At 48.4% G+C, this 60,948-nt stretch overlaps 1 protein-coding gene and 1 long non-coding RNA gene across 3 annotated transcripts; both read left to right on the forward strand.

Annotated features, from left to right (window-relative positions):
* Positions 1-14,091: 14,091 nt before the first annotated feature.
* On the forward strand, positions 14,092-51,159 carry TSKU (tsukushi, small leucine rich proteoglycan). Of its 2 annotated transcripts, none has more exons than XM_079974026.1 (2): positions 14,092-14,493; positions 49,970-51,159. In XM_079974026.1, the coding sequence occupies exon 2, from the start codon at positions 49,979-49,981 to the stop codon at positions 51,038-51,040; it is 1,062 nt and encodes a 353-aa protein (XP_079830152.1). In that variant the 5' UTR covers positions 14,092-14,493; positions 49,970-49,978; the 3' UTR covers positions 51,041-51,159. The 2 variants fall into 2 exon arrangements, with proteins under 2 accessions (XP_079830152.1, XP_079830153.1); XM_079974027.1 differs by lacking the exon at positions 14,092-14,493 and adding an exon at positions 14,599-14,723.
* Positions 51,160-57,511: 6,352 nt separating this feature from the next.
* Positions 57,512-60,709, forward strand: LOC307215167. The gene is made up of 2 exons (XR_013838340.1): positions 57,512-57,561; positions 57,819-60,709. It is a non-coding gene; the product is annotated as an uncharacterized lncRNA (long non-coding RNA).
* The last annotated feature ends 239 nt before the right edge of the window (positions 60,710-60,948 follow it).

The raw sequence follows: 60,948 nt of genomic DNA on the forward strand, positions 1-60,948 counted from the left end.
AAAAAACAACGATGGAAGTATTGCAACAGCAAACGGGTATTGAAATTGCCAAAAAGGTGAAATATTTGGGAATATGGTTAACTCCAAAAAATATCGATCTGTTCCAAAATAACTACGTCCCGGTGTGGAATGGAATTAAGAAGGACCTGGAAGTATGGAGAAGACTAAAACTATCCCTTTGGGGTAGAATCTCAATGATTAAGATGTTAGTGCTACCAAAGATGTTATTTTTATTTCAGATGATACCAATACTAAAAGGAGCGGCGATCTTTAAAGATTGGCAAAGGATGATTTCAAGATATGTCTGGCAGTGCAAAAAGCCGAGAATCAAATATAAATTATTAACAGATGCAAAAGAAAGAGGAGGCTTTGCCCTGCCAGATTTGAAGTTATATTATGAAGCATCATGTCTTTGCTGGTTAAAAGAATGGATTAAACTTAAAAATACAAAGCTCCTGGATTTGGAAGGATTCGACAACAGATTTGGATGGCACGCGCACCTTTGGAAAGAAAAGAAAAAGGGTTATAAATCATTTGAAAATCATATCTTCCGGAGATCGTTATGGGAAGTTTGGGACAGATACAAAAATATACTAGAAATGGGGGTCCCACATTGGTTATCCCCATTAGAGGTTATAGGTGTCAAAAAAATTAATATGAGAAGTGACTGGATCACCTATGGAGACTTGGTGGTGAAGGAAGGGGGGAAGTGGAGATTAAAACCATACGAACAAGTAAAAGAACATGTCTATGATTGGTTGCACTACTATCAAATAAGTGAAATGTTTAAAAAGGATGTGAAAGAAAAAGGGTACAAAGAAAAGGATTCAAAATTTCAAACAGAAATTGTTAATAATGATTGTAAGATAATTTCCAAAATGTATAAAATTCTGTTGGAATGGCATACAATGGATGAGGAAGTAAAAGTGGTTATGATTCAATGGGCCAAAGATTTAGGATATAACATAGAAATAGATGATTGGCAAAGAATATGGAATGAAAACCTGAAGTTTACAGCATGTATCACATTGAAAGAAAATGTTATGAAGATGGTATACAGGTGGTATATGACACCAGTAAAATTAGCAAAAATGTACAAAACTTGTAACAAATGTTGGAGATGCAAGGAGAAAGAAGGTACATTCATGCATATGTGGTGGGATTGTAAGAAAGTAAGGGGGTTCTGGGAGATGATACATAATGAATTAAAGAAAATGCTAAAATATAGCTTTGTTAAGAAACCAGAAACCTTTTTGCTGGGAATAACAAGAATGGACATAAATAGGAGAGACAGTAAACTTTTTCAGTATGCAATCACCGCAGCAAGAATACTGTTGGCCCAAAAATGGAAACAAGAAGAAGTACCGACTTTGGAAGAATGGAGGACAAAATTAACAGACTATGCAGAACTGGATAAATTAACTGGGAAAATCAGATTCCAAAAGGATCACAGGTTCTTTGAGGACTGGGGGAAATTTACGGAGTATTTGAAAACTGTTTGTGAGGACTGTACAACGCTAGTGTGCTTTAAAGAAGCTTTGTGAAAATACAAGGAATATTGTTAGTAAGCAAATAAGGTCAGAAATATAGTGTTTAATGGCAATATTAAAATTAAGGAATGTGAAGATAGGATTCGAATTACGAATGATTGTCAGAGAAGTTGAGGGAGGTCCAATAAGCTAAAATATGTGATGTGTAATTTGATATGACTGGAGTTTTTCATGAAAAATTTTATAATAAAAAATTTAAAATCATAAAGCTTTCCTGAACAGGGCTGCCTTCAGGTGTCTTTTAAGAATCATATAGCTGTTTATCTGTTTGATGGGAGGGCAGTCCACAGGGTGGGTGCCACCACTGAGAAGGCCCTCTGCCTAGTTCCCTGTAACCTCACTTCTTGCAGTGTGGGAACTGCCAGAAGACCCTCAGAGCTGGACCTCAGTGTCCGGGCAGAACGATGGGGGTGGAGACACTCCTTCAATCTACAGCACATGAGCTTCCCTCCTCCCAGCCCGCCCTCCTTCCTGTTTGCTATTCCTGCCAATCACTGAGAAGATCTTTGTCTGGATGAGTGGCAATGATCCCCCAGTCTCATTCCTCCTCCAAGCTCACCAGAGGGCTTGAAGGAGGACCAAGCGAGAGAATTTTGCAGATTTCCTTGCAGAGGTGGCTGAGCTCAGGGACACAGAAACTGCACAGTGGATCTTGACACGCCTTGCAATGAGGCTGCGCTACCCCAGCCGACAGAGCTAGGGACTTGGCGCACAAGTCTCCTTACTTCCGACAGCTGTGCTTTTCTTCCAGAGATGTTTTGATATGCTAATCAGTCCCTGTCATATCTCATAAAGGCGTTTTGCAGATGGAGATGGCCCTTTGCTTGAATGTAATCTGTCTGAGCGCCGCTCCTTTTTTTTGCCAAATCGTTTTTATCAATTTTCCAAATTTTACCAAATCAGCCACAATTTAAGACAAATCTAATACAATTTTCCCCCAAACCAGTTTCCTGCAATCCGTTCTTGATGCGTCCAAAATTTCCTCTTGTTGCTGCTTTATTTTCCTAATTGTTCGCATTCCGTTCGTTACAGTTAACCTTATAGTACAATGGTTCTTTGTTGTTTTTATTTATCCTTAGCCATCAGCAATCCACTTGCCAATTCTGGCACGTACAATATTTTAACATTTGCGGCATCTGCAAGTGAGTTACTCTGCAAATTATCAATCCACAATAAACCAGTACTTATCATTTCTAAAATAAATTCCTTCCCTTCCTTCTGCATGCATAAAAGCCCATTCGTTCACTTTTACTAGATGTTTCCCCTTCTTATCCGTGCAGTCCACTCTATCCAAGATCCTGTCCAGACCTTTTGCTTGGATGTAATCTAAGCGGCACTTTTCCCCCCTCTCTTGAAGGTGAAAGGATTTGGCGGTCGGTAGTCGCAACTGTGAAATGGCTGGCATGTGTCATGGGCTGGCTGGACGCAGAGGAAAGGTGGGAGGAAGCAGCTGGGGAACACCTAAGGGAAACCCCAGAGGAGGAAGGCTCAGAGTTGGGGGATTAGTGGTGGGACACTGAGGAGAGATCAGAGGGAGAAGATTGGAAGGAGGGCCTGGATGCAGCAGGGGAAACAGGGTTTAGTGAGCAGGAAGAGCCTGTGATAGGGAGCAGTTCAGACTCTGGCACTGAAGCAGAGGGGCGTCAAGGGACTTCTGAAGAATCCAGGGAGTCTCCCTCTCCTGCTGTGACAATCTCCCCTCTGCCCCGATCTCCAAGAACTCACAGAGTAATGAGAAGAGCAGAACAGAGGTCAGAGGTGTGCAGGCACCGTTTGAGACTGCTTGGGAAACATCCAGGAGAGGAGGAGCCTTAGAAAGAGTGGAAGGCAGGGACCTTCTACAAGTTTTTTATTACTATTATTCATTTTCACTTTTAACATTTATCATCAGGCACAAATCTTAATCATTTTACAAGTAGGATTCTCGGAATCCCTGCACTTCCCTCCAGCCCTCCCTGGTTTCCCCAAATATTATTTCCAAACTTCATATTTTCTTAAATCTCAATTTTTATCATAATTCTCGCTTCATTGCAAGTGTTTTTAAAATGCTGCCCATGTTTCCAGTTGTTTACAATGTTCTTTCAAGTAACTTATTGTCAGGGAACTGACATCAGAGCGAGAGGAGGAGGCAAGGCTCCAAAGCGATGCAGGAGAGGGGACCAGCAGGGGGGAAGGAATTCAGCGTAACACCGGTAGTGAAGGGAGGGAGATGGAGGATTCGGAGAGAGGTCTCCAAGACCCTTCACCCGAGACCAGTGGGGAGAGCGCGGACACGCCTCTGCCCTCCCCTTACTTGCGCAGACGAGTCCTGCGCAGGGGAAGTAGGAGGAGAGTTGGTGCCAAACAGCTCTTATGCTGGAAGAGGTTCAAGAAATGCCCACTGACGGATTCTGCAAGTGACTGACTGGCCACGGAGTGTGGGCTGTCAGCCAAGGCACGGTTGTCCAGGCAACCTAACCAAAACTGAAGGCAACTTACGCACAAGTAACCCCTTACAACCATTACACTTATAAAATTTCCCCGTTCTTTATTAAATTTATTGTCCTCCTGATCTCTGATTTTCCCGGTAATTTTCAACAGTTCGGAGTAGTCCATCATCTTTATCAGCCGTTCTTATAGGTAAATTGTCCTCCTTCCATCTCTGGGCAAGTAGCATCCGCACAGCTGTAGTGTAGACTGCCTCCTTCTGTGATGTATGTATAATGCTTTTGAGGGTGGACTTCTTGAGCTACAGGGTGGGCAATTTCAAAAGTCTATATAAGGGCTTGCAGTTGCACACCATTGTTCTGGGTTCCTCCTCCCTCCTGTTTAAGCACCCTGTTGCAACAGCAGTAATAAAGATCAGGTTTAATAGCCGCTTTGCTACGACTTGACAGTGGTTGATCTCTGTTTCCTTCTTCCGGCTGATAGGTAACCTTTTAGGTTCTTATATGGGTTTCCCAGCAAGCCTCCTACAGGCAGGGAAACGGGTTTGCTGAATTCCATTTTCAGAAGGGACCTCAAGGGACATCTAGTCCAACCCCCTGAAATGCAGAAGACACAGCTGAAGCATTCATGACAGATGGCCATCCATCATCTGCATGAAAATCTCCAACAATGGAGAGCCCACCATCTCTTGTGCCACTCTGTTCCACTGTCGTACAGCTCTTGCCGTCAGAAAGTTCTTCCTGATGTTGAGTCAGAATCTCCATTCTTGTAACTTGAAGCCATTGCTTCGGGTCCTAGCCTCTGAGCCAAGAGAAAACAAGCTTGCTCCATCTTCCATGTGGCAGCCCTTGAGATATTTGAAGATGGCTATCTCCTCTCAGTCTCCTCTTTTCCAGGCTAAACATACCCAGCTCCTTCAACCATTCCTCAAAAGGCTTCGTTTCCAGACCCTTGATTATCTTGGTCACGCTGCTCTGCACACGTTCCAGCTTGTCAACATCCTTCTTAAATTGTGCTACCCAGAACTGGACACAGGACTCTAGGTGTGTTCTGACCAAGGCTGAATAGAGTTGTACAATTATGTACAGTGGTACCTCGGGATACATACACTTCAGGTTACAGACTCCGCTAACCCAGAAATAGTGCTTCAGGTTAAGAACTTTGCTTCAGGATGAGAACAGAAATCATGCTTTGGCTGCGCGGTGGCAGCAGGAGGCCCCATTAGCTAAAGTAGTGCTTCAGGTTAAGAACAGTTTCAGGTTAAGAACGGACCTCCAGAACGAATTAAGTACTTAACCTGAGGTACCACTGTACATCTAAGATGTCTTGCCAACAAAGATCCGTATAGTTGAAGCTATGGTTTTCCCAGTAGTGATGTATGGAAGTGAGAGCTGGACCATAAAGAAGGCTGATTGCCAAAGAATGGATGCTTTTGAATTCTGGTGCTGGAGGAGACTCTTGAGAGTCCCATGGACTCCCAAGAAGATCAAACCGATGTATTCTTAAGGAAATCAGCCCTGAGTGCTCACTGGAAGGACAGATCCTGAAGCTGAGGCTCCAAGACTTTGGCTACCTCATGAGAAGAGAAGACTCCCTGAAAAAGACCCTGATGTTGGGAAAGATGGAGGGCACAAGGAGAAGGGGACGACAGAGGACGAGATGGTTGGATGGTGTTCTCGAAGCTACGAACATGAGTTTGACCAAGCTGCGGGAGGCAATGGAAGGCAGGAGTGCCTGGTGTGCTCTGGTCCATGAAGAGTCGGATACGACTAAACGGCTTAACAACAAAAAGAAGATGTCTTCTGTCAGGAGTGCATGCAGGAGCCAGGCCCTGTGACTAGTAGGGCTTCGCAGGACTGGAACCTTCCTAAGTTTGTTCTGAAGAGCCAAGGTGCGGCTGCACAGGTGAGCCCGCTTGGTAACTCACAGCACCTGGTGGCAAGAGCAGGGAAGGGATATAAGGTCAGCATTTCCCTTCGGCTCTTTGCCACAGCAACACGTTTCCTGCCTTGCTGCATTTCGCTTCTTGCTTCCTGATCCTCGGACCCTTGACTTTGTGACTTCCTGTTTCTTGACCCTCGGACCCCTGGCTCCTGGACACTTGTTCCTGCTCCCACCCCGCCATCTTCCCCCTGGTCCCGATGTCCTCAGCCAGGACTTTGATCACCTGTAGACCGGACCGTGACATCTTCCTTTAAAAAAAAAAATGAAACAAAACTGGTTTATAGGTTAATAAATAGTGCCACCATTTCCTTTCTTCTTCAGTCTTTGAAACTGAAATTGCTATTTACACTAATGAAGGTCTGCAAGGATTGAACAACCTTTTCTCCATCTCCCAAGTGCTTGCCTGCATTTCCCTTCATTTAATTAGAGTTTACTCTTTCAGTGGAAAACCCAGTAAAACAACTTGTCACCAACGGGGCATGGAAGAGATTTAAGAGCCTCGGACGTAGGACTACTAGGTTGATTGACTAAATGGAATGGACAGTAAGGACTGGCATAACCCAAGACCAGGAAAAAGGGACGTTGGATGAAAATTGGAAAGTCTATAAAGAAATTTTTTTGATTTGGGGAATTAGTGTAAAATTAATGAACATTAGGGAAAATGTTGGAATGAAACTGCCTGGCTTTAGTAGAAATGATATAAGGAGTTATGTATAAATAAGTTTCAAGGTGTTTTATGGCAAGATAAGGTTAAACAAAGTAACGCAAATTTTTAGCAGTAATGTTATAGAATAAGGTAAAATTGGATTGTGAATAGGTGAGAATGTAAAGTTACAATATATTAAGATAAATTATTAAGATAAAAACAAAAATGGAAAGGATTTGCTGAAATTGTTAATTGAATTAGAATACAAAAAAGGGAGGTGTGAGGAGGTCAAGGAAACAAGTAAATGAAAGACAAGACAAGACACTGAAAGACTGAAATGTTTTTAATTGTTTTTATTTTTCTGTATTTTTAATTGTTTTATTTTTTTTATTTTGCATTTTTGTAATATTTTCAAAACTTTAATAATTATTATTTTTTTAAAAAACAACAACTTGTCACCAACATACTGTTTAGGATATCGAACAGCATTTTAGCAGCCCCCACCTGGAAACATCCCATTTGTCTTGAATAAAGCAACAAGATTCACATGGTTACACCTAATACAGAAGAAGCCTCTTGCCACCCTACTCATTTTGCCCTGGAGACACGACAAACAGCTTGACAGTCCATAATAATCCAGGCTGAAAGATGCCAACCTTCTATCAGATGTTTAAACGGCATCCTGGGAACAGGGCCTTCTCAGTAGTGGTGCCCACCCTGTGGAACGCCCTCCCTTCAGATGTGAAGGAAATAAGCAGCTATCTTATCTTTAAAAGACATCTGAAGGCAGCCCTGTTTAGGGAAGTTTTTAATATTTAATGCTGTATTGTTTTTAACACTCGATTGGGACCCGCCCAGAGTGGCTGGGGAAACTCAGTCAGATGGGCGGGGTATAATAATAATAATAAATAATAAATATTATTATTAATAATAATAATAATAATAATATTACAGAGCTACAGTTCCTAGTGCCCTTAATAAACTACAGATCCCAAGATTCTTTGGGGGAAGCACTGTGTTTAAACGGATAATGTGATGGTGAACACAGACTCTGGATTGTCAGCAGTTCAGCTGAAAATGAAACCAAACCCAATGTCCCATATCTAAAGTTTTTGTGTTTTTGTTTTTACCAGAAACTCCAATTGTTGATGGTGAGCTTCCTATGAACCTCGGGGAAATCTCAGAAGTTGTTCCTTGTTTTTTGAGATACCAAAAAGCAGCTAGCCCTCATGAGGAACCAGGATGCAAATGCCTTCAGGCTTCACCATTCAGGTCAATTTTGCCATGGCTGAATGTGTTTTGTTGTTATAAGTCCAACGCAGCAAGGAGGAGGAATGTAAGCTTACATCGTCGGGTGTGCCTCAGATTACAAAATGTCTCAGTGAAGTCACCAGGGTGGGTTCATCTGCGATAGTCTGGGCTGACTAATGTAATTTTCTGTAATGACCTTTCTTGAGGCATCAGCTAACCCGCACCAGCTTAAGCAAGGGTGCAGAGCAGATGTGTTTGTAACAATGGCAACAGCAGTGTTAATATTTGCTGCTGCAAACTTTATTACAGGGATGCCCGGGGAGACTGAAACAAACAAACTTTAGTAAATCTGGTGCAACTGTTAGTACGACTCCAGATGGCTGCTGCCTGAGGCTTCGATACTCTTGCTGGTGTGCCCCTTAAAGGTAAAGGTAAAGGTAAAGGTACCCCTGCCCGTACGGGCCAGTCTTGACAGACTCTGGGGTTGTGCGCCCATCTCACTTAAGAGGCCAGGGGCCAGCGCTGTCCGGAGACACTTCCGGGTCACGTGGCCAGCGTGACATCGCTGCTCTGGCGAGCCAGAGCCGCACACGGAAACGCCGTTTACCTTCCCGCTGGTAAGCGGTCCCTATTTATCTACTTGCACCCGGAGGTGCTTTCAAACTGCTAGGTTGGCAGGCGCTGGGACCGAGCAGCGGGAGCGCACCCCGCCGCAGGGATTCAAACTGCCGACCTTTCGATCGGCAAGCCCTAGGCGCTGAGGCTTTAACCCACAGCGCCGGTGTGCCCCTTTGGTCCCTGCCAAAATTACAAACACATTGACAATAGGATATGGAAGGTGTGCAGAGGAGGGTGACCAAGATGATCAAAGGTCTGGAAACCAAGCCGGATGAGGAACGGTTGAAGGAGCTGGGTATGTTTAAGCTGGAAGAATAGGAGATAGCCATCTTCAAATATCTCAAGGGCAGTCTCATGGAGGATGGCGCAAGCTTGTTTTCTCCTGCTCTGGATGGTAGAACTCGAACCCAAGGTCATGTTTCTGTTGGGAATTCAGGCACGTTGGAGACTGCTTATTTTACACATGGGTCTCGGTGGAGGAAGAGAGTTTGCAGCATTACACCTTGACCCCCACAGCACTGGAGTCCAAGACATCCTGCACACCATTTCTATGTCTCTGTCCCAGCCTGGCAAGATGGTTCTGCCCCCAAAAAGCCTATGCCAACTGTTCTGGCCCTGTCACAGTCCGGTCTACAGGAGATCGAATTCCCGGCTGAGGACGTCGGGACCGGGGGCAAGATGGCTGGGTGGGAGCAGGAACGAGAGTCCAGAAGTCAGGGGTCCGAGGGTCAAGAAGCAGGGAGACAAAGTCAAGGGTCCAAGGGTCGAGAAGCAAGGAGTCACGAAGTCAGGGGTCCAAGGGTCGAGAAGCAAGGAGTCATGAAGTCAGGGGTTCGAGGATAAAGAAGCAAGGAGTCACAAAGTCAAGGGTCCGAGGGTCGAGAAGCAAGGAGTCATGAAGTCAAGGGTCCGAGGGTCGAGAAGCAAGGAGTCAAGGTCCGAGGATCAGGAAGCAAGAAGCCAAAGGCAGGAAGCATGTTGCTGTGGCAAAGAGCAGAAGGGAAATGCTGACCTTATATCCCTTCCTGGCTCTTGCCACCAGGTGCTGTGAGTTACCAAGCAGCCTCACCTGTGCGGCCGCACCTTGCCTCTCCAGAACAAACTTAGGAAGGCCCCAGTCCTGCGAAGCCCTACTGGTCACAGGGCCTGGCTCCTGCATGCACTCCTGACAGCCCCCTCCTTTCTCCTTCCCAAGAACTTTGGCTAAATGTCCCCTCTCCTTCTCCAAACCTTAAAAGGGACACATCTTTCCTGTGTGATGTCTCCTCCACTCTTTGCTGCAGGGAAAGATAGCTTTTGGCATGGCCTGTTGGCCTTAATGGCCAATACCTAGCTCCCTATTGCTTTTCAGTGGCTCGGCACTTATCTCACCTGGCTGTGCTGGTCTGCATGAACTAACCCAGGAAATTATTTCCCGGCACCCGTTCTGCAGCCCCTAACCCCAGCTGTTACTGGGCACGAACAGGATGCACTTTGCACATGGTCAGAGTCTAATCGACCCACATCCATGTAGTGGAAGCCTGATCTTTTGCTACCCTGTACAGTGGTACCTCGGGCTAAATACTAAATTCGTGCTGGAGGTCCATTCTTAACCTGAAACTGTTCTTAACCTGAAGTACCACTTTAGCTAATGGGACCTCCTGCTGCTACTGAACGATTTCTGTTCTCATCCTGAAGCAAAGTTCTTAACCTGAGGTAATATTTCTGGGTTAGCGGAGTCTGTAACCTGAAGCGTCTGTAACCTGAAGTGTCTGTAACCCCAGGTACCACTGTACCAGTGGCGTAGCGTGGGTTGTCAGCACCCGGGGCAAGGCAATAATAATAATAATAATAATAATAATAATAATAATAATAATAATTTATTATTTATACCCCGCCCATCTGGCTGAGTTTCCCCAGCCACTCTGGGCGGCTCCCAATCAGTGTTAAAAACAGTACAGGTAATTTGCGCCCCCTAACCCATGGATTTTAGCACTCGAGTGCGAGTGCGCCCCCCCCCCGATGTTGCGCCCGGTGCCACCGGCCCCCCTGCACCCCCCCACGCTACGCCACTGCACTGTACAGATCTAGGCTGAAAACTCCATTGAATTAGTTATGCTCGGGCGGAGGTTAGCCGGTTTAGGAATATTTAGTATAAATCCACCACTTCCGGGATAAAAAGAAAAGGTAAAGGACCCCTGGACAGCCACAATGGGTGGATTCAAACTACCAACCTTCTGATCAGCAAGCCCAGTGGTTTACACCACAGTACCACCTACTTTGTGGCTGACTCAACCTAGGTCCTTAGCAAGCAGCACCAAATTTATCACCAAAATGAAAGAAAGCTGGAATAATTGTTCCGCCTCATCCCAACCCATCTCCCAGGACCTCTCTCTGCCCTCCACCAAGCTGTTACTCGGGGGGGGGGGGCTGGAAAAGAGCCCAAAACCTCCCCTCCCCCTCCCACAGATGTTCCCTTCTCTGCATCCATCTGCTGAAACTTTCTACCTCCCCCCCACCAACCGGTCGCTACCTCCTCCTCATGTCCCTAACATACAAACCCACCCCCTCCGGAGATGGGTGGGTGGAAAAGGAGTGGGAGCGAGCGTGATCCAGCCACCCCCTGTACAGCGGTACCTCGGGTTACATACGCTTCAGGTTACAGACTCCGCTAACCCAGAAATAGTACCTCACGTTAAGAACTTTGCTTCAGGATGAGAACAGAAATCGCACAGCGGCAGCAGGAGGCCCCATTAGCTAAAGTGGTGCTTCAGGTTAAGAACAGTTTCAGGTTAAGAACGGACCTCAGGAATGAATTAAGTTCTTAACCCGAGGTACCACTGTACCTCTGCTTTTGAAAGACTACACCTACCCCTTATCCTTGCCTGCAGTACACACACACACACACTTATCTCTCCTTGCAAAGTTGCACCCTCATTTCACTGGCATAGCCAGGATTTTTTTTAGGAGGGGGCCCAACAGGTTGATGAGCTGTTTTGGGGAAGTCTCCCCAAAAGCTTTTTTGGGGGGGAGAGATGGGGGACATGCTTCTGCTGGGGGGGGGCAGAACATCCGTTAATTAATTTTTAATGCTCTCCAATACTTTTTGAGGAATATTAGTGCTTTTTTTCCTGGGGGTACGCATTTTCCAAAACATTTCGTGAATCTAAGTTTGGCCCCATTGAGGGGCAGTATTTCAATATGAGTAGGAAAATGAGAGCACCCCCTAAAGATTTTTTTAGGATTCTACATATTCAACCATTTTTGTCTGCCACTCCACTAATGCTGGTATTTCCTGTGTTTTCCATTTTTGGGCTACTTATATGTAGAATTAGCAAAATTATGAATATGTAGAATTAGCAAAATTAAAACATAGGATCCTGAACCAAGAAGAAACAAAGTTCAAAAAGGAATGGAGTAAATTTGTTGAATATACAAGCAGCAACTGTAGAAGTTTAAAGACTGTAAAGGTAAAGGTAAAGGTACCCCTGCCCGTACGGGCCAGTCTTGACAGACTCTGGGGTTGTGCGCCCATCTCACTTAAGAGGCCAGGGGCCAGCGCTGTCCGGAGACACTTCCGGGTCACGTGGCCAGCATGACATCGCTGCTCTGGCGAGCCAGAGCCGCACACGGAAACGCCGTTTACCTTCCCGCTGGTAAGCGGTCCCTATTTATCTACTTGCACCCGGAGGTGCTTTCGAACTGCTAGGTTGGCAGGCGCTGGGACCAAGCAGCGGGAGCGCACCCCGCCGCAGGGATTCCAACCGCCGACCTTTCGATCGGCAAGCCCTAGGCGCTGAGGCTTTAACCCACAGCGCCACCTGCGTCCCCCTTTAAAGACTGTAGTAGGACTAAAATAAATTTTGTGACGTGGATAGAATGTAATTAAGAATCTGCGGGAAAAGAGAATAATACGGAAACCTGTTGAAGGGAGGGAGGGAGGGAAGTCCGCGCGCGATAGAGCGTTTAGTAAATAAGTAGACATTGGATTGTGGAATATTTAAGTCTTTATTCTGTTTGTCTGCATTTTTTGATAACTTAATAAAAAGCATTTTTTTAAAAAAAAAACATTTTTTAAGGAAAAAAACCCACTGAGGATAATGGGGGACAGCTGCCCCCTTACACACACCCCTTGACTACACCCATTCTTCCCCCCCACCCCACCCAGAGAGAAGCAACTGCCGCCTGCAAAGTTGTGCATAGCCACCTTCCCATTGCCTTTCTCCATGGAGTTTTCTTGGCAGGGATACTGGAGTGGCTTGCCGGTTCCTGCTCCAGGTGGATCACGTTTGGTCAAAACTCTCCACTATGACCTGTCCATCTTGGGTGGCCCTGCACAGCATAGCTCATAGCTTCTCTGAGTTATTCAAGCCCCTTCGCCACGGCAAGGCAGTGATCCATGGAAGTGAGAGCTGGACCATAAAGAAGGCTGATCGCTGAAGAATGGATGCTTTTGAATTATGGTGCTGGAAGAGACTCTTGAGAGTCCCATGGACTGCAAGAAGATCAAACCTATCCATTCTGAAGGAAATCAGCCATGAGTGCTCACTGGAAGGACAGATCCTGAAGCTGAGGCTCCAAGACTTTGGCCACCTCATGAGAAGAGAAGACTCCCTGGAAAAGACCCTGATGTTGGGAAAGATGGAGGGCACAAGGAGAAGGGGAGGACAGAGGACGAGATGGTTGGACAGTGTTCTGGAAGCTACCAGCATGAGTTTGACCAAGCTGCGGGAGGCAGTGGAAGACACAGTGGTGTTGAGTGGGGGGTGCAGGGGGGCCGGCCGCACCGGGCGCAACATGGGGGGGGGGTCACGCACTCGCAGCTCTCTGCCCCTACTAAAATCCACGGGTTAAAGGTAAAGGTAAAGGTACCCCTGCCCGTACGGGCCAGTCTTGACAGACTCTGGGGTTGTGCGCCCATCTCACTTAAGAGGCCAGGGGCCAGCGCTGTCCGGAGACACTTCCGGGTCACGTGGCCAGCGTGACATCGCTGCTCTGGCGAGCCAGAGCCGCACACGGAAACGCCGTTTACCTTCCCGCTGGTAAGCGGTCCCTATTTATCTACTTTCACCCGGAGGTGCTTTCGAACTGCTAGGTTGGCAGGCGCTGGGACCAAGCAGCGGGAGCGCACCCCGCCGCAGGGATTCCAACCGCCGACCTTTCGATCGGCAAGCCCTAGGCGCTGAGGCTTTAACCCACGGGTTTAAATCCACGGGTTAGGGGGCGCAAATTACTTGCCTTGCCCCGGGTGCTGACAACCCACGCTACGCCACTGGGAAGACAGGAGTGCCTGGCGTGCTCTGGTTCATGGGGTAACAAAGAGTCGGACACGACTAAACAACAACAGCAGCAGCCACCCGCCCGACTCAGAGAGACGATCCCTGCGCGCCTCTCTCCGCGCGCGCAGCAACCTCTCCAAACCAGCCCCCCGGGCAGCTGGCGGCCGCCTTGGTTGGGCGCGCGGGGCGGAGCTGTGCACTTTGGAGACGCTCCCCGCCCGGGGAAGGCAGGGAAAGAGGAGTTGCAGCCGCCGCCGCCGCCGCCGTTCAGCTGGTGCCTTTGGAGAGGCAGCCGGCACATGCTAGCACAGAGCGCGCGCCCGGCCGCTGGAGAGGAGATGATGCGGGGAAAGAAGGAGGGATTAGTGCATTGAAGGGGGAAGAAGGAGGGGTTGCATCGAGCAGAGGTGAAAGGCTGATCCCAGAGGGGTGTGTTTTGTGTGTGTGTGCGCGGAGAAAAGAGATCCACTTCGCCTGCTGGGGACTTCCACAAAAAAGAGACAAGCCGAGCAGCCGCGATTTTGCAAAGCGCTGGCCGGGGAGGTGGCAGCTGCTTCGGCTACTTCGGAAAGCTGTTTTCCCTGTGGATTCCATTGCAAGCCTCGCTTTTTTCCCTCCCTCCCTTCTTGCTCCATTGCCAGTTTGGTTGTATTTCTCTTTTGGAAATTGCGTCTTGCCAGCCCGGGTCTGCTCCGCTTGGCGAGGAGCTTGGCTGCTGAGGAGGAGGAGGAGGAGACGGAAGCAGAGAAACCTCTCCTCCATTTCAAGTCTCCGAAGCCAAAAATTATAAAACAGGAAGGTGAGCGGCCGTCTGTGCTCTTCTTGCAAAACTTTCTGATTTTGGCAACGCTCCTTTGGAAGTCTTTTTGGCGAGGGAAGGGGTGGGGGTCGGCGCTGGCTTGCTCTGCCGGCGACCCGAACTTGGGAAAGGGCGGGCGCGAATGCGAATTGGATTCGCATCGTTTGCGGAGAGCAGGCGCGGGGAGGGACTCCTTCCAGGTTGCAAGAGCTGGAGCCAGGCAGACAAAGGTGAGCTTTATGAAAGTTGCGCCGCGTTTTCCCCGGAGCTCGTCTCCCCTGACGGGAAAGCAGGCTCGCCACATCTCCTCCATCATGGGCGCATTCAGACGTGCTGATGTCCTGCATCTTTCCCCCATTCATTTTTTATTTTTTTTATTTTACTCGATGCTAAACTACCATGTTGGATACCTGGTCTGTTTTCTATCCATCCATCCGTTGGAGAGAGAGGTTTCTTACTTGGGGTGGGTTTTTAAAGCACCCATTTCTGTCCCTGGGGGTGGAACAAGCGTACACACACACACACGTACACGTGCTTTGAAACTTAAAGGGTCGGTTTCCAGAGAAACTGCGATGGAGTGAGCTGATCAAAACCGAGGGATGCCCTTGAAGCCGGTCTGTTCAAGAGAGGTGTGTGTGTTTGTTTGTTTGTGTGTTTTCCCTTCCTGAAATCAAAGGCATTCATTATTTTCCAGGACTTTTGCAAAGTTCTGGCTTAAGAAAGGATGCTTTCAAATGGAACTGCTTTCTTGCCCGCTGTGTGAGGGGCTTAAAGCATTTCATTGCGAAGAAGCTATTATTATTATTATTATTATTAAATTGCCTTGCCGATGTGTTTATTAGCCTTGGATGCAGCTAACACGTGTTAGTGTGTGGAATGAATTCACTGGATTCCTTAGGGCTGATTCCTTAGGTGTTTGGGCAGTTACATTCTTAAGACATTTAAAGTGTACAAGTCAAACATTGTAAGGTGGAGAACGGGTCATTAAAACAAAGGGGCAAATGCGTGTTTGCATGGACACACACTGGCCTGTTGGTCTACTCTACACGCACCCAGCGATGGCTTGCACATGTGAACGGACCAGGAACAAAACTTCTAAACGCACTTGCTTGTCAGCAGGGTCACTTCAGTCATGTAGCTGCCAGGAATCGAGACAGGGATGGTAGAATAAGGTGGTACAGTTCTGAAATGGGGAATGGACTGTACCGCTGGAGGTCGGATTTCATTTTTGGACGCTCCCCGCTTGCAAGTTTCTGCGCAAGGTACAGGCTCATCTGGAACATTAACCCCCACGTGTATCTGTTTCCTTTTCACAAATAAGTGGGATGGTGGGGGAATAATGATTTGAGCAAGCATTTGAAATTGGAACCTCCGTATTCCAGTTGTACAATCCGCTCTGCCAGAATTGAGTTTCATGTTTCATGTTGTCCATCTTTTACTAGCCTGGTTCCCTTCAGATGTTTTGGACTAACAGCCTGGAGAGCTCATTTGTGAGAGCGTGGTGCTGACAATGGCAACCTTGCAGGTTTGATTCCCGTACTGGACAACTGCATATCATTCTACCTGGACACTGAGGTCCAGCACCAAGGGCCTTCTGCAAGAAGCCAAGTTACAGGGAACCAGGCAGAGGGCCTTCTCGGTAGTGGCACCCACCCTGTAGAACGCCCTCCCACCAGATGTCAAAGAGAACAACTACCAGACTTTTAGAAGACATCTGAAGGCAGCCCTGTTTAGGGAAGCTTTTAATGTTGGATGTATTAAAAGGTAAAGGTAAAGGTACCCCTGCCCGTACGGGCCAGTCTTGACAGACTCTGGGGTTGTGCGCCCATCTCACTTAAGAGGCCAGGGGCCAGCGCTGTCCGGACACACTTCCGGGTTACGTGGCCAGCGTGACATCGCTGCTCTGGCCAGAGCCAGAGCCGCACACGGAAACGCCGTTTACCTTCCCGCTGGTAAGCGGTCCCTATTTATCTACTTGCACCCGGAGGTGCTTTCGAACTGCTAGGTTGCAGGCGCTGGGACCGAGCAGCGGGAGCGCACCCCGCCGCAGGGATTCGAACCGCCGACCTTTCGATCGGCAAGCCCTAGGCGCTGAGGCTTTAACCCACAGCGCCACCTGCGTCCCACGTTGGATGTATTACAGTATTCTAATATTTTTTTGGAAGCCGCCCAGAGTGGTTGGGGAAACCCAGCCAGATGGGCGGGGTATAAATAATAAATTATTATTATTATTATTATTATTATTATTATTATTATTATTCCTGCATTGCAAGGGGTTGGGCTGGATAACCCTCGAGATCCCTTCCGACTCTAGGATTCTTTCATTCTGCAAACCATCTGGAAGTGGGCCTACATTGACTGGAAGGAGCTCCCTTCAGTGTTTTAGACGGGGCAATTCCCATCCCTACCTGGTAGTGGGACGCAGGTGGCGCTGTGGGTTAAAGCCTCAGCGCCTAGGGCTTGCCGATCGAAAGGTCGGCGGTTCGAATCCCCGCGGCGGGGTGCGCTCCCGCTGCTCGGTCCCAGCGCCTGCCAACCTAGCAGTTCGAAAGCACCTCCAGGTGCAAGTAGATAAATAGGGACCGCTTACCAGCGGGAAGGTAAACGGTGTTTCCGTGTGCGGCTCTGGCTCTGGCCAGAGCAGCGATGTCACGCTGGCCACGTGACCCAGAAGTGTCTCCGGACAGCACTGGCCCCTGGCCTCTTAAGTGAGATGGGCGCACAACCCCAGAGTCTGTCAAGACTGGCCCGTACGGACAGGGGTACCTTTACCTTTCCCTTTTACCTGGTAGTGCCAGCAATTGAACCAGGTGGCTTCTGCATGCTAAGCAGGTACTCCAGAACTATAAGCTCATAAGAACCCGCCTTCGACTGAGTCAGACATAAGTGGGTCTCCTGAGCTTCAGAAAGCTGCCCTTCCCAGCCCTACCTTAAGACGCTGGGTTTCGAAAATGGGACTTTCAGCACTCCAAACAGGTGCACTGCCTCTGAGTTGCTGGGACCCTTCTGTTGCCTCACTGAGCTGCACGTGTGGAGAAGTCCAGTGACACCAATGTGAATCAATTTCTTTCTTCTCTGACGCCCTCGTAGCTGAGTAAGATCGTCTCCCATAACAGGGTTTTAGCAGTGAGTCCGTAAGTGACTGTGGAGGCCAGTTCTGGATCCACACATCCTTCCACAGTGGGGACATTGGTTTCCAGGCGGGAGTTGATCACGGTGAGGGTTTGCCAAGCGTGCCTTCCTCTTAGCGCGTTTCTCCCTTGCGTCCTGAGTTCGAGTGTCTTCAAAGCCCATGGCACTTTTGGTTTATAAAGGCTGTTCTCCATTAGGGAGGAGGTTTCGCCTCCTGTCAAGGCTGAAAGGGAATTCAGCTGGATGAGGAAACCTCCCTTCCCACGGCAAATGAAATTGGCTATACCTTGGTTCTCAAACGCCTTGGTACTCAAGCAACTTGGAACCCAAACACTGCAAACCCGGAAGTAAGTGTCCCGGTTTGCGAACTTTTTTCGGAATCCGAACTTGCTCCATTTTTAGTATTAACGCTTCTGATTTGAGTGCCACACTTCTGATTTGAGTGTTACGCTGAGATCTGTCTGTTTTTGCTATTTATTTTGTGTTTTTGTTTTTGCGGCTCTTTTTGTTTTCTTTTTGTGACTCTGTGGAACCCAGTCCAGCTACTGATTGATTGTGTGTGTGACTGCAGTACAGTGGTACCTCGGGTTGCATACGCTTCAAGTTACATACGCTTCAAGTTACATACGCTTCAGGTTACATACGCTTCAGGTTACAAACTCCGCTAACCCAGAAATAATACCTCGGGTTAAGAACTTTGCTTCAGGATGAGAACAGAAATCGCGCGGCGGCAGCAGGAGGCCCCATTAGCTAAAGTGGTGCTTCAGGTTAAGAATAGCTTCAGGTTAAGAACGGACCTCCGGAACGAATTAAGTACGTAACCAGAGGTACCACTGTACATTGTTTGTTGCTTTCATTTTACGGATCAATGGTCTCGTTAGATACTAAGATTCATGTCAAATTGCTGTTGTAGGGGTTGTTTTTTTTTAGGGACGCAGGTGGCGCTGTGGGTTAAAGCCTCAGCGCCTAGGGCTTGCCGATCGAAAGGTCGGCGGTTCGAATCCCTGCGGCGGGGTGCGCTCCCGTTGCTCGGTCCCAGCCCCTGCCAACCTAGCAGTTCGAAAGCACCTCCAGGTGCAAGTAGATAAATAGGGACCGCTTACTGGCGGGAAGGTAAACGGCGTTTTCGTGTGCGGCTCTGGCTTGCCAGATGCAGCTTTGTCACGCTGGCCATGTGACCTGGAAGTGTCTCCGGACAGCGCTGGCCCCCGGCCTCTTGAGTGAGATGGGCGCACAACCCCAGAGTCTGTCAAGACTGGCCCGTACGGGCAGGGGTACCTTTACCTTTACCTTTAGGGGTTGTTTTTAAAAGTCTGGAACGGATCAATCGGTTTGGCATTGCTTTCTATGGGAAAGCGCGCCTTGGTTTTGGAACGCTTTTGGTTTTGGAACGGATTAAGTCTGAGAATCAAGGTACCGCTGTATTTCTAGAATCTTGAACTGCTCCTTTCCTTTTGCTCTCTCTCTCCACTTTCTGATCTGGGTTTCTCCTCTTCCTGGAAGTGGGCTAGCAATTGCCACGGTGGCTGCAGGTAATATGATCGGCGGCTGGCGTTCTGGTGCCTGCTTCCAGTGCCCGGTCTTTGCTTTCAAACATTACCCCCTTCTCTGTTTTCATGACCACCCACCCAAAGCAATCCTCCATCTTGAAGTTCACCCTCCTCTCTCTCCCTTCTCCTTCCTCCCCCACCCCATCCCCCAAACAGGCTAAATTATCGGGAAAAGAGTTGTGTAAGTGAGTAGGAGCCTGTTTCTGGGACCTTTGCTGTAAAAACTTCCCTAGTAAGTTATGACAGGATTAAAGGGATTCCTGAATTGAGGGAGAGGGAACCCCCTTCTCTGAACACAAAGCTTGAGAGAGGTTAAAAAGTTTGCTCTTGGGAGATAAGCCCAGACATGTCAATTGCCCTGTCTGGTTTGAAATTCCAGGACGTAAAAATATAGAGATCTTGGCTGGGTTTGGGTGCAATGCTTAAGTGTCTGCGCCAAAGAAGAAAGCAGGAATCGCTCGGAGTTTTAGAATATCCTGTCTTTGATGTAAGAAGAGATCATTGTTTTGGGTTTTTTACATGGCACATTCCTTGGAGGTTTCTAAGCAGAGGCTGGATGGATGCTTCAGCTGAGATTCCTGCAGTGCAGAGGTTTGGACTAGATGATCCCTGACGGTCCCTTCCAACTCTATGATTCTCTGATTCACTGCCTGTGGTGCCTTGCTGTATTGTGCCCAGACTAGGAGAGGTGGGTCCCTGCTCGCTAGGAATCTACAATCTGAAATTGTCATTGGGGAATGAGGAATAATAATAAATAATCATAATACAGTGGTACTTCTGGATGCGAACGGGATCCGTTCCGGAGCCCTGTTCACATCCTGAAGCGAACACACCCCGCATCCGTGTGTCTGCACATGCGCAGGTCGCAATTCACCGCTTCCGCACATGCGCGTGACTTCATTTTGACCGTCTGAGCATGCGCGAGCGGCAAAACCCAGAAGTAACGCATTCCGTTACTTCTGGTTCGCCGCAGCGCACAACCTGAAAATACTCAGCCTGAAGCTACTTCAACCTGTGGTAAGACTGTACAGTCATACCTCATGTTACGTCCGCTTCATGTTACGTTTTTTCAGGTTACGTTCCCGCGGTGACCCAGAAGTACCGGAAAGGGTTACTTCTGGGTTTCGCCGCATGTGTAGAAGTGCAAAATGACGTCATGCGCATGCGCAGAAGTGGCGAATTGCAACCCACGCGTTTGCAGATGCGCCGCTGCGGGTTGCACTCTTTTCATGTTGCAAACGGACCTCCAGAACAGATCCCATTCGCAACCAGAGGTACCACTGTAATAATAATAATATTTTATTTGTACCCCACCCTCCCCAGCCGGAGCCAGGCTCACGGCGGCTAACATAATAAAACTAACACAGTATACAAAGAACATAAGAACATAAAAACAGGCAAAGGAAGATGAACAGGCGTGGGTGTCAAGTGAGAAATAGCATGGCATGTCCTTCAAGGTGGTTGGCTCTGCTAGGTTGGACCAGCTGGGCCTTCTCAGTGGTGGCTCCCTTTTTGTGAAATATCCTTCCCAAGGAGGCCCACTTGGCAGAGTCATTGCCTATGTTCAGGCACCAGGCAAAGCCGTTTTTATTTACCCAGGACTTTTTGCCCTCAACTTGGAGGGTTATTGGATAAGTGTATGGCCTCTCATGTGTGGGACGTGGGTGGCGCTGTGGGTTAAACCACAGAGCCTAGGACTTGCCAATCAGAAGGTTGGCAGTTCGAATCCCCGTGACGGGGTGAGCTCCTGTTGCTCGGTCCCTGCTCCTGCCAACATAGTAGTTTGAAAGCACGTCAAAGTGCAAGTAGATAAATAGGTACTGCTCTGGCGGGAAGGTAAACGGCATTTCCATGCGCTGTTCTGGTTCGCCAGAAGCAGCATAGTCATGCTGGCCACATGACCCGGAAGCTGTCTGCGGACAAATGCCGGCTCCCTCTGCCCATAGAGCGAGATGAGCGCCGCAACCCCAGAGTCGGTCACAACTGGACCTAATGGTCAGGGGTCCCTTTACCTTTTTTATGGCCTCTCATGCTTTCGGTGGCGTGAGTTGGATATGTTTTTTTGTGACTATTTACGCTTGCACTTTTTAGGTTCTGGTTTTATCCTTGTTCCTGAGCACGGTGATATTTTTTGCTAGTTCTTGTTTTGCATTGCAAGTCGCTTCGAGACACTTTGAGGTAGCAGATGATGGGAGCTGGTCAAGTGTCTGGCTGGGCAACTAGCAGCAAGGGACGTGGGACGCCGCTCCGGTTTCTGCGGCGGTAGACAGGGGAAGAAGCCGAGCTGAAAAAGTTGTGCCCACGGGTACTAATATGGGTGCCCCCTGCGATCCTATTACAAGGAGTTGCACTAGATCTGCCCCTCAGTGGTAGCCAGCAACTCCACAGTTCTGTGATCCTATGCATGTAGGCGAGTCAAGGCCTAGATTTCCAGCATGGAGAGAATTCATGTCTCTGCAAGAAAAATAATAATAATCGTCATATTTAAAGAAAACCTCCGGTGAACTTTGCAACCAGGCAAGAAAATGAGGGAAGGTTTATTAGTCATGCCTTAGTCAAAAGGAAGTCTGAGACAGATGAATCGACTCTGAACCATTGTGCGTTTGGGTTTTTTTTTTGGGGGGGGGTATTTAAAAAAAATAAACAGATGGAAGCCTTATTTTGCTGATTCAGAAACCGAAAACAGGCTGTGCATACCTTTAATGCACATTCTTTCCCTCAAAGAGTTCTGGGCAATGTCAATTACTCCTCTCAGGGTTAAGAGGTCCCAGCAGCTCTTAAAGAATTCTTTGAGGGGAAAACATATGGTTTAAAGATATATAAAGGTGTACACAGCTTTGGTCTGTGTTAGCCTTAATAGAAGCGGCAAGACAAATTCTGCACAGAGGTGCAAAACCACCACACATTTAGGGCTCCTTTCCATCCAATCTATGCATCGCTTCTGCATGGTCTGAAGGAGTCCAGGAAAGACTAACAGGAACAAGAACAGGCAGAATAAAATATATAAATAAAAAATGCATTAAAGCAATTATACTGAAACAGCAACGGGGGCAGGTTCGTGTTACTATTAGCATGTAAAGCCCTCCCGCTAAAAGCATTTTTGCTTAAGACAAGCCTACCCAGATATTTAGAAAGTTGGTGTGAGTTTTAATCTGTTTGTTTTTTATTCTTGTTTTAACTTTCCTAAAGTCTTACTGACGATTTTATTGTTTGGTGTTTATTCCTGCAAACCGCTTCGAGGTTTCTTTACAATCAAGCGGTGTATGAAATTGATGAAATGAATGAAAACAAACAAACAGCAGCCTAAAATAACCCCCGCACCCATCCAAACAATAAAAAAGGTAAAGGGACCCCTGACCATTGGGTCCAGTTGTTACCGACTCTGGGGTTGCAACGCTCATCTCGTACAGCTTCCAGGTCATGTGGCCAGCATGACTAAGCCTCTTCTGGCAAACCAGAGCAGAGCACGGAAACGCCGTTTACCTTCCCGCCAGAGCAGTACCTATTTATCTGCTCGCACTTTGACGTAGAATCATAGAATCATAGAGTTGGAAGAGACCACAAGGGCCATTGAGTCCAACCCCCTGCCAAGCAGGAAACACCATCAGAGCACTTCTGACATATGGTTGTCAAGCCTCTGCTTAAAGACCTCCAAAGAAGGAGACTCCACCACACTCCTTGGCAGCAAATTCCACTGTCAAACAGCTCTTACTGTCAGGAAGTTCTTCCTAATGTTTAGGTGGAATCTTCTTTCTTGTAGTGCTTTCGAACTGCTAGGTTGGCAGGAGCAAAGACCGAGCAAAGGGAGCTCACCCCATCACGAGGATTCGAACCGCCAACCTTCTGATCAGCAAGTCCTAGGCTCTGTGGTTTAACCCACAGTGCCACCCGTGTCCCTTATCCAAACAATAAACCACCCCAAAACGGACTGTTATTTATTTTCCCAGGCATTTGGAGAGAAGCATGTATTTGTCTGTCATCCCTGAGGCTGTAATGTTTGCCAGGGAGGCTTTCCTGGGAAGAACATCCCACATTGGGGCCACCCCGGAAGAGACCTCTCATCTCACTACCCTCTGAGCATCTCTTGGGAGGCAGTGCCCTTGGTGAATGTCCCTCTTCCCCGTTCTCCTTGTGGCAACTGAGGATACATGTTAGACAAAGTTAGAGTCTGTCACCCTTGCTCTAGTAGAGCTCTGTTGACCCTTCTCCTTCCAGACTTGGGGAGAGGCAGGTTCCCCATTCATGAATGTTGTCTTCTTTGGTGATCCCTCGTAGCCGAGTAAGATTGTCTTCCATGAACACGAACTTAACAGTGAGTCCCTAAGTGACTGTGGAGGCCAATTCTGGATTCACACGTCCTTCCACAGTGGGGACATAGGTTTCCAGTGAGGAGTTGATCACGATGAGGGTTTGCCAAATCTGCCTTCCTCTTTCTCTCTTTCGTCCTGAATTCGAGTGGCTTCAAAGCACATGACACCTTTGGTAAAGGCTGTTCTCCAACTGGAGCGCTCGCAGACCAGTGTTTCCCGGTTGTCGGTGTTTATACTACATTTTTAAAGATTTACCTGGAGAGAGTCTTTGAACCTCTTTTGTTGACCACCAGCATTACGCTTTCCATTTTGGAATAGAGTACAGTGGTACAGTGGCACTCTACGTGGGGCTACCTTTGAAGGTGACTCGGAAACTACAACTAATCCAGAATGCGGCAGCTAGACTGGTGACTGGGAGCGGCCGCCGAGACCATATAACACCGGTCTTGAAAGACCTACATTGGCTCCCAGTATGTTTCCGAGCACAATTCAAAGTGACCTTTAAAGCCCTAAACGGCCTCGGTCCAGTATACCTGAAGGAGCGTCTCCACCCCCATTGTTCAGCCCGAACACTGAGGTCCAGCTCCTAGGGCCTTCTGGCGGTTCCCTCATTGTGAGAAGGGAGATTACAGGGAACCACGCAGAGGGCCTTCTCGGTAGTGGCGCCCGCCCTGTGGAACGCCCTTCCAGCAGGTGTCAAAGCGATAAACAACTACCTGACATTCAGAAGACATCTTAAGGCAGCCCTGTTCAGGGAAGTTTTTAACGTGTGATATTTTACTGTATTTTTGGTTTTTATGGAAGCCGCCCAGAGTGGCTGGGGAGGCCCAGCCAGATGGGCGGGGTATAAATAATAAATTATTATTATTATTATTATTATTATTATTATTATTATTATTACCTTGGGTTACATACGCTTCGGGACGCAGGTGGCGCTGTGGGTTAAAGCCTCAGCGCCTAGGACTTGCCGATCGAATGGTCGGCGGTTCGAATCCCTGCGGAGGGGTGCGCTCCTGCTGCTCGGTCCCAGCGCCTGCCAACCCAGCAGTTCGAAAGCACCTGCGGGTGCAAGTAGATAAATAGGGACCGCTTACCAGCGGGAAGGTAAACGGCGTTTCCGTGTGCGGCTCTGGCTCGCCAGATGCAGCTTTGTCACGCTGGCCACGTGACCCGGAAGTGTCTCCGGACAGCGCTGGCCCCTGGCCTCTTGAGTGAGATGGGCGCACAACCCCAGAGTCTGTCAAGACTGGCCCGTACGGGCAGGGGTACCTTTACCTTTTACATACGCTTCAGGTTACAGACTCCGCTAACCCAGAAATAGTACCTCGGGTTAAGAACTTTGCTTCAGGATGAGAACAGAAATCGTGCGGCGGCAGCAGTGGGAGGCCCCATTAGCTAAAGTGGTGCTTCAGGATAAGCACAGTTTCAGGTTAAGAACGGACCTCCGGAACGAATTAAGTACGTAACCAGAGGTACCACTGTAGTTGCTTTGGAAGCCGATAATCAGGCATCCGCACAACATTGAACTGAACAAAATTGATGTCGAAAAATCATTGCTTCGACATGGGTGATCTTTGCTTCTTCCAACACACTGGCATTAGTGAGCCTGTGAATGTCGTAGTGTTGGCTCACTGTGGGATTGTTAATAGCAGAGGATTCCAAGCCATGTTCCTTGGAAAATTCTCTGGGGGGCAGTGAGATGATCAACGATGATGGATGGGCGTCCTTGAAAGACCAGCTGCCCCACCCTGCTGAACTTCCTTTGCAAATGCGCAGCTACAGAGGAAGGGTGGATGTGTCCTAAGATGCACTTTTGGTCAAAAGAGGGTGATGTCCTGCAAGCCTGGCTGGTAATTATTTCAAGTGGGACTTGCAACAAAATTTCGCAGTGCATCCTTTCCTCCTAACAGGAGTGCTCATCTTTGAGGTACCAGCCAGCTGTGCTCTTCTCCATCAGATCATCCTCCAGTCTTCTGTTTTTAGGAGAGCTTGCTGGATCAGGCCAGTGGCCCACCCAGTCCAGCATCCTGTTCTTGCAGTGACCACCCAGATGCCAGTGAAAAACCAGCAAGCAGGTCCTGAATACAAGAACAACTCTGCACTCTGCCGTTTCCATCAACTGAAGTATTGCTTTAGCTGTGGAGGCAGAATGTAGCTGTGCTGGTCCAGGGGGGGAGGTTACCGTGGGGCGAGGTCCAGGACCTGAGTTGAGGGTTGGCAGACAGTCCTCCTCGGGTGAAGCAGGGTCCGCAGTGGGAAGCCGGGCAAGGACAGGAACTCTGGGGGAAACAGGACTGGCCGAAACAGCCCATCAACGACGTTGCTCCCGCAACCTGGGACCGGGCTGACTGGCCTTTATCTTCTCTGAGGCCAGGGGCGGTCCCGGCCCTCAGGAGACCCGCCTCTCCTGGCCTTAAGGAGAGCACTCCTCCTGGGAGAAACCAGTTCCCTTCGCCTCTCTGCCCTGAGCCTCTGCAGTTCAGGAGAGGCTGAAGGGTTACTGGGCCCAGGGGGAGACTCACCTGTAGGCACTGAGTCCTCAACCACCTCTGGAGCCAGAGTGGATTCACCTGGTGCCTGTTCCTGGGGATCCAGCACAGGTGCAGGCGCTTCAGAATCAAGGCCCTGCCCCAGTTCAGCCGGCCCTGGAGGCGGGGACTCCTGTGCAGGCTGGGATTCCTCCGGTTCAGCCTCTGAATCGGATTCCCAGGCCATCACAGTAGCCACCATAAATGGTCTACAGTGTTCATCAGCTCGAGGCTCCGTACAAGCTGCAGCCCATGCTCTTGGCTGCTGTGTTACACCATCTCTTTGCAGGGTGGGGACACAACTAATATTTACATGCAGTCGAGGTCACTGTGGCTTCCAGCAACTGCTATTCTGAAGCAAAAGGTAAAGGGACGCGGGTGGCGCTGTGGTCTAAACCACTGAACCTCTTGGGCTTGCTGATCAGAAGGTCGGCGGTTCGAATCCCCGTGACAGAGTGAGCTCCCGTTGCTTGGTCCCTGGTCCTGCCAACCTACCAGTTCAAAAGCACGCCAGCGCAAGTAGATAAATAGGTACTGCTGCAGCGGGAAGGTAAACAGCGTTTCCGTGCGCTCTGGCTTCCGTCACGGCGTCCCGTTGTGACAGAAGCGGTTTAGTCCTGCTGGCCACCTGACCTGGAAAGCTGTCTGCGGACAAACGCCGGCTCCCTCGGCCTGAAAGCAAGATGAGTGCCACAACCCCATAGTTGCCTTTGACTGGACTTAACCGTTCTGGGGTCCTTTACCTTTACCTATTCTGAAGCCTCCAACTGTTGCAGATTCGATTCCCTTATGGACCACATGCCTGGCAGGATGTCTCTTCCAACTCTACGATTCTATAATCCCACTTCGGTTGTTGTCCTCAAAATCTTAGTATTCAACCCTCCCCTGCCCTCAGCTTGCTGAAAACTCCCCTTGTATTTAGGCGGCCTCCTTTTCCATCAGCTCTCATACCTGAGTTTGCTGTTAAGAGGGAGTGATAGTTTTGTTGCAGTGTTTCCTTGGTTCACCTGTGGCTGAAAAGAAAAGTAAGCATTAAAGCCAAATATCCCATAGCTCACGTCTTGTAGTATTGTCTGTTTGTTGGGGGGCGTGGCGGACATTTTAAAAAAATATAGCCAATCCCGCAGGAAAATTCTCCGTGCAACTAAAGGCTTGATCTGGGAGAAGGATTTTTGGGGGGTAACTTAAGTAGCCATGGAAGGATGCAGGTGGTGCTGTGGGTTAAACCACAGAGCCTAGGACTTGCTGATCAGAAGGTCGGCGGTTCGAATCCCCGCAACGAGGTGAGCTCCCGTTGCTCAGTCTCTGCTCCTGCCAACCTAACAGTTCGAAAGTACGTCAAAGTGCAAGTAGATAAATAGGTACCGCTCCGGTGGGAAGGTAAACGGCGTTTCCGTGCACTGCTCTGGTTCGCCAGAAGCGGCTTAGTCATGCTGGCCACATGACCCGGAAGCTGTACACCGGCTCCCTCGGCCAATAAAGCAAGATGAGCGCCGCAACCCCAGAGTCGGCCACGATTGGACCTAATGGTCAGGGGTCCCTTTACCTTTACCTAAGTAGCCATGGCCTACTGTAAGCTATAAGGGTGCTGCAATCTCTACTCTCCCAGAACTGAAGGGTTGTCGTAGACTTCTGTCTCAGCCCAGTTTGCAATGGGATTCAGGCAATGGATAACAATGCACAATTGTACCTTCTCAGGGTGAGTGTAGTTCAGGCATCCCCAAACTCAGCCCTCCAGATGTTTTGGGACTACAACTCCCATCATCCCTAGCTAACAGGACCAGTGGTCAGGGATGATGGGAACTGTAGTCGCAAAACATCTGGAGGGCCAAGTTTGGGGGTGCCTGTTCTACTCTCTAGTGCTTCAGCACAGCAGGCATTCTTGAAAACCACTCAGAGCCTGGCCTGCAGTTAAGTCACCTCTTCCTGTGACTGTTCCAGTCTTCAGCCTGGAGCTGCATTTGCCTTGGCAGGGATTTTTAGAAAAATTGCACCACAGTGTTACCTTGGTTCTCAAACTTGATCCGTTCCGGAAGTCGGTTCCAAAACCAAAAGCATTCCAAAACCAAGGCGCGCTTTCCCATAGAAAGTAATGCAAAACGGATTAATCTGTTCCAGACTTTTAAAAACAACCCCCAAAACAGCAATTTGACATGAATTTTGCTATCTAACAAGACCATTGATCCACAAAATGGAAGCAATAAAGGATGTACTGCAGTCACACAACCAATCAGTCAGTAGCTGGACTGGGTTCCACACAGTCACAAAAAAGAGCCATAAAAACAAAAACGCAAAATAAAAAGCAAAAACGTAACACTCAAATTGGAAGTGTAGCACTCAAAACGGAGCACATTCAGCTTCCGAAAAAAGTTCGCAAACTGGAACACTTACTTCTAGGTTTGCAGTGTTCGGGTTCCTAGTTGTTTGAGTACCAAGGCGTTTGAGAACAAAGGTACCACTGTAAATAATAACTGTGTTGCAGAAGGAGGTCTTCTTCCTGCCGCTACATTTAGGGATTTTTGTGTTCACAACAAAAAAAAACACATTACCGGTACCAGCTGCATTAAAATCTTTACTTTTTCTAACTAACCCTCGTTGGTGCCTATAGCCAGCTCTCTTTTCCATCCCTGGGAACATTTAAAAATAGCCTCTCAGTGTGAGCCAGGAAGTGAGACCTATCCAGACAATGAGATTGTTCTTTCCATATATCTCTGTGCCTCTGTCCTCCTGTTCCAGCCACCGCAGGGAAGGCTTTGACTTCCACCTGTCTGTCTCATCCTCTTTTCAAACCACCTAAGTTGGTGGCTATCCGTGAAGCACATTCTGCAGATTAACAATGGTCTGTGCCCTCCTTCCTTCTGTCTAGCCTGAATCATCCAACGTTCATTTTTATTATTATTATTGGATGTTCCTTAGTTCCATTGTTATGTGCGAGGGGAAAGAAATCTCTGCTTTCTCTGCACCATAATTCTATACGCTCCCGGTCATGGTTCCCCCATCTTACCCTCCTTTCCCCCAACTTGAAAAGGGAGAATTGATCATTTTTGAGTGGCCATTTCTGAACTTTTCCCAGCTCTGCCGATTCCAACTGACACCATCTGAACTTTTTAGAGTCTTCCGAGTGTGGTTGCACAAGGTGGTTTCTGTTAGTGGTTTTTTGCTATTGCAATCAAAGCGGCTTGCAAAGGAGAAAAGGAAAGGAAAGGAAAACCAAATTTAAACGTCAAATAGCACTTTAAAATGATAGAAAGGACGACAGTGGCAGTCTTCTCTCTTTGGTGATCCCTCGTAGCCGAGTAAGATTGTCTTCCATGAACACGGTTTTAACAGTGAGTCCCTAAGTGACTGTGGAGGCCAATTCTGGATTCACACGTCCTTCCACAGTGGGGACATTGGTTTCCGGGCAGGAGTCGATCACGGTGTGGATTTGCCAAGCGTGCCTTCCTCTTAGCACATTTCTCCCTTGCATCCTGAGTTCGAGCATCTTCAAAACCCATGACACCTTTGGTAAAGGCTATTCTCCAACTGGAGCGCTCGCAGGCCAGTGCTCCCCAGTGTTTATACTACATTTTTTTAGATTTGCCTTGAGAGAGTCTTTGAACCCCTTTTGTTGACCACCAGCATTACGCTTTCCATTTTTAAGTTTGGAATAGAGTAGTTGCTTTGGAAGACGATAATCAGGCATCCGCACAACATGACCAGTCCAACGAAGTTGATGTTGAAGAATCATTGCTTCGACACTGGTGATCTTTGCTTCTTCCAGTAAACTGGCATTAGTTCACCTGTCTTCCCAGGTGATGTGTAAAAATTTTCAGAGACACCGTTGATGGAATCTTTCAAGGAGTTGGAGATGGCATTTATAAATGGCAAACACAGAGGTGTTTCGCTGCTCACGCATGTGCAGAAGCGCTAAACCGCACCATGCGCATGCGCAGAAGCAGTGCTCCGGTTGCAAAAACTTCGGGATATGGCCGGACCTCCGGAATGGATCCCGTTCAAAACCGGAGGTACCACTGTACAGTGCTACCTCTGGTTACATACTTAATTCGTTCTGGAGGTCCATTCTTAACCTGAAACTGTTCTTAACCTGAAGCAGCACTTTAGCTAATGGGGCCTCCCGCTGCCGCCGCTGCACGATTTCTGTTCTCATCCTGAAGCAAAGTTCTTAACCTGAGGTACTATTTCTGGGTTAGTGGAATCTGTAACCTGAAGCGCATGTAACCTGAAGCGTATGTAACCCGAGGTACCACTGTACTTCCCTTGATCTGGATGAGGATTCATGAACCAGCCTCTGGAGAACTCGGAAAGCGTGTCATTAAAAAAGTGACCTGCGTTTTATTTAAAAGGTGCATCGGCGACAGGCAGCAGTGCTTCCGAACGCCAGCTACTGGAAACCTCAGGAGGAGGAGAGAATGCCTTTGTGCTTGAAACCTCCTTGCAGGTTTGCTCCAGTCATCTGCTTGGCCAGGAACAGGACAGGAGGCTGGAGTAGATGAGCCGTTGGCGGATCCATCTGCAGACTTCTTCTCCCGAACTCCTGATTCCATCTCCCTTCCATGCCACTGAACGCAAGCAGTTTTTCTGTGAGGTGTGGGACTTTTCCCACTCTCCCTTAGCTGGTTCCTTTGGCTTTCCTCCTCCACTGGCCCTCCTGTGGATTGAGGAGGCGGCAGCGTTTGTGCAAAGGAGGGGCCTGTGCACACTTTTTTGAAGACAAGTATTCCTTTTACATTTGTCTTCGCAGTTTCTTGAGAGTTTCAAGCCAAGCGAGGCAGGACACACAGAGAGAAGGCCGGCCGTGTGTCACTTTTTGGCTGGTTCTTTCTCTCAGTCAATTCCTCCCCAATTTTATATATATAGTTTTTTAACATATTAAACAATGAAGTTCAAACTCGTTTATGAGAAAATACAAAACACGATTGTACAGAAAAGGAACAGAGAAAAAGGAACAGAGAAAGAGACCCTTTATCACATTATTTTGTGCCAGATTTTGGATGAAGTACAGTGGTACCTCGAGTTACATACACCTCAGGTTACATACGCTTCAGGTTACAGACTCCGCTAACCCAGAAATAGTACCTCGGGTTAAGAACTTTGCTTCAGGATGAGAACAGAAATCGTGCTCCGGCGGCTCGGTGGCAGCGGGAGGCCCCATTAGCTAAAGTGGTGCTTCAGGTTAAGAACAGTTTCAGGTTAAGGACGGACCTCCGGAACGAATTAAGTACTTAACCCGAGGTACCACTGCAAAATGATTTTGGAGCACCAAAACTTATATATTTTGCGGGGGGGGGGGATCGGTTTGCAGGGAGACAGATACCCCAAAGCAGGTAGGCAAGGACATAAGATCAGAAACATGAAATTCTGACTGCAGCGAGGCCCTCTCACAATCCGAGCCTTGCGACGTGCTTACTCAGAAGTAAGTTCCGCTCAGCAAAGTGAGGTTCCCTTCCTGGTTCGTCTGCTTACAGCCAAGGCTTGATATTTGTCTTATCTCTGTGGTTTTGCTGAGTGGCTGCACTGCAAGAGTGCCTGGCTGGCGGAATTTGGCTCAGCAGGCCATTTGAAATAACCCTTTGTTTGGGACTAAAATAGATTTGTGCACGGCTTGAAATGAAGGCCAGGGTCTGCCCTTCCCTGTCGATAAGCTTTAATGAGTCCCGCAGAGACAAAAGTTGCTGTTTCTCCGGTGGCATATAGTCATACACTGGGCAGTATGGTATAGTGGATAGAGCGGCCTCCCTCTGCCCCGGCAACCTGGTGTCCTCTAAAGGTTTTGGATCACACTCTCAGCCACAGCCAGGATGCAGAGTTAGAAATTAGCTGGGCGCGTTTTGCTACTGGCGCAGGTCCAAATGCGGAGATTCCTGGGCACCAGGTTTGACCCCAGTTTATATATATATATATTTTAAATAATATTTATTGGTGTTTCAAAAAGTTACAAGAATAAAAAAGAAAGAAAAAGAAAAACAGAAAATACAAAATAGAGAAAAAAATAAAAAACCATTAAGAACAAATCCGTCTTTCCATATCTTATCTATTCTTTGCTTGTTTCCTTGACCTCCTCACACCTCCCTTTTTTGTATTCTAGTTCATTAGTTGTTTCAGCAAATCCTTTCCTTCTTTGTTTTTATCTTACTAATTTATCTTAATATATTGTAACTTTACATTCTGACCTCTTAACAATCCATTTTTACTTAATCCTTTATAACATTACTGCTAAAACCACATAGCTTCATTCCAGCATCCTTCTAACATTCCTTAATTTTACAATCTTTCTGTAGAGAGACATTAAATTTCTTCCAATCTTCTTCTACCGACTCTTATCCCTGGTCTCGGATTCTGCCAGTCATTTCCGCCAGGTTTATAAACCCCTCTGCCTTAGTCCATAGTTAATATCATTTCCATTTCCACTGTGTGTGTCTCTCCTCCTTGCATACCGGACAAGTGGATTGCAAGTTGCAGTCAAGCAAGGTACATCTGTACAGTGGTATCTCGGGTTAAGTACTTAATTTGTTCCGGAGGTCTGTTCTTAACCTGAAACTGTTCTAAACCTGAAGCACCACTTTAGATAATGGGACCTCCTGCTGCCACTGCGCCACCAGAGCACGATTTCTGCTCTCATCCTGAAGCAAAGTTCTTAACCCAAGGTACTATTTCTGGGTTAGCGGAGTCTGTAACCTGAAGCGTATGTAACCTGAAGCGTATGTAACCCGAGGTACCACTGTACCTTGGTTGATGAATGCCTTGCGAGTCAAATGCTTTGGCTCCCAAACACTGCAAACCCAGAAACGACTGTTCCGGTTTTTGAATGTTCTTTTGGAAGCCGAATGTCCGGCAGGGCTTCCAATTGGCCGCAGGACTTTCGTGCAGCCAATCGGAAGCCGCGCTTTGGTTTCCGAATGTTTTGGAAGTCAACTGGACTTCCGGAGCGGATTCCATTTGACTTCCAAGGTACGACTGTAGTTGAGATCATAGAATCGTAGAATTGGGAGGGACCCTGAGTTAATCCAACCCCCTGGTGAAACCACATTCTGCTGTGGCGACTGCAACCTAGATTTCAGGTGCCATCTGGCACCTAGCTTACATATCTGAGTTTCTAACACCTCCAGCATGCAATACCTAGGACTGATGGGAGTTGTAGTCCAAAACATCTAGCAGGCCCCAGGTTGGGGGAGATTGGGATATAGTGTTGAATTCATAACTCATGCCAGGATTGAGCTTGGATCTGGGCTCTTGAAGTGGCCACATTCCTCCTAAATCTCCTTGGACAATACCTTGGGGAGTCAATTTCCCCAGTAAATTAGAGTAAAAAGGTAAAGGGACCCCTGACCATTAGGTCCAGTCGTGACCGACTCTGAGGTTGTGGCGCTCATCTCGCTTTATTGGCCGAGGGAGCCGGCATACAGCTTCTGGGTCATGTGGCCAGCAGGACTAAGCCACTTCTGGCGAACCAGAGCAGCGCATGGAAACGCCAGTTACCTTCCTGCTGGAGCGGTTCCTATTTATCTCCTTGCACTTTGATGTGCTTTCGAACTGCTAGGTTGGCAGGAGCAGGGACCGAGCAACGGGAGCTCACCCCGTCGCGGGGATTTGAACCGCCGACCTTCTGATCGGCAAGTCCTAGGCTCTGTGGTTTAACCCACAGTGCCACCTGCGTCCCTTCAAAATTATAGTATTCTAGTATTAAAGCCTGTTCCCTTCTTGCCAAAGCCCGGGAAGCTTCCCAGCTTAGGGAGGGAGACGCGATGCTCATGCTTGTGATGTCAGGTTGTCCCAGTGTTGCCCCCCCCCCCCCCCGGCCAATCACCCTCGCAAGCTGGCGCCTCTGCCCTTACAAAAAAATTCACTGCATGCCACTGATCACAACCTCATTTGTGCAAGACCCGTGCAGGTGCTGGGGGACATTTGCAAGGGGCGATGTTCAAGGCAGCCATGCAATTGTCCTGTCGTATGTTGTTTCCAGTGTTTTGGCACACAGACACACTCCCGTGTGTGCATCAGCCCCCACAAGCCCCTCGTGGCTCCACAATAGTCCTTTTGTCTTTTTGAGACGGTGGACCAACGCTTCTGGAATCCTGCCCGGACACAGGCTGGCTTGTTCCACTTCCTTGCCTTGGCAGGTGGTAGCTGTAGGAATCTTTCCCGCAGGTTGGCACCTAGCCTGTGGTCAGCCAGCCGTGGTCAGGGCAGGCAGTTCAGCTTTGGGCATGGACTGGCTCTGGAACGATGTCTGTGGGCTGAAGGCATCAGTGTCAGATTGGTTAGCAAAGCGGCACAGCAGATCCCCAATGGGGACGCCTTGCAGCTGCAGGAATCTCACCCGTAGATCTTGCAGCATCTCCAACGGCTGTTTGGAAACCCTGCCCTCGGAACCGTTGAGGCTTCTCAACGGTTCCACGTTGTTAAGATCGCTTGCGGTGAGCAAACATCCCTGCAAGCTTGCATCTTGTTAGCAATGCCCTGTGATGCAACAGCCACAGGCGAGGGCTTGAGCACAACTCGAGGCATTCTAGCCCAGTGTTGTGGGCTGATTGGAAGCAGTGGTGTAGCGTGGGTTGCCAGAGCCCATGGCTGCACAGAAGGGGGTGGGTGGAAGGTAAATGGTTGGAATACACACGCACATTCAACAGCCTAATGCAGGCATGGCCAAACTTGGCCCTTCAGCTGTTTTGGGACTACAATTCCCATCATCCCTGACCACTGGTCCTGTTAGCTAGGGATGATGGGAGTTGTAGTCCCAAAACAGCTGGAGGGCCTAATGGCCTAATGGAATCCATGTCACCTGGGAGATCTCAGTCACAGAGATAAGAAAAGTTGTTCCATTTTCTGGAGAGGTCATTTCCTGGTTTGCATGGAGAAGCCATTTTCTGTGGAAGCATGCAGCTATGTTGAGGCAGCACCAGGTGTTGAAATTTTGCATCCCTTTCAATTTTGCACCCGGAGCAACCACCCCCGTGGACCCCCCCACCCTATGCTACACCACTGGTTGGATGCAGAAGAATGCTGGGAGGAACCAGCTGAGGGACCCCCAAGGGAAGAAGGTTCAGAGGCCAGAGGTGGGACAACGATGAGAGGTCAGAGGGAGAAGACTGGGGGTGTCGGAAGCTGAGGAGGCCACAGGGTTTAGTGAGCAAGATTTTTTTTTCTTGATCCCCCCCCCCCTAAAAACTAAGTGCCGTTATGGTCCGGTGCACCTTATGGAGCAAAAAATACAGTAACTCTTAAGTTGATTAAGGTATGGGAGGAGTAAATCCACTGTTGAACAGGTCCTCCCCTCTGAACATTCTTCCTAATATTTAGTCAGAATCCTTTTTGCCTGAATCCATTGGTTCGGATCCTGCCCTCTGGAGAAGCAGAAAGCAAGCTTGCTCCATCTTCCACAGGGAGAGCCCTTTCCATATTTCAAGATGGCTCTCATATCAGTTTCCTTTTCTCCTGGCTAAACCTGCCCAGCAGTCCCAGCCTGCACTCCAAGTAAACAAAAAGTGCATCCCAGAAATAGAGACATTTCCTCAGTTTAATTAACCTGATTAATCGGTTAGAGCTGTGCGTAAATTGCAAAGCAGACTCCTGATTGTCCCTGAGGCCAGCTTATTTTATCTTGGAACATTTTGTCTCTGAGCTCTGCTGCGATGCTACGCCCCTCCTGTCAGAAACCGGGAGGAAGAAGTTGATGGAGTGCCGTCTTTATATCCCACTCCTGTGATCTGGGAGACCTGGGTTCAAATCTCAACTCAGCCAGGAACTTGGTTGGGTAACCTTGGTCCAGCCAATCACTCTCAGCCTAGCCTACCTCACAGGGTTGTTTTCAGGAGAGAATGGGGAGGGGACAACCTCGGAGGGAAGGTGGGAGATAAATTCCCGAGGGGCTGGGAGCTGGGGGCACTGTTATACAGTGGTTCCATTCCTTCCTCCTCGGCTGTGTCCAGAAAGTGGTGGTGGGGGATGAGTGTTCAGACCCCAGGGCTCTCACTTGTGGGGTGCCTCAGGGTTCCGTCCTCTCCCCCATGCTTTTCAACATCTACATGCAGCTGCTGGGAGAGATCATCAGGGGGTTTGGGCTGGGTGTCCATCAATATGCGGATGATACCCAGCTCTAACTCTCTTTCAAATCAGAACCAGTGAAGGCGGTGAAGGTCCTGTGTGAGTGTCTGGAGGCGGTTGGAGGATGGATGGCGGCTAACAGATTGAGGTTGAATCCTGACAAGACAGAAGTACCGTTTTAGGGGGACTGGGGGCGGGCTGGTGTGGAGGACTCCCTGGTCCTGAATGGGGTAACTGTGCCCCTGAAGGACCAGGTGCGCAGTCTGGGAGTCATTTTGGACTCACAGCTGTCCATGGAGGGGCAGGTCAATTCTGTGTCCAGGGCAGCTGTTTATCAGCTCCATCTGGTACGCAGGATGAGACCCTACCTGCCCACGGACTGTCTCGCCAGAGTGGTGCATGCTCTAGTTATCTCTCGCTTGGACTACTGCAATGCGCTCTATGTGGGGCTACCTTTGAAGGTGACCCGGAAACTACAATTAATACAGAATTAAGAACGGACCTCCAGAACGAATTAAGTTCTTAACCCCCGGTACCACTGTAGTCTGATCCTGCTAATGCTTCTAGTCGTTTACAATGATTTTTCATATATTCCACCAATTTCCCCTGTTCTTTCTTAAAAACATCCTTCGCGTGGTCTTGAATTCTACTTGTTAATTCAGCCATTTCGGCATACAGTGGTACCTCGGGTTAAGAACTTAATTCGTTCTGGAGGTCCTTTCTTAACCTGAAACTGTTCTTAACCTGAGGTACCACTTTAGCTAATGGGGCCTCCCACTGCCATCGCCACCGCACGATTTCTGTTCTCATCCTGAGGCAAAGTTCTTAACCCGAGGTACTATTTCTGGGTTAGCGGAGTCTGTAACCTGAAGCGTCTGTAACCTGAAGCGTCTGTAACCCGAGGTACCACGGTATTCTGTCCATTTCATCTGCCAATCCTCCTTCCCTGGAACTGCTCCTTCCTTCCACTTCTAGCTGGAGATTCCGTGGCCCTTTCTGGGTGCAAATAAAACCCCTCAAACCCACATCTTAGAATCATAGAAGAATCATAGAGTTGGAAGAGACCACAAGGGCCATCGAGTCCAACTCCCTGCCAAGCAGGAAACACCATCAGAGCACTCCTGACATATGGTTGTCAAGCCTCTGCTTAAAGACCTCCAAAGAAGGAGACTCCACCACACTCCTTGGCAGCAAATTCCACTGTCAAACAGCTCTTACTGTCAGGAAGTTCTTCTTAATGTTTAGGTGGAATCTTCTTTCTTGTAGTTTGGAACCACTGCTCCGTGTTCGCTTCTCTGGAGCAGCAGAAAACAACCTTTCTCCCTCCTCTATGTGACATCCTTTTATATATTTGAACATGGCTATCATATCACCCCTTAACCTCCTCTTCTCCAGGCTAAACATGCCCAGCTCCCTTAGCCGTTCCTCATAAGGCATCGTTTCCAGGCCTTTGACCATTTTGGTTGCCCTCCTCTGGACACATTCCAGTTTGTCAGTGTCCTTCTTGAACTGTGGTGCCCAGAACTGGACACAGTACTCCAGGTGAGGTCTGACCAGAGCAGAATACAGTGGCACTATTACTTCCCTTGATCTAGATGCTATACTCCTATTGATGCAGCCCAGAATTGCATTGGCTTTTTTAGCTGCCACGTCACACTGTTGGCTCATGTCAAGTTTGTGGTCAACCAAGACTCCTAGATCCTTTTCACATGTACTGCTCTCAAGCCAGGTGTCACCCATCTTGTATTTGTGCCTCTCATTTTTTTTGCCCAAGTGCAATACTTTACATTTCTCCCTGTTAAAATTCATCTTGTTTGTTTTGGCCCAGTTCTCTAATCTGTCAAGGTCGTTTTGAAGTGTGATCCTGTCCTCTGGGGTGTTTGCCACCCCTCCCAGTTTGGTGTCATCTGCAAATTTGATCAGGATGCCCTTGAGTCCATCATCCAAGTCGTTGATAAAGATGTTGAATAAGACCGGGCCCAAGACAGAACCCTGTGGCACCCCACTAGTCACTCTTAGCTGTGATCCCTCTCCCAGTTGAGGTCAGACTACCGTTGGCTTGTGCAATAGCGAGTTGGCTGCGGTTGAAGCTGCCCTTCCCCTTTTCTGTGCCTGCTGAGGACTTCTGACAGACCCATCGCCTCTTCCCACTCCTTTGTGTGTTGCAACATAACGTTCACAAGTCTGCCAAGGGCTGTGGGGAGATGAGGCACTTTGGCTAAGGACTTGTGGCATTGTGGTGGTCAACCCAAGCTGTTCATCCTCCTCCTGTCTGGCGGCGAGGCTGCCTCAAACTGGTGGCTTTCTAAGATTTTCCTTCCCCTTCTATGGTTTATTTTCTTGGAACTTGACAGCAAAAGGTTCTGGCTGGCGCAATCTGGGAGATGGGAGTTTAGAGGAGTACAACCTACTGTTTATAGCAGGGGTAGGCAACCTAAGGCCTGTGGGCCGGATCCGGCCCAATCACCTTCTCAATGCAGCCTGCGGACAGTCTGGGAATCAGCGTGTTTTTACATGAGCAGAACGTGTGCTTTTATTTTAAATGCATCTCTGGGTTATTTGTGGGGCATAGGAATTTGTTCCTCCCCCCCCCCTTCAAAATATAGTCCGGCCCCCCACAAGGTCTGAGGGACGGTGGACCGGCCCACAGCTGGAAAAGGTTGCTGGCCCCTGATTTAAAGCCTCGTATGCACTGTAAACTTAAAGTAGCATTGTAGCACTTTGAACGGGGTGAGGGTGGCACTGTGGTTTAACCACTGAGCCTCTTGGGCTTGGCGATCAGAAGTTTGGCAGTTTGAATCCGCACAATGGGGCGAGCTCCTGTTGCTCTGTCCCAGCTCCTGCCAACCTAGCAGTTCAAAAGCTCACCAGTGCAAGTAGATAAATAGGTACCACTGTGGTGGGAAGGTAAATGGCGTTTCCGTGCGCTCTGGTTTCCTTCACAGTGTCCCGTTGTGCCAGAAGCGGTTTAGTCCTGCTGGCCACATGACCCTGTAAGCTGTCTGTAGACAAACGCCGGCTCCCTCGGCCTGAAAGCGAGATGAGGGCCACAATCCCAGAGTCGCCTTTGACTGGACTTAACCGTCCAGTGGTCCTTTACCTTTTCCTCGCACTTTGAAGAGTCTGGGAACTGTAGTTTGTTAAGGGTGCCAGGAGTTGTTAGGAGACTCCCTGTCCTCCTCAGAGTTCCCTGGGAAGAGGAATTGATTGTCAAACCGCAAAACCTTAAACTGAATGGAGCAATGGTCTGACTCTGTATAAGGCTGCAGCTCAGGTGGCAGAGTACAGGCAACACCCCTGAAGGAGCGTCTCCACCTCCATTGTTCTGCCCGGACACTGAGGTCCAGCTCCGAGGGCCTTCTGGCGGTTCCCACACTGCAAGAAGCCAAGTTACAGGGAACCAGGCAGAGGGCCTTCTCGGTGGTGGTGCCCGCCCTGTGGACACCCTCACACCAGGTGTCAAAGGAAAAAACAAACTACCAGACTTTTAGGAGACATCTGAAGGCAGCCCTGTTTAGGGAAGCTTTTAATGTTTAATAGATTATTGTATTTTAATATTCTGTTGAAAGCCGCCCAGAGTAGCTGGGGAAGCCCAGCCAGATGGGCGGGGTATAAATAAATTATTATTATTATTATTATTATTATTATTATTATTATTATTTTATTTTACCTGGGCATTACGTTCCAAGGAGTTTAAGCAAAATTGTGTATATTGAAAAAGCCCACAAACACGACAGCTGCTCCCTCCAAACCCTCTTGCCCACACTCCCAACTCTCCACAAGCCACAAGGGCAGTGTTAGAAACGGCACCTTAAACCCTAGGTTATGGTTGCCGTAACAGAATGCCTAGGCGCCTTTTTTAAATAAGTGAGGTTTAATTTTTATTTTTATATTCATTTCGTTTTGATTCCACTTTATATTTTAAAGAAAAAAGAATCTCTTTTTTAAAAATATTTTTATTAGGAATTTCAACAAAACGTTTTATCAAAAAACATATCATCCTTAATTCCCCCCATTTCCCCCCCTCCCCATAAAGTAACCCCCCCTCCTGCCTCCCCCCCCCCCTCAGCTTCTCTCTCTGGTTTATCAACAAATGTTATTCTCTGCATGTTACAAAGTAGTATAGATCCTTAATTTGTCTGACTAGCTGTTGTCAATAAAAAGTTTGTGGTTGTTCATTCAAAACCTGCCAAGGAGTCCAGTTCACTTTGTTGTTTCTTTAAGTACAGCGGTGCCTCACAAGACGAAAAGAATCCGTTCCGCGAGTCTCTTCGTCTAGCGGTTTTTTCGTCTTGCGAAGCAAGCCCATTGACGGCTTAGCGGATTAGCGCTATTAGCGGCTTTTAGCGGCTTTTAGCGGCTTATCAGCTTAGCGGATAAGCAGATAAGCGGCTTAGCGGCTTAGAAAAAGGGGGGGGGGAGAGGAAAAAAAGTCGGAAAAACTCGCAAGACATTTCGTCTTGCAAAGCAAGCCCATAGGGAAATTAGTTTTGCGAAGCGCCTCCAAAATGGAAAACCCTTTCGTCTAGCGGGTTTTTCGTCTTGCGAGGCGTCCGTCTTGCGGGGCACCACTGTACTTTGTAAAGGGTTCCCATTCATCTTTGAAGTCACAGTTATCTTCGTCCCGTAGTTTGTGTGTCAGTTTTGCCAATTCTGCGTAGTCCATCCGTTTCTCTTGCCATAGTTCTTTAGTTGGGATTTCCTTGTTCTTCCATCGTTGTGCTATTAGGACTCTTGCTGCCGTTGTCGCACACATGAAGATATTTTTCACTTTCCTTGGCAGGTCTTTTCCTACAGTCCCTAACAGAATCTTCTAAGTGTTTTGCAAAACATTAAAAGGACAGGGCAGGGGGAATAGAAATGCAATGAATAAGCTGTACCTGCTTCCGAAAGCTGGAGGTGCCAGGGAGATGGAGAGGTCCATCGTCCACCTGGCACCCAGAGGTCTCCATGTGGTCACAATTTGAACCTGTGCCAGTAGCAAAACATGCCTGACTAATTTCTACCCCTGTGCAAGGGCTCCTGGGATTGAACTCACAAAGGCTCGCGGAATCGCTAAATGACGTTTTTAGCGCTATTTTTGCCGTTTTTGTGGCGATGCGTGCAAAAGCCGGGCAAGGTTTTCCTGCGGAGACTTGAGTCAAACCAAAAGCCCCACCCGCCTGGTGGGATATCGAGTGTCAGTGTGGTGTAGTGGTTAGAGTGTTGGACTAGGACCTGGGGGACATGGGTTCGAATCCCCACTCGGCCGTGAAGTTCACTGCGTGACCCTGGACCAATCACTATATCTCTTAGCCTCACAGGGTTGTTGTGAGGATAAAATGGGGAGAATTGTGTACGCCACGGGGGAAAGGTAGGATACGAATGCAATTAATAATAGTACTAATAATATTGTTTGAACTTGAGAGCCTACTCTCCCTTTTAAGGTTCTTGTAAAAATATTTCGGCTCCTAAGAAACCTGAATTTCAGCTCCCAACAGACCTGAATTTCAGCTCCTAGCAAACTGAAGTCTCAAACAGTGGGTGGTCTTTTTTTGTTCTTTACCTCCTGTTTATAAGACGAAACCTGTCATGAAGAGGTGCCAGGCCTGCAGGTTTAATCCCTTTCCGCTGTCTTCAGGACGTTTTCACCCTGCTGCGACCTAAGTGCTTTCTCTAGACCTGCAAGTGTGTTAGAGAGAAGCTGTGTTATGTGTGTGTGTCTCCCCCCCCTTTTCCTGCCACTGAGTTCCTCTTGATGCACTCAAAGCCAATACTTTCAATCTGCTTTTTTTTGGGGGGGGGGGGGGCGGGAATTTAAATAAAAGGCACTGCGTGTTGTGATAGGAACTTTGAGGTCTTAGATATATGGTAATGTTCATAAGTGTACCAACCAACCTCATACATAGATCAGCACAGGAAGACCGACCTGAAGCCATTTTGATTCCTAAACTGAGCAAATGTTTTCTCTGCAAGGTCAAAGTGGGAAAGCTCCCCATTGTCTCTTTCCTCACAAATCCTGTCTTAAGGGAACATTTAAGATATAAACAGGGTGTGAGCCTGTGACCTGGCCCAGGAACTAAGTATTTATCATTACAAAAGAATGGCCAGGCTCCCAAGGAAATCCAATCAAGTAACCTGCCAGACAGGAGATAAACAACAACAGGAGAAAACAATATTCAAATTTCTGTTTTAGACTGCCTTTTCTGTGATGTAGGTGTGATGTTTCTGGGGGTGGTCTTGATCTACAGGGTGGCAATTTCAAAAGTCTTTATAAGGCCTTGCACACCATTTTGGGGGGTCCCTTCTCCTCTCTTGTGGGTGAGGGGAGCACCCTGCTGCAACAGATCAATAAAGATCAGGCTTACTAGCTGCTTTGCTTCTCAATATTCTCTGGTTGGCCTCTGTTATTCTCTCCTACCAATAGGGAACCTATGTAAGGACTCTATATGGGTTCTGGGATACCCCATAAGGGAAAAGGGCAGATTTTTGTTTACAACAGTGCGATGGGGCAAGGTTCAGGTAGGAAAATGTTTTTTTGGGTGGGTGGGAAGGCCAATCAGACACAAGCACAGGCAATGCTTGTGTCCCGTTCTGGGTCACTGCTGGATAGAGGAGGGAATGTTTTTGTGTCTTCCACAGTGGGGGGTGGGGGAGATGAAAACCATGTGCTAGCTTTTGCAAGATATGTCCAAAAGCTCCTTTACAAATGATTTTTCCGTCGGTGGAGCCGGAACCAAGAGGGCTCGGTTGCCAACAAGGTGCCCTCCAAAAGGTTATATAAATCTGGAGGTGGAGAAAATAAATCGGAGGCACTGAGGTTCAGTGCCGAGGGCCTTCTGACGGTTCCCTTGCTGCGAGAAGCCAAGTTACAGGGAACCAGGCAAAGGGCCTTCTTGGTAGTGGCACCTGCCCTGTGGAACGCCCTCCCACCAGATGTCAAAAAGAAAAACAACTACAGCGGTACCTCGGGTTAAGAACTTAATTCGTTCCGGAAGTCCGTTCTTAGCCTGAAACTGCTCTTAACCTGAAGCACCACTTTAGCTAATGGGGCCTCCCGCTTTCGCCGCACAATTTCTGTTCTCATCCTGAAGCAAAGTTCTTAACCCAAGGTAATATTTCTAGGTTAGCGGAGTCTGTAACCTGAAGCGTCTGTAACCCCAGGTACCACTGTACCAGACTTTTAGAAAACATCTGAAGGCAGCCCTCTTTAGGGAAGCTTTTAATGTTGAATAGATTATTGTATTTTAATACAGCGGTACTTCGGGTTACAGACACTTCAGGTTACAGACTCCGCTAACCCAGAAATAGTACCTTGGGTTAAGAACTTTGCTTCAGGATGAGAACAGAATCACACAGCGGCCGTGGGAGGCCCCATTAGCTAAAGTGGTGCCGCAGGTTAAAAACAGTTTCAGGTTAAGAACGGACCTCCAGAACGAATTACCGTAAGTTCTTAACCTGAGGTACCACTGTATTCTGTTCAAAGAAAGCCTCCCAGAGTGGCTGGGGAAACCCAGCCAGATGGGCGGGGTATAAATAATAAATTATTAGTAGTAGTATTATCTGAAGAGAGGGGGAGTTTGGGAAGACAGGTGTGGGCGACAGGTCTCTTTCCTCTCCGGAAATCATCTCGCAGTAAATTCCCCTCCATTCGGCCGCAGATGTAGAGTTATGGCTCTGCCAAGAGGAAAGCCGTAAGCCAAGGCACATCGGAGTATTATCCTTGCTCCAAGGACAGGCTTAAGAAATATAGGTGGGCAAGTTTTTTTTTTTGGGGGGGGGGTATGCCAGGCAGGACAAGGACACGGGTGGCACTGTGGGTTAAACCACAGAGCCTAGGACTTGCCGATCAGAAGGTTGGCAGTTCGAATCCCCGCAACGGGGTGAGCTCCCGTTGCTCGGTCCCTGCTCCTGCCAACCTAGCAGTTCGGAAGCACGTCAAAGTGCAAGTAGATAAATAGGTACCACTCCGGCGGGAAGGTAAACAGCTTTTACGTGCGCTGCTCTGGTTCACCAGAAGTGACTTAGTCATGCTGGCCACATGACCCGGAAGCTGTACGCCGGCTCCCTCGGCCAATAAAGCGAGATGAGCGCCGCAACCCCAGAGTCGGCCATGACTGGACCTAACGGTCAGGGGTCCCTTTACCTTTACCTTATGCCAGGCGGGGGGGGGGCAGGGGAAGCAGCAAGAGCCTCAGACTTCCTCTCTCCTCTCCCACCACCTGGGAGCAACCATTGTACCACACTGCCTCTGTGGGAGAGATTGGGAAAGCAGGGCTCGCTCCGGCCGCTTAGCCAAAAACCCAGCTCCGTCAGACACGTCCTCGTCCCTCCTCGCCCCTTTTTTCCTTGCGTGCCAAGTTTATTTTAATTATTATTTATTAAATTTGTATAAAACCCTTCAGCTGTAGCTCTTGGGGCGGTCCACAACATAAAAATACAATTTTTTTTTTAAAAAAAACAACACACAAAATATGTCTTGTTCTAGTTGATTGACTGCGAGCTGCTCTGGGAACCTTTTGAAAAAATGTGTTTATTCTTTAAATTCTTTTAAAAATGTATTCTTTAAATTTCCCCTGAACACTCCCCCCCAAAAATACATTATGAAGACTTACCTTTCCATACATTCACCATGACTTCTGCAACATGTTCTTTTCAGTGATTCAGAAGTTAGTTTAAACCTTCAGGACTCGTCCTGGGGGTGGGGTTTGGTTTTGTGTGGAGAATTTGCCTGAGATTTCCTTGTTTTTCCTCTTCCCTCCCTAACCCTTTCCCCTTGTGTGTTGTGCATTTCAGATTGCAAGCCTGCAGGCAGCGGCCGTCTGGTCTGAATTGATTCTACTCGAGCCGCTCTGGGGGCCTTTTTGGCTGAAGAGCTGGGTAGAAACTCTCTAAATAAGCGAAGTTTTGTAGCTGCAGGGACTCGTTCTAGAGGAAGCAGGGATGCTGCCCGTTTTGGGGGCTAAAAAGCAGGCATCTGGGGTTAATTAAGGGCTGAGCATGAAGCTTCTCTTCCTCTCTTGGCGGTTGAGTCTGTGTTTGCTTTTGGTCGGCTTATTTGTCTTCATAGCTTTCTATTTGTTTTCTTGCAGGGATAAAATCACTCCCGTCTCTTCCCCCCCCCCCCAAAAAAAAAGAGCAGGCAAACTCAGGAGAACCGTAAATCGCCCTGAATAATGATCAGGCAGTGAAGGAGCTCATTTAGGGCCCATTTGCCTGGAAAGGGTCGGAAATCTATTCTGAACACAGGACTTCTTGATTTGTGGCTCAGATGCTGAGCTCAGGAGTGTCAGCAGGCAGGTCAGGATGAGATTTCACTGAGCTGAGCTTGGATCCTGACAAGACAGAAGTAATGTTTCTGGGGGAGAGCGGGCAGGCAGGTGTGGGGGACTCCCCAATCCTGAATGGGGTAACTGTGCCCCTGAACGACCGGGTGCACAGCCTGGGAGTCATTTTGGGCTCACAGCTGTCCATGGAGGCACAGGTCAATTCTGTGTCCAGGGCAGCTGTCTACCAGTCTGGTACGCAGGATGAGACCCTACCTACCCGCAGACTGTCTCCCCAGAGTGGTGCATGTTCTGATTATCTCCCCCTTGGACTACTGCAATGCGCTCTACGTGGGGCTACCTTTGAAGGTGACACGGAAACTACAACTAATCCAGAATGCGGCAGCTAGACTGGTGACTGGGAGTGGCCACCGAGACCATATAACACTGGTCCTGAAAGACCTAAATTGGCTCCCAGTACGTTTCCAAGCACAATTTGAAGTGTTGGTGCTGACCTTGAAAGCCCTAAATGGCCTCGGTCCAGTATACCTGAAAGAGCGTCTCTACTCCCATCGTTCTGCCTGGACGCTGAGGTCCAGTTCCGAGGGCCTTTTGGCGGTTCCCTCATTGCAAGAAGCAAAGCTACAGGGAACCAGGCAGAGGGCCTTCTCGGTGGTGGCGCCTGCCCTGTGGAACGCTCTCCCATCAGATGCCAAGGAAATAAACAACTATCTGACTTTTAGAAGACATCTGAAGGCAGCCCTGTTTAGGGAAGCTTTTAATGTTTGATGCATTACTGTATTTTAATACAGTCATACCTCATATGAAGTAGCTTCAGGATAAGCATTTTCGGTTTGCGCTCCACAGTGACCCAGAAGTAACAGAGTATGTTACTTCTGGTTTTGCTGCTCGCGCAGACGCTCAAAATGATGTAATGCTCGGAAGCGGAGAATTGCGAGCTGCGTGGATGCAGGTTGCGTTCTCTTCAGGATGCGAATGGGGCTCCGGAACGGATTCAGAGGTACCGCTGTATTTTGTTGGAAGCTGCCCAGAGTGGCTGGGGTATATATTATTATTATTAATAATAATAATAATAATAATTATATTTTGGGAATGTTCTTATGTTTCATTCTTTCTGCATGCCCCGTGATCATATTATAAAGTAGCTTTGATCTGTGTTATAAATCAAGCCCTGCTAGGGGCTGCCTCTTTTTGATTTTCAGTGTATTTCTTATCAATAAGAAATTCAGTGCAGTGCGAACAAAGTGTGATCCGGTGGGGGGGCGGAGATTGAGAACCACTGCCCAGGCATCTCACCGCTTTGAATGCTCACAGCTTCCCCCAAGGAATCCTGGGAACTTAGTTTCCAGAGTCGTTTGTTGTTGTTTAGTCGTTTAGTCATGTCAGACTCTTCGTGACCCCCTGGACCAGAGCACGCCAGGCACTCCTGTCTTCCACTGCCTCCCGCAGTTTGGTCAGACTCATGCTGGTAGCTTCAAGAACACTGTCCAACCATCTCATCCTCTGTCGTCCCCTTCTCCTTGTGCCCTCCATCTTTCCCAGCATCAGGGTCTTTGCTAGGGAGTCTTCTCTTCTCATGAGTATTGGAGCCTCAGCTTCAGGATCTGTCCTTCCAGTGAGCACTCAGGGCTGATTTCCTTCAGAATGGAGAGGTTTGATCTTCTTGCCGTCCATGGGACACTCAAGAGTCTCCTCCAGCACCAGAATTCAAAAGCATCCATTCTTCGGCGATCAGCCTTCTTTATGGTCCAGCTCTCACTTCCATACACCACTACTGGGAAAACCAAAGCTTTTACTATACGGATCTGTGTATCTGAAGAAGTGTGCATGCACACAAAAGCTCATACCAAGAACTAACTTAGTTGGTCTTTAAGGTGCTACTGGAAGGAATTTTTTTTGTTTTGACTATGGCAGACCAACACGGCTACCTATCTGTATACGGATCTTTGTTGGCAAGGTGATGTCTCTGCTTTTTAAGATGCTGTCTACTGAGAGTCGGTAGGAGGCCCCTATACCCACTCACAGAGCTACAATTTCCAGAGTGGTTTACCAGTCAATCCTTCCTCTGGGATAGCTCAGTTGGTAGAACAGGAGATTGTGGGTTTGAGTGCTACGTTGGGCAAAGCCCGCATTGCAGGGGGTTGGACTAGATGACCCTCGGGGTCCCTTCCGACTCTACAATTCTGATTCTATGATTCTCCACCCTCATCACTTATTCGCTTTTATGGATGAGCATGAAAGTTGGCAAGAAGGTAGAAGAACCAGCTTCTCGCTCCTTTCCTTGAGGTTTCAGCTTAAAACAGCTAAACGTCCACCGCCGTCCGTCAGCCCCCCCCCCTTTTTTTTAACATGACCTGTGTCGGAAAAACAAGAGCGGCAGCAAATCTGTGTGTAACTAGCTGTGGAGTCTTGACTTAAATGCAGGTGGACAGATTAATCAGTGCTTTGGGCTGGGGGAGAGAAACCCAACAACCCAGGAGTCTATTAAAACTTGACAAACAGCAGGTACGGTTTTTTGGGGGGGGGGTTGAGAAGGGGGATGCTTTAAAGGGCTGGCAAAGAGAGGCTATTAAAACAACATCACTCGAGGTTTGATTTATTTCCTACAGCTTTTTATTCACTGCTGGGCTGCTGTCTCTCTTTCCTGTTTAAAAATAGAAGGCCCTAATGATTGTTCCTTTCCTCCCGAGGCTGTGGAATTTATCTCTATTGTCTGCCGTCATTTTCAAATAGCGCTCGCTCTCTCTCTCTCTCTCTCTCTCTTTCTCTCCCCCCCCCTGCCTTCCCTCCATCTCTTTTATTCTTCTGCTAAATTTTTCCACCTCTGTAAATTCACACTGGGGTCCGACTGCTTCGGTTTTTGAGATTAATCAGGCCAGTTCCAAAGTTTATGGCTGTTAAGGGCACTTGCCAGAGATATAAACTGCCTTTCTTCACCTCTCCCAGAGAAAAGAGCAGAGCGCCGCGTGGCTATTAGGAAGTATTGACCCCGTTGGGTTCAATTTTTTGAAACGGGGAGTGCCATTTGTTTAAGAAAAAAGGGAGAGGAGCCTGATTTTATTTTATTGTCAAGCATGCAGAAATGGCATGTTTCAAAGTTCAATAGGCTTTAAAAATCCATCCGCTCTCATCAGGGAGCCCACGGGGGAAATGTGCGCATTATGGTCACCGCTTTCAGAGAAACAAAAACTTTGGCATGGAACCGTAGATTTGGAAGGGGTTCCGAGGGTCATCTAGTCCAACCCCCTACTGTTAGGTTGTGGGTGAACATATCAGACAACACAACGATTCTTCAAACAGCTCTTCTTTATTCAGAGGCCAGAACAGAACTGAACTGAAGGGTTCAGCCAGCCTTCTTATATAGAGCTCCAGTACAACGTTACTGTAACAACTTTCTAAAACTATCTAATCACTGAACATCACTTTCAATCCCTTATTTGCATAACTATCTACAGTAACCCCCTGCTGGCCCAGGGTGAGAACTTCAGTACATAACACCTACAATACAGGAATGTTTGGCCCACAACCCTGAGATTAAGAGTGAGTCTCGTGCTTTGCTGACTGAGCTATCCCAGCTGAATCACCTTGGTAAGAGCATGAGACTCTTAATTTCAGGGTTGTGGGGTGGAAAGCCATGCCAAATGGCACTTATGCCAATTCTGAGATTTGTTTCAGAAACTTGGAGGAAGTTGAATCGAGATGGCAGCTTGAGATGAACTCAGGAGAGAGGCACCCGACCAAACGATAGCAGAACCAGGGCAAAGATGCACCCAGCCCTATTTGCAAAGCTTGTTTAAATAAAGGGGTGTATCACGGAGCGAGCACACGTATTTTCTCAGTGCGTGACACCAGCGCATAGGAGCATGCTAGGCTTTGGCAAGAAGGGCGCACGCCAAGTTAATATTCCACCTTTCCCCCAGAACTGGGACTCAAGGTGGCTCACAGAAATTAAAACCAACCCCGATAAAATGCAGAAAGCTAAAAATGTATAAAAGATAATAGTTAAAAAAAAGTTCGATCAACAGAACTGGCACTGCTATTGCGCCACATAATTCCCATTCCGCATTTGTAGGAACTCGTTAACATTGGAGCTACCTGCCTATTGAGATCAATCACGCGCTTTCACTGTACTTTTTTTGGTGCCTACCAGAAACATTTTTTGTTTTGACAAGCCTACCCAGATGCATAGGAAGTTGAAGGTAATATTAGTCGGTTTTAGTATTTTAACTTTTGTATGTTTTAAGTCGGGTTGTGAATTTTTCTCGTTTTTATTCTATCTTTGAGGGTGGTGGTTGCTTTCAATCAAGCGGTGTATAGATCTAATTAAATAAATAAATAAACTACTTAAACAATTGGAACAAAAAGCAGATTTTGCTAGAAAATGCAGTCGGTGGGTGCCTGGGCATTCAGGTGAAAATTGAGGCAAGCAGTGGAGATGCAGGAGTCCGGACAAAGTCCGGAAACCAAATGGCATCTAGAAACCAGATCACTTAATTTGCAACCTCCAAATCAGGGTAATTTTGTAAGGACCACCCCTGCTTTCGAATATCCTTCTCGGAAGTATCCATCCCACTAATTGTACCTTCTTCACGCCGCCACTATTTGGTGACTCTTCCTGACGTTCCGCTTGTGTTTCCTCTTTGCAGATTCCAGCAATGCCTTTCTTAATCTGGTTCAACCTGCTACTGCTCTCCCCGAACGTTGGCGCTTCGAAGACTTGCTTCCCAGGGTGCCATTGTGAAGTGGAGAGCTTCGGTCTCTTCGACAGCTTCAGCCTAACCAAGGTGGACTGCAGTGGGATCGGGCCCCATATCGTGCCTGTCCCCATTCCTCTGGACACGACCTACTTGGATTTATCGTCAAACAACCTGGACTCCATCAACGAGTCCATGTTGACCGGCCCCGGATATACCACGCTGGTTAGTTTGGACTTGAGCTACAATAAGATCTCCAGGATCTTTCCCACCACTTTCTCCAGACTCCGCTATCTGGAATCTTTGGATCTGAGTCACAACTCTTTGGTGGCCCTTCCAGACGAATGCTTCTCGGGGTCGCCTTTGGGGGATGTCGACCTCAGCAACAACTTCATCCTGGACATCACCACCAACATCTTTGCATCCAAAGGACAAGGGAAGCCCATCAATGTGGACCTCTCAAACAACTTGATCAGCCTCGTTTCGAGACACCAGGGCAAAGCCATTCCCAACATCCAGAGCTTGAACCTGTCTGGAAACAGGTTGAAGAGGATCCCCGACCTTCAAGGAATCCCTCTCCGGTTCCTCAACCTTGATGGGAACCCAGTGGTGGCCATTGAGAAAGGGGCATTTCAGGGGCTGAAAGATTTGATCCACTTGTCTCTCAGTGGGATTCCCGACCTGGCGGAGATTTCGCCGTACGCCTTCCAAGACCTGCCAGCTCTCCAAGCGCTCGATTTGTCCAACAACCCCAAAGTCAGATCCTTGAACGCGGAGGTTTTTTACAGCCTCAGCTTTTTGCAGGAGCTCAACCTGTCTGGCACAGGGGTGGCGAACTCCGTATCCAAAACAATGCTGAAATTTCTGCCTTCCATCAAAAGCATCACCCTTGGGGAGGATGTAAAGTGTATTAAGACGATCCGGGAAGGCCAGTACCACAGACAGACCGGGCTGACCAAGAAAGAGATTCTAAGTTGTCACGACAGCCATGGGTCAGTAGCAGCAGCGCCCTATGCTTTGTGACAAGGGTCAAGGAGATTGTGTGGATGCCTGGACTTCAATAAGCCTCAAATGTGCCTTCTGTAAAAACTGTTAATTTATATATTTTGTATAATTCAGTACTTGATTACAATGATTGATTGAAGACACAGGTGGTTGTGCGTGAGTTAATTTGTTTTCTTCTTCCAGCTCCCAAATTTCTCCCCTTATTAAGCCTGGCAATATCCCTAACTAGGAATGATGGGAAAGACACACGTCCTCCAATGGTTGCCTAGATCTAGAACTCTTAGAGGACCACATGCTGAACATGAGTCAGCAGAGTGACACAGCAGCCAAAAAAGCTAATGGTATTCTAGGCTGCATCCACAGAAGTCTAGTGTCCAGGTCAGGGGAAGTAATAACACTGCTCTATCCTGCCTTAGGGACGCGGGTGGTGCTGTGGGTTAAACCACAGAGCCTAGGACTTGCCGATCAGAAGGTCGGCAGTTTGAATCCCCGCAATGGGGTGAGCTCCCGTTGCTCGGTCCCTGCTCCTGCCAACCTAGCAGTTCGAAAGCACGTCAAAGAGCAAGTAGATAAATAGGTACCACTCTGGCGGGAAGGTAAATGGCGTTTCCGTGCGCTGCTCTGGTTCGCCAGAAGCGGCTTAGTCATGCTGGCCACATGACCCGGAAGCTGTACGCCGGCTCCCTCGGCCAGTAAAGCGAGATGAGCGCCGCAACCCCAGAGTTGTTCGCAACTGGACCTAACGGTTAGGGGTTCCTTTACCTTTATAAGGAGTCTCAAAGCAGTTAACAACCTCCTTTCCCTTCCTCCCCCACACCAAACACTCTGTGAGGTGAGTGGGGCTGAGAGACTTCAGAGAAGTGTGACTAGCCCAAGATCACCCAGCAGCTGTATGTGGAAGAGCAAGGAAGCGAACCCAGTTCACCAGATTACGAGTCCACCGCTCTTAACCACTACACCACACTGGCTCTGTGGCTGCAGCAATGACCTGCAAATGAAACAAAATGTGATGGCCTGGGATTCCGATTCAGAGGCTGAACCAGAGGAATCCCAGCCTGCACAGGAGTCCCCGCCTCCAGGGCCGGCTGAACTGGGGCAAGGCCTAGATTCTGAGGAGCCTGCACCTGTGTCAGATCCTCAAGAGCAGGCACCAGGTGAAACCCTTCTGGCCCCAGAGGTGCTTGAGGACTCAGTGTTCCCTGCCCGGCCTCCTGCTTCTGACCTTCCAGCGTTCCAGTTCCCGCCCGGCTCCCAGTTTCGGACCTCGCCTCTCATCTTGTGAACTCTGACTACGATCACGGTACCTTCCCCCCGGGACCAGCACACAAAACGAAACAAAACCCTGCTTCGCTAGATGCCAGGAAGAGACCATCCGTTCCCAGCAACTAGGGCTGAGTTTACATGACACAAACGGGAAATGGCCGTGCAGTTATTCCCTTGTGGGAAATGGCCTCCTCTTCCTTCTCCATCACGAAGCAGCGAACATCAAAATAGATTAGAAATCAAGGCTATGGAACAAAAATGGAGGGAAGCCCTTAACAGACAGGGCCTTTGACACCATACAGAGCCAGCCCTGGGGTTTTCCCGAACCCTCCCTTTAATACGCCAGCCCTAATCCTAACGTCCTTCCTTACCAGAACATCAGGACAGGCCTTAAACGAGTAGGATAAATAAGAGATGACGTCCATTACATCCTTTTTAGCAAGGGAAGCTATTGGCACGTTCCCGTTAATTGCCGTTTTGCCATGCTGGGAGTTTCGGCGTGCATTCTGAAAGGACCATTAATAATAATAATAATAATAATAATTTATTATTTATATCCCGCCCATCTGGCTGGGCCTTCCCAGCCACTCTGGGCGGCTTCCATAAAAACCAAAAATACAGTAAAATCACATGTTAAAAACTTCCCTGAACAGGGCTGCCTTAAGATGTCTTCTGAATGTCAGGTAGTTGTTTATCGCTTTGACATCTGCTGGAAGGGCGTTCCACAGGGTGGGTGCCACTACCGAGAAGGCCCTCTGCCTGGTTCCCTGTAGCTTTGCTTCTCGCAATGAGGGAACCGCCAGAAAACCATCGGTGCTGGACCTCAGCGTCCGGGCAGAATGATGGGGGTGGAGACGCTCCTTCAGGTATACTGGGCCGAGGCCATTTAGGGCTTTAAAGGTCAACACCAACACTTTGAATTGTGCTCGGAAACATACTGGGAGCCAATGTAGGTCTTTCAAGACCGGTGTTATATGGTCTTCCTCTTTTGAGTCGCATCTCGGGGCTAGGCCAGCTTCAAGGCAAACATTACGAGCCTCCCCGTTACTCCTTCTCAAAGGCCTTTACGATGCCCTGTTCGTTTTCAACTGAGCTGACGTTTACGCCCAAGCGCTTCCTGCCTCGCTGGTAATTGGCATCTGGTTGCTAAATTCTCCGCAGGTACACTTAAAACTCCAGCCACGAATTCAAACTCGCCATGATGGCAGAAGTTCTGTGTGTGTCCAGACTGCCCCAATAACACAAAGATGGGGGTGGGAGCGAGTGAAGCATGAGGCTCTTAATCTCAGGGTTCGAGCCCCACATTGGGCAAAAGATTCCTGCGTTGTAGGGGGTGGACTAGATGACTCTCCTGGTCCCTTCCAGCTCCACCATTGTATCATTCTGATGTATAGATTTTGCATCACAGAATTTTTTAGGGAGCACGAGTGTCTTGAAGATAAGATGGTGTGATGGCCAGGGACTCGGGCTCAGACTCGGAACCAGAGGAGTCTCAGTCCGCACCGGATCCTTTGCCTCAGGCATCATCTGGGGCCTGATCCTGAAGAGTCCCAGTCTGCACAGGTTCCCCTGCAACAAACACCAGCTGGGCCGAGTCAGGGGCCTGAGCCTGCCCTGGCTCCAGATGCGGGGATCACCTTGTTGCCTCCAGCTGGGCCATCACTTACAGCTGCTCCACTACCGGTTGGGTCAGGGGAGGCTGAGGCGGCCCCTGGGTCTAGTAACCCACCCACGTCTCCCGAGCTGCAGAGACTGAGGTCTGAGAGAAGGAGAGACCTGAGTACTCGCAGGAGGAGTGCTCACCGTCGGGTGAAACAGGGAGGTGAGTCGCCGGGGGATCAGGACCGGCCGCTACCCTGACAAAGATAAAAGGCTGTCGGACCCCACCCCAGGTTGCGGGAGCATCATTGCTGTATGCCGGATCCTGCCTGAGATCCTGTACCTGTCCTTGCCTGGTTTTCTGCCTCGGCCCTGTCGGACTGACTCCCAGTGGAACCTCCGGATTCTGGACCAGACCTAGACCGCGTTTCATGGGTTGCCCCCGGGCCCAGCACACCACCACTCCCTAGGCTCTGATCCTTCTTCCCTTGGGGGTTCCCCAGCTGGTTCCCCCCACCCTTCCTCTGTGTCCAGCCAGTCCATGGCAATTCCACTCGCAGGACCTGTATGTGTTTTAGCAAGTGCCATCTTACACAAGGCGTTCCCTTCTGCATAAGAAGGAAATGTGCAGAATAGTGTACCGTATTTTTCGTCCTATAGCGCGCACCGGCCCATAGGACGCACCTTGTTTTTTGGGGTGGGGAATGAATAAAAAAAAAATTATTCCCCCCCCCCAGCTGTGGCTGCCGCCCCAAGCCTTGCACACGCCTGCACGGGGCACCCTCCGGAGGGCTCCGCGTGCTTCGTGCGGCAGGCTGCCGTCCCAAGCCTCGCGTGCCCGGCGGGAGCTCCTGCCGGGCACGCAAGGCTTGCAGACACTCGCCCGAAGCACGGGGAGCCCTCCGGAGGGCTCCCTGTGCTTCAGGCAACAGGCTGCCGCCCCAAGCCTCGCGCGCCCGGCGGGAGCTCCTGCCGGGCGCACAAGGCTTGCAGACACTCGCCGGGGCTGCAGGCTGCTGCCAGCAAGCCTTGTGAGCCTGCAGGAACTCCCGCCGGGCTTGCAAGGTTTGCGGATAGCTTCCTGAAGCCTGGAGAGCGAGAGGGGTCGGTGCGCACCGATGCCTCTCGCTCTCCAGGCTTCAGCGAAAGCCTGCATTCGCCCCATAGGACGCACACACTTTCCCCCTTCATTTTTGGAGGGGAAAAAGTGCGTCCTATGGGGCGAAAAATACGGTAATTATATTGTTTTGTCACTAAAGTAGTGCTGGATTTAATGAACTTGGAAGTCTCCCATTTCTGCAATAATGCAATAGCACTGGGGAAGCATTGCAGAACCACTCATAATGTGGAAGGTCCACCGCTTAATAAGAATTAATAAATACACCACTAATGCATTAATGGGTCATGGGTGGCGCTGTGGTCTAAACCACAGAGCCTAGGACTTGCCGATCAGAAGGTTGGCGGTTCGAATCCCCGCGATGGGGTGAGCTCCCGTTGCTCGGTCCCTGCCCCTACCAACCTAGCAGTTCGAAAGCACGTCAAAGTGCAAGTAGATAAATAGGTACCGCTCTGGCGGGAAGGTAAACGGCGTTTCAGTGCACTGCTGGTTCGCCAGAAGTGGCTTAGTCATGCTGGCCACGTGACCCGGAAGCTGTATGCCGGCTTCCTCGGCCAATAAAGTGAGATGAGCACCGCAACCCCAGAGTCGGCCACGACTGGACCTAATGGTCAGGGGTCCCTTTACCTTAATGCACTATTGCCACATCAATTACCAATTGCAGAACACACCCACAAAAACAGACAGGGAAAAACCCACCATCAGTCTGGAAGGGACCAATAATGTTCTTCCTTAACCTCCTGACCAAGGGTGGCGCAAGACATTTTGCCACCTGAGGCAAGAGAGAAAGTGGAGGATGCCCTGCTGCCGCTGCCACAAACTCCTGCCACCTGAGGTGATTGGAGATAGCCCATGGAAGACCCAGCGTGCTGAAGGCAATGGGAGGAGAAAAAAGGAGGCTGGAGAGGAGCAGGTGGCAGCGAGCAGCACGGTGTTTGGGAGCCCAAATCTGCCACACCATCCAACTGTCCCCAGCCGGCCACCTGAGGCTAATGCGTGGGCTAGCCCTGCTCTTGACTGGAGCCGGCGTACAGCTTCCGGGTCATGTGGCCAGCATGGCTAAGCCGCTTCTGGCGAACCAGAGCAGCGCACGGAAACGCCATTTACCTTCCCGCTGGAGTGGTACCTATTTATCTACTTGCACTTTGACGTGCTTTCGAACTGCTAGGTTGGCAGGAGCTGGGACCGAGCAACGGGAGCTCACACCGTCATGGGGATTCGAACCGCCAACCTTCTGATCGGCAAGTCCTAGGCTCTGTGGTTTAACCCACAGTGCCACCCGCGCCATTTGCATAGGTACTTATTAAAAACAATTAACATTTTTTAAAAAATGTGTTTCCCACTTAATCAGGGTTGCCGTTTTAGTCAACCGCCGGAGCTTTTAATCATGAAACAATTAAGTAATTTAGGTTTCTTAACCGACACAGAATTTTTCACTGAATAGCTTTGAGAAAACTATTCAGTGCTACTAAAAAAATATTTTGTTCTCCTCGTACTTTCCACAGAAAGCGTCTCGCTTTTGGGATATTTGAGACTCTCCTTCAACTTAAATAGAGCTCGCCACGTGTGACACCTTTCCCTTCATTTCTCGCCCCCTCCCCTTTCACAAGTGTTTCCTTTGAATGCTGTTTCTGTTCCAAAACAAATACAGGAAAGCCAATTTACTAGCTATAACCATTCTCTTCTTTATAGCAATGTAAATACTCTCTGGGGAATTCTGTTTCTTGGAAAGAAAACTAAACGGCTTCCTTGGGTTTCTCTTTTGTTGTATTTCCACAGGAGGGGTGGGGGTGGGGTATGGATTTTTTCGTAATAAAAAACAACTAATACCCTTTGTTATAAGAATTTTAAGGTCTTATATATCTTATATATATCTTATATATATAAAGTAAATGTTCATAAATGTACCAAGTAAGCACATACATAAATGTACAGACCACATGTCTGCGACCCACAGAAAAAGTCCTGAAACCATTTGTCTCTTCCAAAATGACCTCAAATATTCCTCTGCAAGGTCGAAGGAAATGGGGAGCCTCCCCATTCTCTCTTTGCTCACAAATCTCAAGGGCACATTTAAGATATGAATAGGGTGAGCCTGTGACCTGGATTCAGGGATTGAGTAGTTATCATAACAAAAGAGTGGCCAGATGCCCAGGTAATAAAATCAGGTAACCTAGCAGACAGGATAAAAACAATGCACTCAGATTTCTGTTGTAGACCGCCTTTACTGTGATGTAGGTATGATGTATCTGGGGGGTGGTCTTGGGCTACACCCATTCTGTGATATACAGTGGTACCTCGGGTTAAGTACTTAATTCGTTCCGGAGGTCCGTACTTAACCTGAAACTGTTCTTAACCTGAAGCACCACTTTAGCTAATGGGGCCTCCTGCTGCCGCCGCGCCGCCGGAGCACAATTTCTGTTCTCATCCTGAAGCAAAGTTCTTAACCTGAAGCACTCTTTCTGGGTTAGCAGAGTCTGTAACCTGAAGCATATGTAACCCGAGGTACCACTGTATACAGTTACAGGAAAACAGCAGCAGAAGCAGCTCTTGATGTTAAGTTGTGGGTGAACATATCAGACGACACAGCGATTCTTCAGACAGCTCTTGTTTATTCACAGGCGAGGACAGGACAGAACTGAACTGAAGGGTTCAGTCAGGCTGCTTATATAGAGCTCCAGTACAATGTAATTGTAACAATTTTCTAAAACTATCCAATCACTGAATGTCACTTTCGATCCCTTATTTGCATAACTATCTACAGTATCCCCCTGCTGGCCCAGGGTGAGAACTTCAGTACATAACACTTGACATCAGTTGAACACTGTGCCATAGGTTAAACATTCAGAGTAAATAGTGCAATGACAGTTGCCACTCTGATTTTTTTCTGGGGTTTATTGCTGTGTAGATCATAGCATCGGTACAGTTGGCCCCAGTATGAACTATCTTTATGGAAGTGAGTCATGGGCAACTTACAACCTCCGGGAGTGATGATTTTTGCAAAGATCCACACATATTTTTTTAAAAGAAGAAGTATAAATGCACAGGGTGGCTGAGTTAAGTTCTTAGCGAGGGAATGAGTTGAGCCCTTCCTACTTTGTCTCGAAACTGGCGCTCTGAAAGCCCACTCCTTCCATGCAATCCTTTTGGGAAGATGCTTATACCATCCTGTGCCAGTTTCAAACCCTAACCTATGGCCTTGGTCTCCCACTATACTTCTCCCATGCTTACATAATTATCGGCCACATTGATTTTTGTCTGTTCCGCTCTTGTGGCGCTGGTAGTTGAATCAGCAGCAAACAGGGTTCAAAAGGAGTCCATTAGCTTCGTACAAAATGCGGGCGGGTTGCCAGCTTCCTTTATTAATTTTGTTTAATTTGATCATATTGCTCGATACTTCTTCGCTGAGTCAGTGACTTGGGGTTGGTACTTGTGGGGCTGATGCACAAACTCCCCATGCAAACTGGATTTTGCATGGGACAGCTGCAATTTGGATCAACCCTAGGTTTTGTTTTACCAATTAAGAGCTGTGATAGGAGTTTTATGGTCTTAGATATATGGTAATGTTCATAAGTGTACCAACCAAGCACATACATAGATCAGCGCAGGAAGGCCGACCTGGAGCAATTTTGATTCCTAAACTGACCAAATGTTTTCTCTGCAAGGTCAAAGTGGGAAACCTCCCCATTGTCTCTTTCCTCACAAATCCTGTCTTAAGGGCACATTTAAGATATGAATAGGGTGTGAGCCTGTGACCTGGCCCAGGAAATAAGTATTTATCACTACAAAAGAATGGCCAGGCTCCCCAGGCAATCCAATCAAGTAACCTGCCAGACAGGAGATAAACAACATTCAAATTTCTGTTTTAGACCGCCTTTTCTGTGATGTAGGTGTGATGCATCTGAGGGGTGGCCTCAGGTTACACCCCTTCTGTGATGTATGTATGATGTTTCTGGGCGTGGTCTTGATCTACAGGGTGGCAATTTCAAAAGTCTTTATAAGGCCTTGCACACCATTTTTGGGGGTCCCTTCTCCTCTCTTGTGGGTGAGGGGAGCACCCTGTTGCAACAGTTCAATAAAGATCAAGCTTACTAGCTGCTTTGCTTCTCAATATTCTCTGGTTGGCCTCTGTTATTCTCTCCTACCAATAGGGAACCTATGTAAGGACTCTACACCGGCTCTTGGATACCCCATAAGGGAAAAGGGCAATTTTTATTTACAACAGAGCCCCAAGGAGCTGCTCTGAAGGCCAGGGAAGCCTCATGGAAAGAGGCCATTTTAACCTCTTCCTCCCATAACTGTTCTTCGATCAAAGTCCATTCCCCCATTGCACAGCCTGGTCAGCTTCTACACCATCTCAGAACAGTGAATTCTTGTCCGATTCAGGCAGCAAAATGCCTTGGACAGGCCCTGCCCTTTTGTGACTGATTTCTGGAAGTTGCTTCAGCCAGGTAGAATAATGCCACAGGTTTTTGGCTCAGGACAAGGACCGGTTCAAAGCAGAGAACATGGTGCACAGATAAGACAGAGATGTGCTGAATCAGGTGCAGCCCTCTCTACAGAGCAACTGGTGTGGGGTCTCTGGTTTGCAAAACGCTGACAGCGTAGGTGCAGAATTTCATTTTAACATTCCAAACCAACCAAGGACTATAATAATAATAATAGTAATTTATAATAATAATTTATTATTTATACCCCGCCCATCTGGCTGAGTTTCCCCAGCCACTCTGGGCAGCTCCCAATCGAGTGTTAAAAACAATACAGCATTAAATATTAAAAACTTCCCTAAACAGGGCTGCCTTCAGATGTCTTTTAAAGATAGGGAGGGTGCTCCACAGGTTGGGCGCCACCACCGAGAAGGCCCTCTGTCTGGTTCCCTGTAACCTCACTTCTTGCAATAAGGGAACCACCAGAAGGCTCTCGGCGCTGGATCTCAGTGTCCGGGCAGAACGATGGGAGTAGAGATGCTCCTTCAGGTATACTGGACCGAGGCCATTTAGGGCTTTCAAGGTCAGCACCAACACTTCAAATTGTGCTTGGAAATGTACTGGGAGCCAATTTAGGTCTTTCAGGACCGGTGTTATATGGTCTCGGCGGCCACTCCCAGTCACCAGTCTAGCTGCCGCATTCTGGATTAATTGCAGTTTCCGGGTCACCTTCAAAGGTAGCCCCATGTATTGGGGGAAATGGCATTTGACGTGCAATAGAGCTGAGCATTAAGAGCTAGGCAAACCAGGTGAGGCTGGCCCTACCATGAGACCAAGGTGGCAGATATTGGGTTGGGGCTGAAGCAGTGCCAGTCGTCTGACTGCTCCTCCTAAGCACCCTCCACCCCCAGACCAGTCCTACTGTTGGGGGACAGAGTGGTTACACTACACTATATGTCCTGGCCATCCTAAACTAGCTTTGCTGCTGCAGAAGACGACTTACCTGATCATGAGTGTTGAAATAAGAGTTAATCTCCTGTCCAGTTGGCTTCCGATGTGGTGGAAGACAGTATCTCTTCACAACTATTGAAATAAGAGGCAACTTTTATTCCAGCGGGCTTCTGAGCAGGCAGGAGACGCCATCTAAGTCCTTGGCCTCAGGCGGCAAAATGTTTTGAACCAGCCCAGATACCAGTTAGTTAAAAACTGCAACATCATAGCTAGCAATAAATGTGCTTCTTGTTGCTCAAGAGGACTTGAGTGGGAATCTGTTTTATCTCCCAAGAAAATGCAGAAAGTTTTCTTAGTTCCGGCTTTTGAAGGGAAGAATAAAACACTGGGATTTCTTTTTAAAAAAGAATTAATTACCTACATTTATTTACACCCTGGTTTGATGTTGTATTTCTCCACAGTTGTTAAATGAGCAGGTTTGAGTCTTTTCTTTCGCTTCCTCTCAGAAAATAGCCGCGTTGATTATTTCTGTCCCTTTGATTTCTCCAAAGGGTTCTGTTCACTCAGCC

The sequence above is a fragment of the Podarcis cretensis genome, assembly GCF_951804945.1.
Source record: "Podarcis cretensis genome assembly, chromosome: 4".
Lineage (NCBI taxonomy): Eukaryota > Metazoa > Chordata > Lepidosauria > Squamata > Lacertidae > Podarcis > Podarcis cretensis.

What these genes read in the sequence shown, in the direction of transcription:
- TSKU (XM_079974026.1), top strand. Translation starts at nt 49,979, where the DNA reads ATGCCTTTCTTAATCTGGTTCAACCTGCTACTGCTCTCCCCGAACGTT.